At 53.4% G+C, this 72,089-nt stretch overlaps 2 protein-coding genes across 2 annotated transcripts; one reads left to right on the forward strand and one right to left on the reverse strand.

Annotated features, from left to right (window-relative positions):
• The first annotated feature begins 2,808 nt into the window (after positions 1 to 2,808).
• On the forward strand, positions 2,809 to 13,236 carry LRRC51 (leucine rich repeat containing 51). The gene is made up of 5 exons (XM_073669537.1): positions 2,809 to 2,909; positions 9,260 to 9,346; positions 11,645 to 11,850; positions 12,033 to 12,181; positions 12,508 to 13,236. The coding sequence occupies exons 2-5, from the start codon at positions 9,268 to 9,270 to the stop codon at positions 12,644 to 12,646; spliced, it is 573 nt and encodes a 190-aa protein (XP_073525638.1). The 5' UTR covers positions 2,809 to 2,909; positions 9,260 to 9,267; the 3' UTR covers positions 12,647 to 13,236.
• A 2,885-nt stretch (positions 13,237 to 16,121) lies between these two features.
• LAMTOR1 (late endosomal/lysosomal adaptor, MAPK and MTOR activator 1) lies at positions 16,122 to 23,677 on the reverse strand. The gene is made up of 5 exons (XM_073661168.1): positions 23,520 to 23,677; positions 21,854 to 22,002; positions 21,683 to 21,760; positions 21,324 to 21,450; positions 16,122 to 16,999 (listed from the first exon to the last, which is right to left on the reverse strand). Exons 1-5 carry the CDS (start codon positions 23,559 to 23,561, stop codon positions 16,907 to 16,909), a joined length of 489 nt encoding a protein of 162 aa, XP_073517269.1. The 5' UTR covers positions 23,562 to 23,677; the 3' UTR covers positions 16,122 to 16,906.
• Positions 23,678 to 72,089: the final 48,412 nt, after the last annotated feature.

The raw sequence follows: 72,089 nt of genomic DNA on the forward strand, positions 1-72,089 counted from the left end.
AAAACAACCCTCTAGAATATAGTAATGGACTGTGCAAGTGCCCTAGAAAACAGTGCCCACATTGTGCCCCCTAGAAAGTAATAATGCCCTCTGTGTGCCCCTCTGACAGTCATAACATGAGTTCCCCTATAACAGTGTTTCCCAAACCCCATCCTCACGGCCCCCCACAGGTCATGTTTTCAGGATCTCCTTAGTATTACACAGGTGATTGAAGTATCATCAAGGCATCAGGAATTCTCTCACCTGTGCAATACTAAGGAGATCCTGAAAACATGACCTGAAGGCAGTGAGGATGGGGTTTGGGAAACACTGCCCTATAACGATAAGTGCCCACTTAAGATTTAATAATGTCCTGAGTCCCCCCCCCATGTACAGCTCCCCTATACACAGTATGATCCTCTCCTATACACAGTATAATGGCCCCTCACTGTATAGTACCCAACACACAGTATACTGACCCCTTAGTAGCCCCCAAACTGATGGCTCCAACACTGTATGAGGCCCTCACACTATAAAAAGACCCCACATTATCTCCCACACTGTATGACCCTAACTGTAATCCCCACACTGTATAAATAGCTCCCTCTGCCCCCCTATTAGATCATAGAGCTGCCCAGCACTATATAAGTACACCCCACAAGACAGACGCCCCAATCAGCACTAAGGGCCTTGCTGCATCCTGCATAAAAAAGTGTGCAATAAAAAGTGATGTATAAAATACATGCGGTATTGGTCGAAATATTTCCGCACTTAGCGCCAGAAAAGGGTCAGGTTTGTTCTACACTTTTTTTAATGTATCAAAATAAAGATATATTATATCACCAATATAAGTGCAGATTGTTCTCACTCTCCTTACACATCTATTACTGCAGAGCGCAGTGCGATGGATTTCACCGTTTTCCCGTCCTCTAGATCAGGGTTCCCCAACTCCAGTCCTCAAGGCCCACCAACAGGTCATGTTTTCAGGATTTCCTTAGTATTGCACAGGTGATGTAATTATTGCCTGTGCAGGTGATGCAATTATCACCTGTGTAATACTAAGGAAATCCTGAAAACATGACCTGTTGGTGGGCCTTGAGGACTGGAGTTGGGGAACCCTGCTCTAGATGTTTGCTGCTCACTCAAGCCGTCACCTGGATCCTGAGCTCTTTGCACAGACCCCCGAGGAATCCACCCGGGACGTCACCGGGAGCGACGCGGAAGAATCGCCGGTCTCTACATCCAGACCTGTGCGGTGGCGAGTGGGACGCGCCCAGCCCCCTCCTCTGCGGTGGCGAGTGGGACGCGCCCAGCCCCCTCCTCTGCGGTGGCGAGTGGGACGCGCCGCAGCCCCCTCCTCTACAGTGGCGGGTGGGACGCGCCGCAGCCCCCTCCTCTGCGGTGGCGGGTGGGACGCGCCGCAGCCCCCTCCTCTGCAGTGGCGGGTGGGACGCGCCGCAGCCCCCTCCTCTGCGGTGGCGGGTGGGACGCGCCGCAGCCCCCTCCTCTGCTGTGGCGAGTGGGACGCGCCACCGCCCCCTCCTCTGCGGTGGCGAGTGGGACGCGCCGACGCCCCCTCCTCTGCGGTGGCGAGTGGGTCGCGCCGCCGCCCCCTCCTCTGCGGTGGCGAGTGGGTCGCGCCGCCGCCCCCTCCTCTGCGGTGGCGGGTGGGACGCGCCGCCACCCCCTCCTCTGCGGTGGCGAGTGGGACGCGCCGCCGCCCCCTCCTCTGCGGTGGCGAGTGGGACGCGCCGCCGCCGCCCCCTCCTCTGCGGTGGCGAGTGGGACGCGCCACCGCCCCCTCCTCTGCGGTGGTGAGTGGGACGCGCCGCTGCCCCCTCCTCTGCGGTGGTGAGTGGGACGCGCCGCTGCCCCCTCCTCTGCGGTGGTGAGTGGGACGCGCCGCTGCCCCCTCCTCTGCGGTGGTGAGTGGGACGCGCCGCTGCCCCCTCCTCTGCGGTGGTGAGTGGGACGCGCCGCTGCCCCCTCCTCTGCGGTGGTGAGTGGGACGCGCCGCTGCCCCCTCCTCTGCGGTGGTGAGTGGGACGCGCCGCTGCCCCCTCCTCTGCGGTGGTGAGTGGGACGCGCCGCTGCCCCCTCCTCTGTGGACATACGGCGATGACTGGATTCTTGTATCTTTGTTCGTTGCTGTGATTGGAGGACTTTCACCTTATTTAGAGGGGTCGTCCACTGCTCTTATGCTAACGGCCTCCGCCGGTGCTGCTGCGACACCCGTCACCGTCATCAATCAACCGTTGGTGTCGGCCGGTCGTGGTCAGATACAAGGTGGCCGCACCTGAGTACGGGTGGGTCTGCAGTACCGGCCGCGGCCTCTATACAGCGGGGGAGCTGTGCTGCTCCACTCTGCACCCCGTCGCTCCCCCACCATTATGATATGGATTATGCTTTCTATGTAGATCACAAGTACAAGAACTCCGGCAGCGCCCCCTAATCTGCTGAACTGCGAGCAGGATGAAGCGGCGGCACAGAAGCCAAGAAGCCAGATAATCCCAGAACTGGTGTCCAGGAAAGGAATATTCACTGTGTGCAGTATCCAGCACTGCCGGGAAACAGAAGTGTGCAGTGTGAATACGGCCCAAGAAGAACCTGACCAGGTATATGTGGAGAGGCAGAAGAACATATTATGGGCTCCTGACAGGGGGCAATGCTGAGACTTGTGGTTCTACAATAACTGGAAAGCGCTGTGGTCTCTGCAGTGGATGATAATGCAACACATAAGAGTAGCCACACGGCGGCGCTCTTACTTCCGGTCTGATCTTTCAGCCACTTCCGGTAAGGTGGTAAGAGACTTCCGGTCATGTGATAGGAAACTTCCGGTCAGGTGGTAAGATACTTCCTGTTGGCTGTTTTGTTGTGTTCCGTTGCCATGGTGAGCTGTCGCTAGGTTACAGCCGGCTCGGGACGTGTCAGTGAGTAGCGCAGCGCTAGAGCGAGCGATTGTGCTCGGTGCTGGGATTATTGTGCTGTCACTGATGGCTGCTGTGCACCTGCTTTATATGCTGTGCGCCTGGATTGTGCAGTCACTCATGGCTGCAGTCTGCTGTGAGCCGGCTGTATTATATGCCGTGCTCTTGGATTACGCGCCGTGCTCTCGGATTATGCGCCGTGCTCCCGGATTACTCGCCGTGCTCCCGGATTACTCGCCGTGCTCCCGGATTATGCGCCGTGCTCCCGGATTACGTGCCGTGCTCTCGGATTATGCGCCGTGCTCTCGGATTATGCGCCGTGCTCTCGGATTATGCGCCGTGCTCTCGGATTACGTGCCGTGCTCTCGGATTACGTGCCGTGCTCTCGGATTATGCGCCGTGCTCCCGGATTACTCGCCGTGCTCCCGGATTACGTGCCGTGCTCTCGGATTATGCGCCGTGCTCCCGGATTACTCGCCGTGCTCCCGGATTACTCGCCGTGCTCCCGGATTATGCGCCGAGCTCTCGGATTATGCGCCGTGCTCCCGGATTACGTGCCGTGCTCTCGGATTATGCGCCGTGCTCTCGGATTATGCGCCGTGCTCCCGGAGCTCTCGGATTACGCGCCATGCTCCCGGATTACGTGCCGTGCTCTCGGATTATGCGCCGTGCTCCCGGATTACTCGCCGTGCTCCCGGATTACTCGCCGTGCTCCCTGATTACTCGCCGTGCTCCCGGATAACGCGCCGTGCTCTCGGATTACGCGCCGTGCTCCCGGATTACTCGCCGTGCTCCCGGATTACGCGCCGTGCTCCCGGATTACGCGCCGTGCTCTCGGATTATGCGCCGTGCTCCCGGATTACTCGCCGTGCTCCCGGATTACGCGCCGTGCTCTCGGATTACGCGCCGTGCTCCCGGATTACTCGCCGTGCTCCCGGATTACTCGCCGTGCTCCCGGATTACTCGCCGTGCTCCCGGATTACGTGCCGTGCTCCCGGATTACGTGCCGTGCTCCCGGATTACGTGCCGTGCTCCCGGATTACTCGCCGTGCTCCCGGATTACTCGCCGTGCTCCCGGATTACGCGCCGTGCTCCCGGATTACTCGCCGTGCTCCCGGATAACGCGCCGTGCTCCCGGATAACTCGCCGTGCTCCCGGATTACTCGCCGTGCTCCCGGATAACGCGCCGTGCTCCCGGATAACGCGCCGTGCTCTCGGATTACGCGCCGTGCTCTCGGATTACGCGCCGTGCTCCCGGATTACGTGCCGTGCTCTCGGATTACGCGCCGTGCTCCCTGATTACTCGCCGTGCTCCCGGATAACGCGCCGTGCTCTCGGATTACGCGCCGTGCTCTCGGATTACGCGCCGTGCTCCCGGATTACTCGCCGTGCTCCCGGATAACGCGCCGTGCTCCCGGATTACTCGCCGTGCTCCCGGATTACTCGCCGTGCTCCCGGATTACTCGCCGTGCTCCCGGATTACTCGCCGTGCTCTCGGATTACGCGCCGTGCTCTCGGATTACGCGCCGTGCTCCCGGATTACGTGCCGTGCTCTCGGATTACGCGCCGTGCTCCTGGATTACTCGCCGTGCTCCCTGATTACTCGCCGTGCTCCCGGATAACGCGCCGTGCTCTCGGATTACGCGCCGTGCTCCCGGATTACGCGCCGTGCTCCCGGATTACGCGCCGTGCTCCCGGATTACGCGCCGTGCTCCCGGATTACGCGCCGTGCTCCCGGATTACGCGCCGTGCTCCCGGATTACTCGCCGTGCTCCCGGATTACTCGCCGTGCTCCCGGATAACGCGCCGTGCTCTCGGATTACTCGCCGTGCTCCCGGATTACTCGCCGTGCTCCCGGATTACTCGCCGTGCTCCCGGATTACTCGCCGTGCTCCCGGATTACGTGCCGTGCTCCCGGATTACGTGCCGTGCTCCCGGATTACTCGCCGTGCTCCCGGATTACTCGCCGTGCTCCCGGATAACGCGCCGTGCTCCCGGATAACGCGCCGTGCTCCCGGATAACTCGCCGTGCTCCCGGATAACTCGCCGTGCTCCCGGATAACTCGCCGTGCTCCCGGATAACTCGCCGCGCTCCCGGATTACTCGCCGTGCTCCCGGATAACGCGCCGTGCGCCCGGATTGCGCACCGTGCGCCCGAATTACGCGCCATGCAGTCACTGATGGCTGCTGTGCACCTGCTTTATATGCTGTGCGCCTGGATTGTGCAGTCACTCATGGCTGCAGTCTGCTGTGAGCCTGCTGTATTATATGCCGTGTGCCCGGATTACGCACCGTGCTCCCGGATAACGCGCCGTGCTCCCGGATTACGCTCCGTGCTCCCGGATTACGCGCCGTGCGCCCGGATTGCGCGCCGTGCGCCAGAATTACGCGCCGTGCGTCCGGATTACACGCCGTGCTCCCGGATTACGTGCCGTGCTCCTGGATTACGTGCCATGCAGTCACTGATGGCTGCTGTGCACCTGCTTTATATGCTGTGCGCCTGGATTGTGCAGTCACTCATGGCTGCAGTCTGCTGTGAGCCTGCTGTATTATATGCCGTGCTCCCGGATTACGCGCCGTGCTCCCGGATTACGTGCCGTGCAGTCACTGATGGCTGCTGTGCACCCGGATTGCGTACCGTGCGCCTGGATTACATGCCATGCTCCCGGATTACGCGCCGCGCTCCCGGATTACGCGCCGTGCTCCCGGATTACGTGCCGTGCAGTCACTGATGGCTGCTGTGCACCCGGATTGCGTACCGTGCGCCCGGATTACATGCCATGCTCCCGGATTACGCGCCGCGCTCCCGGATTACGCGCCGTGCTCCCGGATTACGCGCCGTGCAGTCACTGATGGCTGCTGTGCACCTGCTTTATATGCTGTGCGCCTGGATTGTGCAGTCACTCATGGCTGCAGTCTGCTGTGAGCCGGCTGTATTATATGCCGTGTGCCCGGGTTACGCACCGTGCTCCCGGATAACGCGCCGTGCGCCCGGATTGCGCGCCGTGCGCCCGAATTACGCGCCGTGCGCCTTGATTACGCGCCGTGCTCCCGGATTACGTGCCGTGCTCCTGGATTACGTGCCATGCAGTCACTGATGGCTGCTGTGCACCTGCTTTATATGCTGTGCGCCTGGATTGTGCAGTCACTCATGGCTGCAGTCTGCTGTGAGCCTGCTGTATTATATGCCGTGTGCCCGGATTACACACCGTGCTCCCGTTTTACGCGCCGTGCTCCCGTTTTACGCGCCGTGCTCCCGGATTACGTGCCGTGCAGTCACTGATGGCTGCTGTGCACCTGGATTGCGTACCGTGCGCCCGGATTACATGCCATGCTCCCGGATTACGCGCCGTGCAGTCACTGATGGCTGCTGTGCACCTGCTTTATATGCTGTGCGCCTGGATTGTACAGTCACTCATGGCTGCAGTCTGCTGTGAGCCTGCTGTATTATATGCCGTGCTCTTGGATTACGCGCCATGCTCCCAGATTACGCGCCGTGCTCCCGGATTACGCGCCGTGCAGTCACTGATGGCTGCTGTGCACCTACTTTATATGCTGTGCGCCTGGATTGTGCAGTCACTCATGGCTGCAGTCTGCTGTGAGCCGGCTGGATTACACGCTGTGCGCCTGGATTATATGCTGGGCAGCGGTGGTCACCGTTGGCGGAGCGCGTGGACTTCTATGGGGCTGGGATCTGTGGTGTCTCGTTCCTCAGCAGATACATGAGGCCGCTCTCTGCCTCCGGCCATTGCGCGGCTGCCCCTTCGCTCGGACGTTTCGCGCTCGTTTCCGTTGGGATCGGCTTGCTGTCACCGCTTCCCCTCCCCCAGGTCTCTGGCTGCTCAGCGCTGAATATCGGCTCCGTTATTGGCTCGTTCCCTTCTCCAGAGGTGGATGACGTCAGACACAGCTCGTAAATACAAGAACTTCTGACGTTTTGCTGCTACTTTAAATTTGCAGCTGTTCTTGAAATATTAAACACTTTTTTTTTCTTTTGTTTACTGTTTGTTGCCTAGGAGACCGACCGCCGCTGCTGCGAACACTGCGCTGGAGCTGGATTAGGAGGCTCCACCGATCCTGGCAGCTTCAGGGCAGCGCTAACAAGATCAATAGAAAAGAGCATGCTCTGCTGTGCAGCAGCGGTGGTCGGTCTCCAAGGCAACAAGCTGTAAGCCAAAAAGAAAAGTTTTATCTAAAAAGAGTTGACAATTTCAACAAGCAGCGAAGTTGCTCATATTTACAAATATCCATCCATGGAGGCGGGAATTAACCCTTTACATGAATAGTGTACAACTTTTTTTGAGGAGATAATAAACGATGAGTTTTCTAGTGGAATCCACGTCAGGAAATGTTCTTTAATAAAATCGCTCCGATGTTGTTCCTGGAAAGTCGGAGGAGTGTCATGCGAGTGCAATGTGACCTTTACATCAGCTTCTACATCGAGGAATTCTCTCTGTCATTTAAAGATAGTTTTCTACGTAAATATTCTTCAATATATAGATAGAAATATGTCAGTGAGATATATAATCAGTGCTTTGCATGTGTAGCTTACTGCACATGTATTCAAGTAATAATGAAAAAAAATGGTGTGGGGTCCCCCATAATTTTTATTAACCAGCTGAGGGAAAGCCAACAGCTGGGGGCTGATGTTTATAGTCTGGGAAGGGGGTAATACACATGGAGCTTCCCAGGCTATTAATATCAGCTCACAGCTATATACTATATAGCTGTATAACCCCCCCCCCCAAAAAAAAAATGATATAGGGTCCCCCCTTATATTTACTAACCAGCAAAGGCTAGGCAGACAGCTGTGGGCTGATATTAATAGGCTAAGAAGGGGTAATGGATACTGGCCCCTTCCCAGACTAAGAATATCAGCTCTCAGCTATACACTATATAGCTGTACAGTCCCCCCCCCCAAAAAATGATGTGGGATCCACCTATGTTTAATAACCAGCAAAGGCTAGGCAGACAGCTGTGGGCTGATATTAATAGGCTAAGAAGGGGCCATGGATACTGGCCCCCTCCCTGACTAAAATATATCAGCTCTCAGCCGCCCCAGAAATGGCACATCAATATGATGCACGAAGTCTGGTGCTTAGCCTCCGCTCTTCCCACTTGCCCTGATGCGGTGGCAAGTGGGGTTATAGGGCTGGGGTTGATGTCAGTCTTGTTTTGGAAGCTGATATCAAGCCCAGGGGTTGGTAATGGAGCATCATCTATAAGACGCCCCCATTACTAACCCCATAGTCAAGATGTAAATAAAAAAACACCCAGAATAAAGACCTTTATTTTAAATAAATACAACCCCCCCCCTCTTTTACCCATTAATTATTGTAAAATAAAAATCCACAGTGCTCCTCACCTGTCCGACGAGAAGATAATCCATTTGTCCCACTACAACTCAGACTCTGCTACATCTAGATGCCTTGCTGAACGGTGGCATGATACAACTGTTCAGCCTGGCATCCAGAAGAGACACTGAGCTGCGTGTGATAGCGCAGCATCAGTGCCGAGCGGTGACCAGAGAGAGGTCACCGGAGTTCATAGCTGATGAACCCCGGTCACCTCACTGACATCAGCGCTAGCGCCGTGAGAAAGTTTTATCTATTCTATTCTGACGGGCCACACTGTGATCTTACTGTACGCGGCAGATGATGAAATGTCGGGTTTTTCTAGTAGATGGGAGCATAAAAATCGGACGGCACACCCCTGGTCCGAGTCCCATGTGATTTTTTTTTCTCGCACCCATTGACTTGCATTGGCGAGTCTCGTCCGATATACGAAGCCGCTCGCAGCATGCTGAGATTTTTTATCGGATTGCACTCGTCCTTTTTTCACGCACCTTACGTGGGGAGTTTTTGGAGGAATTTTGGATGAGTTTTTTTCCCCGACGCGCTGTCTGCAGTCTGTGATTGGACCCCGCCTGGTTCAGAGTGGATTCCATCAAGAGGCTCATCAGAGAACTGACCGGCACCTTCAGCTTTCACACCAAGTGTTTTAAAAAAAAAAAAAACTGTAGCAGAAAAAACGCTTAAAACGCTGAAGATATGAACCACAAAGTGGTTTTACCTTAGGAATGAACAGGAAGCGTCTTTATAGGAGATTCTTTTTTTTATTTCCCCTTTTGTGAAGTGTGCGCCCCCCCCCACATGTCACGGGTCAGCACCCAGGACAGTGCGACAAGGTGCTGCCCCCTGCAGGCAGCTGCCGGTAACACGTGATGTCGCATTCACACTGTACCGTTTGTGGTTTCTGGGGTCTTCTCAGGACCGTACAGGGATGGGGAGAATTCGGGGACTGTCATGGTGGATAGATGTGGTGCAGACTTGTTTCCTGCGTCTCATCTCCAGGTCTCACAATGAGTAAACACATCGACAATGACTGCGATTCGGGGCCCCCTGTAGACCTGGCCTTCAAGTGCATCACCTCCATGGAAGGTAATGGTCAATCACTAAACAGTATGTAAGTATTAACCAGAAATGTTCACAGAGTGAAGGGAAAGTGTGAACGGGGTCAACCATGAGAACCAAACATGGCCGACAATGACCACAATGGAAGAAAGTGGTCTGCTCTGCAGGGCCAGCTACAGGGGTGGTCTACCCATCATATGGTCACACCACCTTGTTCTGACCACTCCCTCTCCATGTACTTAAACTCCCTGTAACTTTTTAGGAACTTTTTTCCTCTCACCAAAGATCCGCCAACTCCTCCAGGACATATCCCCAATGACTTGAAGGGTTTGTCCACTACTCGCAGAGCCCCTTCTCAATCACTATGTCCCCCCTCTTATAGTATAATAGTAGTTATACCCCCCTTTGCTGTCGGCACTGGTCCAGTGGTGTCAGCACTGGATCTCCCGGGTCTCACGTGACATCGTTATCGCAGGAACCCCGGGAGAACCAATGCGGGCACGCTGGTACGGCACCGGTGCCGGAGGCGGGTATGGCTGCTATTATAAGGGAGAAACATACTGACTGATAAGGGGTTTTCTGAGCAGTGGACAACCTCTTTAAACTCTTACAAGGGTTCTCTCACGAGAGACATCTATGACAGATTTATTGGTTCAGTTCTGGAACCTGCATCTAACTCCAGAATGGGCTCTCCCCATCCCTGTGACATTCGACCACCGGTGACTAGTCAGATGGGGGTGTATGAGCCTGCTCTCCCGATCCCTCTGACGTCTGATTACTGGTGACTAGTGAGGTGGGGGTGCATGCACCAGCTCTCCCCATCCCTCTGACGTCTGATTACCGGTGACTAGTGAGGTGGGGGTGCATGCACCAGCTCTCCCCATCCCTCTGATGTCTGATCACCGGTGACTAGTGAGGTGGGGGTGCGTGCACCGGCTCTCCCGGTATGATTACAGGTGACTAGTGAGGTGAGGATGCGTGCACCGGCTCTCCCAATACGTCTGATTACTGGTGACTAGTGAGGTGGGGGTGCGTGCACCGGCTCTCCCCATCCCTCTGCATCCGACCTCCGGTGACTAGCTAGGTGGGGGTGCATGCACTGGCTCTCCCCATCCCCCTGACATCCGACCTCCGGTGACTACTCAGGTGAAGGTGCATGCACCGGCTCTCCCGATCCCTCTGACATGCATGAGCCTGCTCTCCTGTTCCCTCTGACATTCGACTACCGGTGACTAGTGAGGTGGGGGTGCATGCGCCAGCTCTCCCCATCCCTCCGATCCCTGGTGACTAGTGAGGTGGGGATGCATGCACCGGCCCTCCCGATCCCTCTGACATTCGACCACTGGTGACTAGTGAGGTGGGGGTGCATGCGCCGGCTCTCCCCATCCCTCTGATTACTGGTGAATAGTGAGGTGGGGATGCGTGCACCGGCCCTCCCGATCCCTCTGACATTCGACCACCGGTAACTAGTCAGGTGGGGGTGCGTGCACCGGCTCTCCCGATCCGTCTGATTACTGGTGACTCGTCAGGTGGGGGTGCATGAGCCTGCTCTCCTGATCCCTCTGACGTTTGATCACCGGTGAGTGACTAGTGAGGTGGGGTTGCGTGCATCGGATCTCCCCATCCCTCTGACGTCTGATCACTGGTGAATAGTGAGGTGGGGGTGCATGCTCCGGCTCTCCCCATCCCTCGGACGTCTGATCACTGGTGAATAGTGAGGTGGGGGTGCGTGCACCGGCTCTCCCCATCCCTCTGATCACTGGTGAATAGTGAGGTGGGGGTGCGTGCACCGGCTCTCCCCATCCCTCTGATCACTGGTGAATAGTGAGGTGGGGGTGCGTGCACCGGCTCTCCCCATCCCTCTGACGTCTAATTACTGGTGAATAGTGAGGTGGGGGTGCGTGCACCGGCTCTCCCCATTCATTCCTACAGGATATCCAAGCACAGATGAGATTATTTGCTCAGCTGTTAATTGAAAACACCTAAAGATGAATGGGGAGAACGGGAGCATACACCCCCACCTCACTAGTTACTGGTGATCAGACGAGCCGGTGCACGCACCCCCACCTCACTAGTCACCAGTGATCAGACGTCAGAGGGATGGGGAGAGCCGGTGCATGAACCCCCACCTCACTAGTCACCAGTGATCAGACGTCAGAGGGATGGGGAGAGCCAGTGCATGCACCCCCACCTCACTAGTCACCAGTAATCAGACGTCAGAGGGATTGGGAGACCCCCGTTCTGGAGATTGGTACAATATCCATTTGCCATAGTGGTCTGTAGGGAGACCACCCTGTTAAATCTTATAATACTTCACTCCCGTAGATGTGTTACAGGAGGACCCCCGTGAGGGACCAAAATCCATAAAGCGCTGTGAGAACGGGAAGCTGAGGAGCCGGGCGCTGCGGCTGAACAATAACACCCTGACCGATCTTCACGGCTTCGGAGAAATCGCGGAGAAACTGCTGAGCGACCCGTCCCAACTCTGCTGGATAGACCTGTCCTTCAATGACCTGCCCAGCATAGACCCCGTAAGTGACCCCTATAACAGCCTCATCTCATATGTCAGGTATTGAAGGTGAGAATACAAGCAGCACAGAGTGTTTCAGGAGGGGCGTGTGCATATATTGCAGGTTACAGAGTATAGAGAGCATTTTCCCGCCAGCAGCACAGAGTATTACAGTAGATGATTTCTGGTTGTGCCCCCGGACAGGTCCTCACCTCGTACCGTCATCTGTCGGTGCTCAACCTGCACGGGAACAGCATCGGTGACCTGAGCGAAGTGGACAAGCTGGCCGCTCTGCCCGAGCTGAAGAGCCTGACCCTGCACGGCAACCCCATAGAGAGCGAGAAGAGCTACAGGTGAGACCGCCGACAGCAGGGGGCGCCGCAGAACCACAAATCATTGTGCTGCTTTGCTGATGATGGACGTGATTGTGCCCGGATCCAACCAGAGATCGGCTGCAAAGGAAAGTTCATTCCTGTTTTGTTTTTTTTTTACTTTTTGTAATTATGGTGGCTCCAGAGTGATCGAAGCTCCGGCGGTAGATCCCCCCCCCCGTGGGTCATGTGATATTAGGACCAGTCTGCGGATCCTTATAGATCAGATATGGTGCAGACCGGAGCACCGGCGCCCAGTGTCGCAGATAGCAGAGTCACCATCTAACCCCGCTCTGTGCCCCCCACAGGTCCTACATCCTGTCTCTTCTGCCAAATCTCAAGACCCTCGACTTCAGCGCAGTCACCAAGCAAGATCGGGTCACAGCCGACGCGTGGAGACGAATGAACCCGAAACCCCGACGGGTGAAGAGGTCCAAGAAGGAATGACAGAGCCGAAGCAAGATATGCGAGAGGTGGGGGCAGCAATAAATGGCCTCAGAGCAGAACTCGCCCCGCAGCACTGCCCTCCGTCTGCAGGCATGTGAATGCTTCAGAAATAGGGTGGAACGCTGCATGCACCAACATCAGTAGCAGCACCAGCATCAGCATCCGCACCAACACCGGCATCAGCACCAGCATCAGCACACCTGAGCTCAGATCTCTGCTTTCTGTTAGAGATTGGAAACAAACCCAAACAGCAGGCGTTTCCTACAGCTGAGGGTTTGTTACAATGGTAACAGTCCTCTGTGCGCAAAACACAGCCTGATACATTGTAACAAACTACTCAGAGAAGGATTTTGGCATGATAGCGTTGAAATGTCTCAAATTTGGGCGCAATTTGTGGTGTACTATTTGAAAAATGACAGATTTTATTTGGAAAAGAGTGCGGCCAATAAACGTATAATTTACACTAAAATAAAAGTGCCGTAAATGACAATAGCCCCGTCCCTACCAGGCCTACGGCGGTTGTGTCGGCGCTCGGCCGCTGAATGATCACGTTTCTTAATAAAGCCGCACATCTCGCTACAGCCGACGCTTCTATGCGACAATCGTGATGATTCGGGGGTATTGTAGGGGGGTTTAAAACGTCAGATATTTCTGACAGATGGGGTCTCGGCGATGGCCCCACACCCTGCCCAGCATGCAGGGGCGCCGTATCCACAGCTCCCATAGAAGTGAACGGTGAGAGCTACGGCCATGATGTCACCTCCCAGGCCATGAGTGGGGGGCAGTGCAGGTCATACAGATGAGACCCCCGTCTATCGGACATACCGAGATCCTAGAATCGGGGTTGTGCCTCTCGTTCAGCCCTTTAGCTCCAGATTTCAGACTTTAGTTTCTTGTTCTCGGCTTTGAGACAACGGACGCGAAATAAAGAACACTTGGGATTAAACTGCAGGACGGGAACTGCTATTATTTTTACTGCAAAAGTACCTGCCCCCCTGCAGCCACCACCAGCACCGCCTGCTTTTGCAGAGCTGATTTGATCGTCCGCTGTGGATTGTAGTCAGGCAGCAGCGACAGGGTTAATAAAGACCGTTGTACGAGGCAGGAAGAGGTTGTGCAGCTTCTGAGCCCTTATTTCATCAGCCGGTCCGAACATGGGAGGGTGCAGGCGAGAGTCGCCAGAGCCGCTCATACGCCCCCGTGCAGCTTCTGACAACGTATGACCCCCTCCCACAAATTACTGTGACACAACAGAACCGGACTGGATGTCAGCACGTGATCTGCACCGTCAGTGGCCGTCTCAGCAGCTCGAGCTTAGGTTGTTCCGGATTAATACAGAGCTGCCCCGCCCTCCCATCAACCGACCGACCTACCTACCTCTCGCCCGCCCGGCCCTCCCATCAACCGACCGACCTACCTACCTCTCGCCCGCCCGGCCCTCCCATCAACCGACCGACCTACCTACCTCTCGCCAGCCCGGCCCTCCCATCGACCGACCTACCTACCTCTCGCCAGCACGGCCCTCCCATCAACCGACCGACCTACCTACCTCTCGCCAGCACGGCCCTCCCATCAACCGACCGACCTACCTACCTCTCGCCAGCACGGCCCTCCCATCAACCGACCTACCTACCTCTCGCCAGCACGGCCCTCCCATCAACCGACCGACCTACCTACCTCTCGCCAGCACGGCCCTCCCATCAACCGACCGACCTACCTACCTCTCGCCAGCACGGCCCTCCCATCAACCGACCGACCTACCTACCTCTCGCCAGCACGGCCCTCCCATCAACCGACCGACCTACCTACCTCTCGCCCGCCCGGCCCTCCCATCGACCGACCGACCTACCTCTCGCCCGCCCAGCCCTCCCAGCCCTCCCATCGACCGACCGACCCACCTCTCGCCCGCCCAGCCCTCCCATCGACCGACCGACCCACCTCTCGCCCGCCCAGCCCTCCCATCGACCGACCGACCCACCTCTCGCCCGCCCAGCCCTCCCATCGACCGACCGACCCACCTCTCGCCCGCCCAGCCCTCCCATCGACCGACCGACCCACCTCTCGCCCGCCCAGCCCTCCCATCGACCGACCGACCCACCTCTCGCCCGCCCAGCCCTCCCATCAACCGACCGACCCACCTCTCGCCCGCCCAGCCCTCCCATCAACCGACCGACCCACCTCTCGCCCGCCCAGCCCTCCCATCAACCGACAGACCTACCTCTCGCCCGCCCAGCCCTCCCATCAACCGACCGACCTACAGTAGAGACCAAAAGTTTGGACACACCTCATTTAAAGATTTTTCTGTATTTTCATGACTAGGAAAATTGTACATTCACACTGAAGGCATCAAAACTATGAATTAACACATGTGGAATTATATACTTAACAAAAAAGTGTGAAACAACTGAAAATATGTCTTATATTCTAGGGTCTTCACAGTAGCCACCTTTTGCTTTGATGATTGCTTTGCACACTCTTGGCATTCTCTTGATGAGCTTCAAGAGGTACCCACCTACCTCCCTACCCACCGCCTGCCCCTCCAACCTACCTACCCACCTCTCGCCCGCCTCTCCCTACCCCCCCTCCCTCCCACCTCCCGTAGTGCATGTATTACCCTCGCTTCTTACAGTCGTGAGAAACAAGACCCCTGTTCTCATCAGTAACGGTCCCAACCCTCCTGCATGGATGTGATAAATGTACATGGCTTAATCTGCTCACCTTACAAGTCTGGGTCCAGCAGCCCAAGCAAGTTAAGGGGTCCAGCCGTGGGGGTCCAGGCCAGCATATGGGACTAATCTTCTCAATATTGATGAAGAATAAACATCTTTACTGCTGGTGAACAAGAACCTTCTTCTCACTGCAGAGCTGGGTAAGCGGCTCCATCTACATACTCATATACATACACACTGCAGAGGGGGCGCTGACACCACAGGGTTATACACTGCTTGGACACCCACCTAAATGCCGTGGTCCCATTTAAATAGAATTTGCTCGTCTCACATCTTTCAGTTTCATTGGGAGTAAGTGTGGGACCCGCAGCCCATGAGCAGCTACTTAGGATTATGCCACATGAGCAATGGGCGGCCACAGGAACAACACCAATTGGAGGGTGGAAGGGAAAAAAAAGCAGGTTTTGTTTTTTAATGGGGGGGGGGGGGGGGACGGGACTATAGCATTTAAAAAGGGGGGACAGTCACAAGTGAATCTGTCGTCCGTCCCCCCCCGGGACATTTTTAACCCATTACTATGGGCATACAGATGGCTGAACAGCTCTAACAGTCCTACCCGGAAGCCTCATGACTGCAGTCACTTTAACATGCGACAGGGACTCAAGTAAAGTTAAGGGGGGAATCACACATTGGTCTCTGAAGTGTCCGGCTTCTCCCCATCCTGGATCAGACGTGCAGAGAGGATGGAGGTGACGAGAGCCAAAGAACCAAGACGTAATCAATACAAAGAAGCCGCAGACGAACCGTCAGAGGAAAAACATTTAATCTACAGTGTCAGGAAGTAAAACAAAAGTGGGGCCAAACGTAAGTTATTCCAAACAGCTCAGAGATTTACATTGATTCATTACAATTATGTCTGAAATTAGAGATATAGAAGAAAAGAAAAAAATCGGCAGCGTCCATCCTGTCTCCTCACCCGGCATCTGACGGCAGACGCCTCCCCGCGCGCTGGAGTCACGCATTATACCAGCCCAGACATTAGGAAACAAGTCGCCTGTAATTTCCCATACTGGGCTGCCATCGCGTCCTGTGCTGTGCGCAGGGGAGGGGGGGGGACACAAGAGTCTGTACTTCATGGGACGTTTAAAGGCCACACAGCAGAAGTGTCCCTGGATAGATATGTGCAAGGAGAAGTAAGGGTTAATGAGAAAGTGATCTACAGTGATGACAGCCCACTCACAGGATCATCACTCCCAGGCTCCTGTGCGGCTGTTAACCCCTTAGTGACAATGGTAAACCTGTCCCGACGTGCAGTTGGATTACACCGCATCGTGCATTTTACACGTCAGTCTGCACCCTCGACCGAAAATCAATTGTGGCAGAAGGTATAAAGGAAAGAGTTAACTAATTCATTAGACCCAGCAGCGCTCCACCAGCTGGATATCAGCAGCTTTATAAAGTACTGACCAGTGCAGGGGGGGCGGTGGACATCCTGGAGACAATGCAGGGGGTGTAGAGTCAGTGCGAGTGTATGGTGGGGGAGGGGGTGACGAGAGATGAGGCGGGGGAGGGGAGGAAGGGGGTAGACGGACTAGGGAATCCCGAACTGTACAACCAGGTCCTCCTTGGCGTCCACACGGATCTGTGAAAGTGCACTGAAGGCGTAAGCTGCTGTCTTTGAAACCTGAAAAACAAGACAGAGGTTCAGTTATTGGGCCACGTCCCGTGGAGGACGTCCACGTCAGGTCCTCGGCTCTCTGCGTACCGCACGCCACTCGCCGTACTGAGGGGTCAGATGAAGCCAAGTTACCGGAGTTATACCCCGTGTGTAGCGTTAATGCCAGAGCTGCCATGAAGGCATCTGATTATTAACCCCTTCCCGACCCGTGTCACACTGTTTGTGACATGGAAAACAGTTCCTTCCCGACCCATGTCACAGCGTCTGTGACATGGAGGGAAAGAGCCCCTGCAGCGCCTGCGAGCGGGGTCGCTCAGGTTTCACAGTTGCTACTGCAACTGGACATCCTGAAGTCGACCCCCTGGGGGGTGGATTAACCCCCCCGTGCCTGGGACCCCTCCGATTGGCTGTTTCATTTTCACTTTTAATGAAACTGCCAATCGGTATGAATTAAATATTTCACCAATGAAAATTGGTGTAATATTTAAATCTGGGCATGGCCTGATGCTTACAGCATCAGCCATTGGCTGGGGGGAGTGTCACCTCTGTCCCCCCCCTCCCCCCAGATCTGATTGGGGGGCTAGCGTCACATGGATACTAGCCCCAATCAGATGTGGAGGGAGTTTTTAATGATGCCGGCCGTTGTGGACCCTCTGCTGCTGCCCCCTGTGGACCCTCTGCTGCTGCCCCCCCCGTGGACCCTCCGATTTTGAGCTCGTGGATCGCTTCTGCCGCCGCTGATCTGCACCAGGTAGTATTGCCCCCGCTCCCCCCCGACCCCCCCTCCACTCCACCCTGCCCCCCCCTCCACCCCCGACCCCCCCCTCCACTTTCATACCTGCACCCCGACCTCCGCCTCTGCTCCCTCTCCCACGTCTTCATCCACCGGTGTTCACCACCCCCCCTGTCCCCAGTGTTCACCCCCCCCCTGTCCCCAGTGTTCACCCCCACCTGTCTCCAGTGTTCACTCCCCATCCCCAGTGTGCACCCCCCCCCATCCCAGTGATCACCCCCCTGCTGCTGGCTCCTGCTCCGCTTTCTGCCCCAGTAATCACCCCCCTGATGCTGCCGGCCTCCTACCCCCCTTGCTGCTGCCCCAGTGATCACCCCCCTTGCTGCAGCTGCTGGCTCCTCCATCTCTTCAGCCCCCCCCCCTACGCCTGACAGCCCCCACACGTGACTGCAGAAGGTTACACCAAGCACACACACGTACACTCACACTATAATAAAGTTTCGATTTTTTTTTTTTTTTTTTTTTTTTTTACACACGCACACAAAATGTCCCGCCCGTCCCACTCATCCCAGTCTAGGGCGTACTCAGCTTAGGAGGCTATGTCAGGTTGGTGTGTGTGTTGTAGTGTGTGTGTGTGGTGTATACACTACAATATACCACACCGCACACCAACCTGACACACTACACAATGGTGTCCACTAACAAATTGGAACCATGTTGCGTTTGGAGAGTCCCTGTGTGCCCAAACATTGGAGCTCCCCAACAAGTGACCCCATTTTGGAAACTAGACCCCCCAAGGCACCTATCTAGATGCATAGTGAGCACTTGAAACCCCCAGGTGCTTCACAAATTGATTCATAAAAATGAAAAAGTGGAAAAAAAAACACTTTTTTATTTTTACGGATTAATTTGTGAAGCACCTGGGGGTTCCAAGTGCTCACTATGCATCTAGATAGGTGCCTTGGGGGGGTCTAGTTTCCAAAATGGGGTCACTTGTGGGGGAGCTCCAATGTTTGGCCACACAGCGGCTCTCCAAACGCAACATGGTGTCTTCTAACAATTTGAGCAGACAATTTGTTAGCGGACACCATGTTGCGTTTGGAGAGCCGCTGTGTGGCCAAACATTGGAGCTCCCCCACAAGTGACCCCATTTTGGAAACTAGACCCCCCAAGGCACCTATCTAGATGCACAGTGAGCACTTGGAACCCCCAGGTGCTTCACAAATTGATTCATAAAAATGAAAAAGTGGAAAAAAAAAAAAACACTTTTATTTTTACGGATTAATTTGTGAAGGACCTGGGGGTTCCAAGTGCTCACTATGCATCTAGATAGGTGCCTTGGGGGGTCTAGTTTCCAAAATGGGGTCACTTGTGGGGGAGCTCCAATGTTTGGACACACAGCGGCTCTCCAAACGCGACATGGTGTCCGCTAACAAATTGAATGGAAAATCGGCTCAAATTGTTAGCGGACACCATGTTGCGTTTGGAGAGCCCCTAATGTGCCTAAACAGTGGAGCTCCCCCACAAGTGACCCCATTTTGGAAACTAGACCCCCCAAGGAACCTATCTAGATGCATAGTGAGCACTTGGAACCCCCAGGTGCATCACAAAATGATCTGTGAAAACAAAAAAGTACTTTTTTTTTTTTCACAAAAATTTTCTTTTAGCCTAAATTTTTTAATTTTCACATGGGTAACAGGATAAAATGCATCCTAAAATGTATTGGTCAATTTCTCCTGAGTACACTGATACCTCATATGTGGTCATAAACCACTGTTTGGGCGCATGGCAGGGCTCAGAAGAGAAGGAGCGCAATTTGACTTTTGGAGCTAATTTTCCATTCAAAAAGTAAAATGGCGCTCCTTCCCTTCTGAGCCCTGCCGTGTGCCCAAACAGTGGTTTATGACCACATATGAGGTATCAGTGTACTAAGGAGAAATTGACCAACAAATTTTAGGATGCATTTTATCCTGTTACCCATGTGAAAATTAAAAAATTTAGGCTAAAAGAAAATTTTTGTTAGAAAAATAAAAATGTTCATTTTTTTCTTCCATGTGGCTTTAGTTCCTGTGATGCACCTGAAGGGTTAATAATCTTCTTGAATGTAGTTTTGAGTAGCTTGAGGGGTGCAGTTTTTGGAATGGTGTCACTTTTGGGTGTTTTCTGTCATAAAGACCCCTCAAAGGGACTTCAAATGTGATGTGGTCACTAAAAAAAATGGTTTTGTAAATTTTGCTGGAAAAAAGATAAATTGCTGATGAACTTTGAACCCTTCAAACTTCCTACCAAAATTTTTTTTTTTTTCCAAAATTGTGCTGATGTAAAGTAGACATGTGGGAAATGTTATTTATTAACTATTTTGTGTCACATCACTCTCTGGTTTAGTAAAATAAAAATTCAAAATTTTCAAATTGCAAAATTTTCAAATTTTTTCCCCATATTTTTGATTTTTTCACAAATAAACGCAAATATTATCGACCTAAATTTAATACTAACATGAAGCCCAATATGTCACGAAAAAACAATCTCAGAATCGCTAGGATCCGTTGAAGTGTTCCAGAGTTTTTACTTCGTAAAGGGACACTGGTCAGAATTGACAAAAATGCCAAGGTCTTTAGGGTCAAAATAGGCTGGGTCCTGAAGGGGTTAAAAGGGGCTTCTCCACTTTAAAATATTTTGGGGCCAGTTTTCTTATACATGTAAATAACAAAAACCAGCAGAAAAGTGAAGGGCTGCCCGCTCTCTATACTTCATAGTAAAAATGTCGGCGGTAGGGCGGCCACAAGGAAGACGGGAGGACCGCCGGCAGCTTCATGAAGCGGCTTAGCCTTGGAAAACTTAGCTGCTGTGCCAAGAAAAGAAACAACGTGTGCACTTAGCCTTAAAGGGAACCAGTCACCAGGCTTTTGCCACCTAATCTGGGAACAGTATAATGTAGGGACAGAGGCCCTGATTCCAGTGATGTCACTTATTTTACGTTTGATAAAAATCAGTTTTATCAGCAGATCACCACTAGAAGACTAGTAAACTTACGGCCATATCGTCCACCATATTCAGAAGTCTGAATAGCCCCGCTCTGACCACTGACAGCTTTCTGCCTATGCACAGTGTATACAGAGCTGCCAAATCAAGAGTGTGAGCAGAGTTACGCAGAGCTTATAGATCAGCAGCAGAGAAAACAGGAATTTTATTAAAAACTGCAGCCAAGCAAAACATCGCTGGAATCAGGGTCTCTTCTACATCAGCTGCTGTCAGATGGAGGCACAAAAAAACCTGGTGACTGATTCCCTTTACATAGTAAATGAATAGAAATTATTGGGTAAGTTTTTGCAATTAACACATTGACTCAAGGTCATTTTCCCACCATTTTAAGGAGGTCTGCTTGTGGTCAGTGAACAGGAACATTCAGAGGTGGCAGATCACCTTCCTTTCACAGCTGCAGGTTTGTTACAATGATGATAGTCTCCTTCGCTAAGGATTGTACAGTGAGTGCCGCTCCTCTGGACTGATACATTGTAACAAATTACGAGAACAAGAGATCTAGAAAATGGCAGGACTACGAAGCATTGAGTAGAGTTGCTGGACTCCTGGTTATACCTGCTGTATGTCTGCATACGGGACTGGCTCGCTGGCAAGTATTTGGTGTGGTTGGGCCGTGAGCGAGGGCAGAGGGGGCACCTTCCTCCAGTGTGTCAGGTTACTGCTGAGTTTTGCTAGTTTTGTGCTGCAAGGAAACGAGACAACGATAAAGCATCAGAAGAAGAAAGTCCGGCATTGACTCTTAGAGGACGGGGAGACAAAAGCAAATAACGATACAAAGAAAAAGGCCAAAAAACAATCTAAAACGCAAGATCCAGCAAAATAGAGGAAATGATACAAAAGACAGCAGCGAGGAGATGTACCAGTCTGCATACAGTGTGCCCCTCCGGATCACACCTCCCATACCACCTCCTCACCTGTACTGTCGGGCCCGGTCCATACACTCGTGCTGTTCCATCCCCTGGGACTCTACGGCCGACACATCAATAATGTTCCTGCAGAGAAGAGAGAAGGGTTAATAAGAGCAGGACCAGTCAGGGGGCGACTCTCTTGCCCCCCTACAGTAGTACTGCCCTCCTCACACTTACTGCGCCGTCCTCGCCAGGATACGGGACAGTAGCGCCTGCTCATCCGTCCGAGCAGACGGGTTATTTGTAGAGTTGGGTTCAGATCCATTTGGTGTCCTGTTGGGAAGAGTCTCGTTGGGTGGTAACAAGTGTTGCCTTTCTCCCTGGTCCTACAAAAAAAGAAAAAAAAAAATTAATATGAAAGGCCGCAATGATCTGAATAAAGAGAGTGCGAAGTCTGTTCTTCTCTCCTCACACACAGACTCTGCCCCCTAGTGGCCATTTCACAATCAGAGCCCCGCCAGGGGAGGGACGCCAAGACAGCCGGGAGCCCCGCCAGGGGAAGGGGAGGGACGCCAAGACAGCCGGGAGCCCCGCCAGGGGAAGGGGAGGGACGCCAAGACAGCCGGGAGCCCCGCCAGGGGAAGGGGAGGGACGCCAAGACAGCCGGGAGCCCCGCCAGGGGAAGGAGAGGGACGCCAAGACAGCCGGGAGCCCCGCCAGGGGAAGGGGAGGGACGCCAAGACAGCCGGGAGCCCCGCCAGGGGAAGGGGAGGGACGCCAAGACAGCCGGGAGCCCCGCCAGGGGAAGGGGAGGGACGCCAAGACAGCCGGGAGCCCCGCCAGGGGAAGGGGAGGGACGCCAAGACAGCCGGGAGCCCCGCCAGGGGAAGGACGCCAAGACAGACGGGAGCCCCGCCAAGGTGTGGGGTGAGAGGGTACGCCAAGACAGACGGGAGCCCCGCTAAGGGGAGGGGGGTGAGGGGGTACGCCAAGACAGACGGGAGCACCGCTAAGGGGAGGGGGGTGAGGGGGTACGCCAAGACAGACGGGAGCACCGCTAAGGGGAGGGGGGGTGAGGGGGTACGCCAAGACAGACGGGAGCACCGCTAAGGGGAGGGGGGGTGAGGGGGTACGCCAAGACAGACGGGAGCACCGCTAAGGGGAGGGGGGGTGAGGGGGTACGCCAAGACAGACGGGAGCACCGCTAAGGGGAGGGGGGGTGAGGGGGTACGCCAAGACAGACGGGAGCACCGCTAAGGGGAGGGGGGGTGAGGGGGTACGCCAAGACAGACGGGAGCACCGCTAAGGGGAGGGGGGGTGAGGGGGTACGCCAAGACAGACGGGAGCACCGCTAAGGGGAGGGGGGGTGAGGGGGTACGCCAAGACAGACGGGAGCACCGCTAAGGGGAGGGGGGTTGAGGGGGTACGCCAAGACAGACGGGAGCACCGCTAAGGGGAGGGGGGGTGAGGGGGTACGCCAAGACAGACGGGAGCACCGCTAAGGGGAGGGGGGGTGAGGGGGTACGCCAAGACAGACGGGAGCACCGCTAAGGGGAGGGGGGGGGAGGGGGATGCCAGTCGCTTTGTCAGACGAGAGCAGTCTCATCCCACGCTAGTTCAGGAGACAGAGCACAATTCTTACATTCTCCTGTGAGGCTGAAAAAAGGGTAAAAGAAAATGCAGCAAAAACAATAACAAAGGGCCAAAAGTTCCCCAGGGGGGCCCAAAGTCACGTGGCCTCCTGCTGCCCATCCCCCAGTGCACACTACCCCCACACCCGCACTGCTCTCCTCCCCCCAGTCCTACCACAGCCCTACAGCTCACCCGGCCGCAGTGTGCGCCCTCCCCGGGCAGTCACCCCGCCCCCTCCGTCACTCACAGGACCCCCGACCCTCGCACTCACCCCTTTGCCGTTCTCTGACTCCCCGCTGTAGCAGCAGCCCATGTCCGCTCGGGGCAACTCGGTGAGACCGACAACACTTCCCTATCACATGACCACCGGAAGCCGCAGCACATCACAGTACTTCCGCTTCCGGGCTACTAGCCTCACGTGACGAGCTGCCATGGAGACCAAAACCCACGAGGGCGGGGCGCCGATAAGATGTAGATACTGAGAAGGGGAGGAGTCACCGCAACCAGCCAATCACATCCCTGCTTTCACTTTGGCACTATTCTGTTATGTGGAGGCCGATGATTGGTTGCTATGGGTTATAGCGGCTGGTTTGGACTCTGGCTCTTCGGTGTCTCTGCGGGGTGCGGAGACGGATAATTTTGGGGCGTATAGAACCGATAGGGCCTGTTGTAGTCGCCATGACGGCACCGCAGCGTGCGTGAGGGGCTCGTTCTCATCTGCGTGTAGAACGGACGAATGCAATCCGATAAAAAATCCCATAATGCTGTTGTGTCCGTCTCTGCGCGGCTCGGACTAAGAAGACGACAATCTCGGCTGCTGCGAGTGGCCGCGTATATCGGAGCAGACTCACCAATGCAAGTCAATGGGTGCGAGAAAAAAATCTCACCGTTCCATAGTTTATAAGGCCGAAAAAAGACAAGCGTCCATCCAGTTCAGCCTATTTCTTGTGCACTGCAGCTATTCCGCTATTCCTATACCATGCGGTAGAGGCCAATGTACATCATTGAGGAAAAATTCACTTCCCGACACCAATCTGGCAGTCAGATTAAATCCCTGGATTAATTAACTATCACTAAGCATAAGATGTAATTTTATTGTTCTCCAGAAAGGCGTCCAGGCCTCTCTTGAACTCATTAAGTGAGTTGGACATCACCACTTCCTCTCCCAGAGAGTTCCAGAGTCTCACGGCTCTGACCGTAAAGAATCCCCTTCTATGCTGGTGCAGGAACCTCCTTTCCTCCAGACGCATAGTGTGCCCCCTCGTCTTTGTCACCATCCTTGGTATAAACAGGTCATGGGAGAGATCTCTGTACTGCCCCCTGATGTATTTATACATGTTTATGAGGTCTCCCCTAAGCCTTCTCTTTTCCAACGTAAATAGGCCTAATTTTGACAACCTCTCTGGGTATTCTAGTCCCTCCATTCCCTTTATTACCTTAGTCGCCCTCCTTTGTACCCTCTCTAGCTCCAATATGTCTTTCCTGAGCACCGGAGCCCAGAACTGTGCACAATATTCTAAGTGCGGCCTTACCAGCGCTTTATACAGAGGAATGTTCTCATCATATGCCCCTATTCCTCTTCTGATGCATGCCATGACTCTATTTGCCTTCGCAGCTGCTGCCTGACACTGGGCACTCCAATTTAATTTACTATTAACCAAGACGCCCAGGTCCTTCTCCATGTCAGATTTCCCCAACGGTTTCCCATTTAATATGTATGGGTGACTGCTGTTTTTCTTTCCCATGTGCATGACCTTACATTTATCGGCATTGAACCCCATTTGCCATTTTTTGGCCCAACTCCTCAATTTATCTAAATCCTCCTGTAGCTGTGCCCTATCCTCATCTGTATTAACTACTTTACAAAGTTTAGTATCATCTGCAAATATTGCTATTTTACTATGCAACCCTTCCACTAGATCATTAATAAATATATTAAATAATATAGGGCCCAAGACAGACCCTTGAGGCCCCCCGCTAGTAACCCTGACACCCCCTGAGCTTACTCCATTGATAACCACCCTCTGCTTTCTATCACTCAGCCAGCTATTTACCCACTTGCACACATTATCCCCCAGACCAAGCATTCTCATTTTATAGACCAACCTTTTGTGTGGCACGGTATCAAACGCTTTGGAGAAGTCGAGGTCTACAACATCCACTGCCTCTCCCCGGTCCAGCTGTGAGCTCACCTCCTCGTAGAAGGCCATCAGGAGCGATCCCTCATGAATCCATGTTGATATGGAGTTAGACAGTTATTATCATTAAGATATTCTACAATAGCATCTCTAAGAAATCCTTCAAACAATTTACCCACAACAGACGTTAAGCTGACTGCTCTATAGTTCCCAGGGTCTCTTTTAGACCCCTTTTTGAATATTGGTACCACATTTGCTTGGCGCCAGTCTAGTGGGACAGTCCCTGTCCATAAAGAGTGCTTGAATATAAGATACAGCGGCCTGTCTATCACATTACTTAATTCTTTTAGTACCTGGGGGTGTATGTCATCTGGGCCTGGGGACTTGTCTATTTTGATATTATTTAGGCGTTTCTGAACTTCCTCCTGGGTTAGGTGGGTGATATTTAGCGGAGGGTTTACTTTATCACTCTGCATTTCCTCCGATAAATTGTTTTCTTTTGTGAAAACAGTGGAGAAGAAGCTATTGAGTAGGTTTGCTTTACCCTCATCGCCCTCTATGATTTTACCCAGGTTATTTTTCAATGAGCCAACTCCATCAGTTTTAATCCTTTTACTGTTTATATAGTTAAAGAACAGTTTGGGATTCGTTTTACTTTCCTTGGCAATTAGTCTCTCTGTCTCCTCTTTTGCTATTCTTATTTGTTTCTTACAGATTTTGTTTTTTTCCCTATAAGATATTAGCGCTTCCTCGCTGCCTTCTTGTTTAAGTTTACTGAAAGCCCTTTTTTTGTTTTTCATTGCCCTCTTGACTTCCTTATTTAGCCACATTGGCTTCCTCCTATTCCTAGCCCTTTTATTCCCATAAGTTATGTACCTTCTACAGTGACTATGTACGACTGTTTTGAAAATTTCCCATTTTCTATCCGTGCTCCTATTACTAAAGATACTATCCCAGTCTATAAGGTGAAGGGCATCTCTTAGCTGATCAAACTTTGCCCTCCTGAAGTTCAGTGTTTTTGTGACTCCCTTGCTGGGCACCCTACTGAAGCACATGTGCGTGTGCCGTCCGACGTTTACACCCCCCGAGTACCCCCATCTCATAGAAAACCCGACATTTCATCCCCCGCGTACCCCCATCACATAGAAAACCCGACATTTCTTCCCCCGAGTACCCCCATCACATAGAAAACCCGACATTTACACCCCCCGAGTACCCCCATCTCATAGAAAACCCGACATTTCTTCCCCCGAGTACCCCCATCACATAGAAAACCCGACATTTCATCCCCTGCGTACCCCCATCACATAGAAAACACGACATTTCATCCCCTGCGTACCCCCATCTCATAGAAAACCCGACATTTCATCCCCCGCGTACCCCCATCACATAGAAAACCCGACATTTCATCCCCCGCGTACCCCCATCACATAGAAAACCCGACATTTCATCCCCCACGTACCCCCAACTCATAGAAAACCCGACATTTCATCCCCCAAGTACCCCCATCTCATAGAAAACCCGACATTTCATCCCCCGCGTACCCCCATCTCATAGAAAACCCGACATTTCATCCCCCGAGTACCCCCATCTCAGAGAAAACCCGACATTTACACCCCCCGAGTACCCCCATCTCATAGGAAACCCGACATTTCATCCGCCGCGTACCCCCATCTCATAGGAAACCCGACATTTCATCCCCCGCGTACCCCCATCACATAGAAAACCCAACATTTACACCCCCCGAGTACCCCCATCACATAGAAAACCCGACATTTCATCCCCCGAGTACCCCCATCACATAGAAAACCCGACATTTCATCCCCCGAGTACCCTCATCACATAGAAAACCCGACATTTCATCCCCCGCGTACCCCCATCACATAGAAAACCCGACATTTCATCCCCCGAGTACCCCCATCACATAGAAAACCCGACATTTCATCCCCCGAGTACCCCCATCACATAGAAAACCCGACATTTCATCCCCCGAGTACCCCCATCACATAGAAAACCCGACATTTCATCCCCGAGTACCCCCATCTCATAGAAAACCCGACATTTACACCCCCCGCGTACCCCCATCTCATATAAAACCCGACATTTACACCCCCCGAGTACCCCCATCACATAGAAAACCCGACATTTACACCCCCCGAGTACCCCCATCTCATAGAAAACCCGACATTTCATCCCCCGCGTACCCCCATCTCATAGAAAACCCGACATTTACACCCCCGAGTACCCCCATCACATAGAAAACCCGACATTTCATCCCCCGCGTACCCCCATCACATAGAAAACCCGACATTTCATCCCCCGAGTACCCCCATCTCATAGAAAACCCGACATTTCATCCCCCGCGTACCCCCATCACATAGAAAACCCGACATTTCATCCCCCGCGTACCTCCATCACATAGAAAACCCGACATTTCATCCCCCACGTACCCCCATCTCATAGAAAACCCGACATTTCATCCCCCGAGTACCCCCATCTCATAGAAAACACGACATTTCATCCCCCGCGTACCCCCATCTCATAGAAAACCCGACATTTCATCCCCCGAGTACCCCCATCTCATAGAAAACCCGACATTTACACCCCCCGAGTACCCCCATCTCATAGGAAACCCGACATTTCATCCGCCGCGTACCCCCATCTCATAGGAAACCCGACATTTCATCCCCCGCGTAACCCCATCACATAGAAAACCCGACATTTCATCCCCCGAGTACCCCCATCTCATAGAAAACCCGACATTTCTTCCCCCGAGTACCCCCATCACATAGAAAACCCGACATTTCATCCCCTGCGTACCCCCATCACATAGAAAACCCGACATTTCATCCCCCGAGTACCCCCATCTCATAGAAAACCCGACATTTCATCCCCCGCGTACCCCCATCACATAGAAAACCCGACATTTCATCCCCCGCGTACCCCCATCACATAGAAAACCCGACATTTCATCCCCCACGTACCCCCAACTCATAGAAAACCCGACATTTCATCCCCCAAGTACCCCCATCTCATAGAAAACCCGACATTTCATCCCCCGCGTACCCCCATCTCATAGAAAACCCGACATTTCATCCCCCGAGTACCCCCATCTCAGAGAAAACCCGACATTTACACCCCCCGAGTACCCCCATCTCATAGGAAACCCGACATTTCATCCGCCGCGTACCCCCATCTCATAGGAAACCCGACATTTCATCCCCCGCGTACCCCCATCACATAGAAAACCCAACATTTACACCCCCCGAGTACCCCCATCACATAGAAAACCCGACATTTCATCCCCCGAGTACCCCCATCACATAGAAAACCCGACATTTCATCCCCCGAGTACCCTCATCACATAGAAAACCCGACATTTCATCCCCCGCGTACCCCCATCACATAGAAAACCCGACATTTCATCCCCCGAGTACCCCCATCACATAGAAAACCCGACATTTCATCCCCCGAGTACCCCCATCACATAGAAAACCCGACATTTCATCCCCCGAGTACCCCCATCACATAGAAAACCCGACATTTCATCCCCGAGTACCCCCATCTCATAGAAAACCCGACATTTACACCCCCCGCGTACCCCCATCTCATATAAAACCCGATATTTACACCCCCCGAGTACCCCCATCACATAGAAAACCCGACATTTACACCCCCCGAGTACCCCCATCTCATAGAAAACCCGACATTTCATCCCCCGCGTACCCCCATCTCATAGAAAACCCGACATTTACACCCCCGAGTACCCCCATCACATAGAAAACCCGACATTTCATCCCCCGCGTACCCCCATCTCATAGAAAACCCGACATTTCATCCCCCGCGTACCCCCATCACATAGAAAACCCGACATTTCATCCCCCGCGTACCCCCATCACATAGAAAACCCGACATTTCATCCCCCACGTACCCCCATCTCATAGAAAACCCGACATTTCATCCCCCGAGTACCCCCATCTCATAGAAAACCCGACATTTCATCCCCCGCGTACCCCCATCTCATAGAAAACCCGACATTTCATCCCCCGAGTACCCCCATCTCATAGAAAACCCGACATTTACACCCCCCGAGTACCCCCATCTCATAGGAAACCCGACATTTCATCCGCCGCGTACCCCCATCTCATAGGAAACCCGACATTTCATCCCCCGCGTACCCCCATCTCATAGAAAACCCGACATTTACACCCCCGAGTACCCCCATCTCATAGAAAACCCAACATTTACACCCCCCGCGTACCCCCATCACATAGAAAACCCGACATTTCATCCCCCGTGTACCCCCATCACATAGAAAACCCGACATTTCATCCCCCGAGTACCCCCATCTCATAGAAAACCCGACATTTACACCCCCCGAGTACCCCCATCTCATAGAAAACCCGACATTTACACCCCCCGAGTACCCCCATCTCATAGAAAACCCGACATTTCATCCCCCACGTACCCCCATCACATAGAAAACCCGACATTTCATCCCCCGCGTACCCCCATCACATAGAAAACCCGACATTTCATCCCCGAGTACCCCCATCTCATAGAAAACCCGACATTTACACCCCCCGCGTACCCCCATCTCATAGAAAACCCGACATTTACACCCCCCGAGTACCCCCATCTCATAGAAAACCCGACATTTACACCCCCCGAGTACCCCCATCACATAGAAAACCCGACATTTCATCCCCCGACTACCCCCATCACATAGAAAACCCGACATTTACACCCCCCGAGTACCCCCATCACATAGAAAACCCGACATTTCATCCCCCGAGTACCCCCATCACATAGAAAACCCGACATTTCATCCCCCGAGTACCCCCATCTCATAGAAAACGACATTTCATCCCCCGCGTACCCCCATCTCATACAAAACCCGACATTTCATCCCCCGCGTACCCCCATCTCATACAAAACCCGACATTTCATCCCCCGCGTACCCCGATCTCATACAAAACCCGACATTTCATCCCCCGCGTACCCCCATCTCATAGAAAACCCGACATTTACACCCCCCGAGTACCCCCATCACATAGAAAACCCGACATTTCATCCCCCGCGTACCCCCATCACATAGAAAACCCGACATTTCATCCCCCGACTACCCCCATCACATAGAAAACCCGACATTTACACCCCCCGAGTACCCCCATCACATAGAAAACCCGACATTTCATCCCCCGAGTACCCCCATCACATAGAAAACCCGACATTTCATCCCCCGAGTACCCCCATCTCATAGAAAACGACATTTCATCCCCCGCGTACCCCCATCTCATACAAAACCCGACATTTCATCCCCCGCGTACCCCCATCTCATACAAAACCCGACATTTCATCCCCCGCGTACCCCCATCTCATACAAAACCCGACATTTCATCCCCCGCGTACCCCCATCTCATAGAAAACCCGACATTTACACCCCTCGAGTACCCCCATCACATAGAAAACCTGACATTTCATCCCCCGCGTACCCCCATCACATAGAAAACCCGACATTTCATCCCCCGAGTACCCCCATCTCATAGAAAACCCGACATTTCATCCCCCGCGTACCCCCATCACATAGAAAACCTGACATTTCATCCCCCGCGTACCCCCATCACATAGAAAACCCGACATTTCATCCCCCGCGTACCCCCATCACATAGAAAACCCGACATTTCATCCCCCACGTACCCCCATCTCATAGAAAACCCGACATTTCATCCCCCGAGTACCCCCATCTCATAGAAAACCCGACATTTCATCCCCCGCGTACCCCCATCTCATAGAAAACCCGACATTTCATCCCCCGCGTACCCCCATCTCATACAAAACCCGACATTTCATCCCCCGCGTACCCCCATCACATAGAAAACCCGACATTTCATCCCCCGAATACCCCCATCTCATAGAAAACCCGACATTTCATCCCCCGCGTACCCCCATCTCAGAAAACCCGACATTTCATCCCCGAGTACCCCCATCTCATAGAAAACCCGACATTTCATCCCCCGAGTACCCCCATCTCATAGAAAACCCGACATTTACACCCCCCGAGTACCTCCATCTCATAGAAAACCCGACATTTACACCCCCCCGAGTACCCCCATCACATAGAAAACCCGACATTTCATCCCCCGAGTACCCCCATCACATAGAAAACCCGACATTTCATCCCCCGCGTACCCCCATCACATAGAAAACCCGACATTTCATCCCCGAGTACCCCCATCTCATAGAAAACCCGACATTTACACCCCCCGCGTACCCCCATCTCATAGAAAACCCGACATTTACACCCCCCGAGTACCCCCATCACATAGAAAACCCGACATTTCATCCCCCGCGTACCCCCATCTCATAGAAAACCCGACATTTCATCCCCCGAGTACCCCCATCTCATAGAAAACCCGACATTTCATCCCCCACGTACCCCCATCACATAGAAAACCCGACATTTCATCCCCGAGTACCCCCATCACATAGAAAACCCGACATTTCATCCCTCGCGTACCCCCATCACATAGAAAACCCGACATTTCATCCCCGAGTACCCCCATCTCATAGAAAACCCGACATTTACACCCCCCGCGTACCCCCATCTCATAGAAAACCCGACATTTACACCCCCCGAGTACCCCCATCTCATAGAAAACCCGACATTTACACCCCCCGAGTACCCCCATCACATAGAAAACCCGACATTTCATCCCCCGCGTACCCCCATCACATAGAAAACCCGACATTTCATCCCCGAGTACCCCCATCTCATAGAAAACCCGACATTTACACCCCCCGCGTACCCCCATCTCATAGAAAACCTGACATTTACACCCCCCGAGTACCCCCATCTCATAGAAAACCCGACATTTACACCCCCCGAGTACCCCCATCACATAGAAAACCCGACATTTCATCCCCCGCGTACCCCCATCACATAGAAAACCCGACATTTCATCCCCCGAGTACCCCCATCACATAGAAAACCCGACATTTACACCCCCCGAGTACCCCCATCACATAGAAAACCCGACATTTCATCCCCCGAGTACCCCCATCACATAGAAAACCCGACATTTCATCCCCCGCGTACCCCCATCACATAGAAAAACCGACATTTCATCCCCGAGTACCCCCATCTCATAGAAAACCCGACATTTACACCCCACGCGTACCCCCATCTCATAGAAAACCCGACATTTACACCCCCCGAGTACCCCCATCACATAGAAAACCCGACATTTCATCCCCCGTGTACCCCCATCTCATAGAAAACCCGACATTTCATCCCCCGAGTACCCCCATCACATAGAAAACCCGACATTTACACCCCCGAGTACCCCCATCACATAGAAAACCCGACATTTCATCCCCCGAGTACCCCCATCACATAGAAAACCCGACATTTCATCCCCCGCGTACCCCCATCACATAGAAAACCCGACATTTCATCCCCGAGTACCCCCATCTCATAGAAAACCCGACATTTACACCCCCCGCGTACCCCCATCTCATAGAAAACCCGACATTTACACCCCCCGAGTACCCCCATCACATAGAAAACCCGACATTTCATCCCCCGCGTACCCCCATCACATAGAAAACCCGACATTTACACCCCCCGAGTACCCCCATCTCATAGAAAACCCGACATTTCATCCCCCACGTACCCCCATCACATAGAAAACCCGACATTTCATCCCCCGCGTACCCCCATCACATAGAAAACCCGACATTTCATCCCCCGAGTACCCCCATCACATAGAAAACCCGACATTTCATCCCCCGAGTACCCCCATCTCATAGAAAACCCGACATTTCACCCCCGCGTACCCCCATCTCATACAAAACCCGACATTTCATCCCCCGCGTACCCCCATCACATAGAAAACCCGACATTTCATCCCCCGAGTACCCCCATCTCATCGAAAACCCGACATTTCATCCCCCACGTACCCCCATCTCATACAAAACCCGACATTTCATCCCCCGCGTACCCCCATCACATAGAAAACCCGACATTTCATCCCCCGCGTACCCCCATCACATAGAAAACCCGACATTTCATCCCCCGAGTACCCCCATCTCATCGAAAACCCGACATTTCATCCCCCACGTACCCCCATCTCATACAAAACCCGACATTTCATCCCCCGCGTACCCCCATCACATAGAAAACCCGACATTTCATCCCCCGAGTACCCCCATCTCATAGAAAACCCAACATTTACACCCCCCGAGTACCCCCATCACATAGAAAACCCGACATTTCATCCCCCGAGTACCCCCATCACATAGAAAACCCGACATTTCATCCCCCGAGTACCCTCATCACATAGAAAACCCGACATTTCATCCCCCGCGTACCCCCATCACATAGAAAACCCGACATTTCATCGCCCGAGTACCCCCATCTCATAGAAAACCCGACATTTCACCCCCGCGTACCCCCATCTCATACAAAACCCGACATTTCATCCCCCGCGTACCCCCATCACATAGAAAACCCGACATTTCATCCCCCGAGTACCCCCATCTCATCGAAAACCCGACATTTCATCCCCCACGTACCCCCATCTCATACAAAACCCGACATTTCATCCCCCGCGTACCCCCATCTCATAGAAAACCCAACATTTACACCCCCCGAGTACCCCCATCACATAGAAAACCCGACATTTCATCCCCCGAGTACCCCCATCACATAGAAAACCCGACATTTCATCCCCCGAGTACCCTCATCACATAGAAAACCCGACATTTCATCCCCCGCGTACCCCCATCACATAGAAAACCCGACATTTCATCGCCCGAGTACCCCCATCACATAGAAAACCCGACATTTCATCCCCCGAGTACCCCATCACATAGAAAACCCGACATTTCATCCCCCGAGTACCCCCATCACATAGAAAACCCGACATTTCATCCCCGAGTACCCCCATCTCATAGAAAACCCGACATTTACACCCCCCGCGTACCCCCATCTCATAGAAAACCCGACATTTACACCCCCCGAGTACCCCCATCACATAGAAAACCCGACATTTACACCCCCCGAGTACCCCCATCTCATAGAAAACCCGACATTTCATCCCCCGCGTACCCCCATCTCATAGAAAACCCGACATTTACACCCCCCGAGTACCTCCATCACATAGAAAACCCGACATTTCATCCCCCGAGTACCCCCATCACATAGAAAACCCGACATTTCATCCCCGAGTACCCCCATCTCATAGAAAACCCGACATTTACACCCCCCGCGTACCCCCATCTCATAGAAAACCCGACATTTTCACCCCCCGAGTAGCCCCATCACATAGAAAACCCGACATTTACACCCCCCGAGTACCCCCATCTCATAGAAAACCCGACATTTCATCCCCCGCGTACCCCCATCTCATAGAAAACCCGACATTTACACCCCCCGAGTACCCCCATCACATAGAAAACCCGACATTTCATCCCCCGCGTACCCCCATCACATAGAAAACCCGACATTTCATCCCCCGAGTACCCCCAACTCATAGAAAACCCGACATTTCATCCCCCGCGTACCCCCATCACATAGAAAACCCGACATTTCATCCCCCGCGTACCCCCATCACATAGAAAACCCGACATTTCATCCCCCACGTACCCCCATCTCATAGAAAACCCGACATTTCATCCCCCGAGTACCCCCATCTCATAGAAAACCCGACATTTCATCCCCCGCGTACCCCCATCTCATAGAAAACCCGACATTTCATCCCCCGAGTACCCCCATCTCATAGAAAACCCGACATTTACACCCCCCGCGTACCCCCATCTCATAGAAAACCCGACATTTACACCCCCCGAGTACCCCCATCTCATAGAAAACCCGACATTTACACCCCCCGAGTACCCCCATCACATAGAAAACCCGACATTTCATCCCCCGCGTACCCCCATCACATAGAAAACCCGACATTTCATCCCCCGAGTACCCCCATCACATAGAAAACCCGACATTTACACCCCCCGAGTACCCCCATCACATAGAAAACCCGACATTTCATCCCCCGAGTACCCCCATCACATAGAAAACCCGACATTTCATCCCCCGCGTTCCCCCATCACATAGAAAACCCGACATTTCATCCCCGAGTACCCCCATCTCATAGAAAACCCGACATTTACACCCCCCGCGTACCCCCATCTCATAGAAAACCCGACATTTACACCCCCCGAGTACCCCCATCACATAGAAAACCGGACATTTCATCCCCCGCGTACCCCCATCTCATAGAAAACCCGACATTTCATCCCCCGCGTACCCCCATCTCATAGAAAACCCGACATTTCATCCCCTGCGTACCCCCATCTCATACAAAACCCGACATTTCATCCCCCGCGTACCCCCATCACATAGAAAACCCGACATTTCATCCCCCGAGTACCCCCATCTCATAGAAAACCCGACATTTCATCCCCCACGTACCCCCATCTCATACAAAACCCGACATTTCATCCCCCGCGTACCCCCATCTCATAGAAAACCCAACATTTACACCCCCCGAGTACCCCCATCACATAGAAAACCAGACATTTCATCCCCCGAGTACCCCCATCACATAGAAAACCCGACATTTCATCCCCCGAGTACCCCCATCTCATAGAAAACCCGACATTTACACCCCCCGAGTACCCCCATCACATAGAAAACCCGACATTTACACCCCCCGAGTACACCCATCTCATAGAAAACCCGACATTTACACCCCCCGAGTACCCCCATCACATAGAAAACTCGACATTTCATCCTCCGCGTACCCTCATCACATAGAAAACCCGACATTTCATCCCCCGCGTACCCCCATCACATAGAAAACCCGACATTTCATCCCCCGAGTACCCCCATCACATAGAAAACCCGACATTTCATCCCCCGAGTACCCCCATCACATAGAAAACCCGACATTTCATCCCCCGAGTACCCCCATCACATAGAAAACCCGACATTTCATCCCCGAGTACCCCCATCTCATAGAAAACCCGACATTTACACCCCCCGCGTACCCCCATCTCATAGAAAACCCGACATTTACACCCCCCGAGTACCCCCATCACATAGAAAACCCGACATTTACACCCCCCGAGTACCCCCATCTCATAGAAAACCCGACATTTCATCCCCCGCGTACCCCCATCTCATAGAAAACCCGACATTTACACCCCCCGAGTACCTCCATCACATAGAAAACCCGACATTTCATCCCCCGAGTACCCCCATCACATAGAAAACCCGACATTTCATCCCCGAGTACCCCCATCTCATAGAAAACCCGACATTTACACCCCCCGCGTACCCCCATCTCATAGAAAACCCGACATTTTCACCCCCCGAGTGGCCCCATCACATAGAAAACCCGACATTTACACCCCCCGAGTACCCCCATCTCATAGAAAACCCGACATTTCATCCCCCGCGTACCCCCATCTCATACAAAACCCGACATTTACACCCCCCGAGTACCCCCATCACATAGAAAACCCGACATTTCATCCCCTGCGTACCCCCATCACATAGAAAACCCGACATTTCATCCCCCGAGTACCCCCATCTCATAGAAAACCCGACAATTCATCCCCCGCGTACCCCCATCACATAGAAAACCCGACATTTCATCCCCCGCGTACCCCCATCACATAGAAAACCCGACATTTCATCCCCCACGTACCCCCATCTCATAGAAAACCCGACATTTACACCCTCCGAGTACCCCCATCTCATAGAAAACCCGACATTTACACCCCCCGAGTACCCCCATCACATAGAAAACCCGACATTTCATCCCCCGCGTACCCCCATCACATAGAAAACCCGACATTTCATCCCCCGAGTACCCCCATCTCATAGAAAACCCAACATTTACACCCCCCGAGTACCCCCATCACATAGAAAACCCGACATTTCATCCCCCGAGTACCCCCATCACATAGAAAACCCGACATTTCATCCCCCGAGTACCCTCATCACATAGAAAACCCGACATTTCATCCCCCGCGTACCCCCATCACATAGAAAACCCGACATTTCATCGCCCGAGTACCCCCATCACATAGAAAACCCGACATTTCATCCCCCGAGTACCCCATCACATAGAAAACCCGACATTTCATCCCCCGAGTACCCCCATCACATAGAAAACCCGACATTTCATCCCCGAGTACCCCCATCTCATAGAAAACCCGACATTTACACCCCCCGCGTACCCCCATCTCATAGAAAACCCGACATTTACACCCCCCGAGTACCCCCATCACATAGAAAACCCGACATTTACACCCCCCGAGTACCCCCATCTCATAGAAAACCCGACATTTCATCCCCCGCGTACCCCCATCTCATAGAAAACCCGACATTTACACCCCCCGAGTACCTCCATCACATAGAAAACCCGACATTTCATCCCCCGAGTACCCCCATCACATAGAAAACCCGACATTTCATCCCCGAGTACCCCCATCTCATAGAAAACCCGACATTTACACCCCCCGCGTACCCCCATCTCATAGAAAACCCGACATTTTCACCCCCCGAGTAGCCCCATCACATAGAAAACCCGACATTTACACCCCCCGAGTACCCCCATCTCATAGAAAACCCGACATTTCATCCCCCGCGTACCCCCATCTCATAGAAAACCCGACATTTACACCCCCCGAGTACCCCCATCACATAGAAAACCCGACATTTCATCCCCCGCGTACCCCCATCACATAGAAAACCCGACATTTCATCCCCCGAGTACCCCCAACTCATAGAAAACCCGACATTTCATCCCCCGCGTACCCCCATCACATAGAAAACCCGACATTTCATCCCCCGCGTACCCCCATCACATAGAAAACCCGACATTTCATCCCCCACGTACCCCCATCTCATAGAAAACCCGACATTTCATCCCCCGAGTACCCCCATCTCATAGAAAACCCGACATTTCATCCCCCGCGTACCCCCATCTCATAGAAAACCCGACATTTCATCCCCCGAGTACCCCCATCTCATAGAAAACCCGACATTTACACCCCCCGCGTACCCCCATCTCATAGAAAACCCGACATTTACACCCCCCGAGTACCCCCATCTCATAGAAAACCCGACATTTACACCCCCCGAGTACCCCCATCACATAGAAAACCCGACATTTCATCCCCCGCGTACCCCCATCACATAGAAAACCCGACATTTCATCCCCCGAGTACCCCCATCACATAGAAAACCCGACATTTACACCCCCCGAGTACCCCCATCACATAGAAAACCCGACATTTCATCCCCCGAGTACCCCCATCACATAGAAAACCCGACATTTCATCCCCCGCGTTCCCCCATCACATAGAAAACCCGACATTTCATCCCCGAGTACCCCCATCTCATAGAAAACCCGACATTTACACCCCCCGCGTACCCCCATCTCATAGAAAACCCGACATTTACACCCCCCGAGTACCCCCATCACATAGAAAACCGGACATTTCATCCCCCGCGTACCCCCATCTCATAGAAAACCCGACATTTCATCCCCCGCGTACCCCCATCTCATAGAAAACCCGACATTTCATCCCCTGCGTACCCCCATCTCATACAAAACCCGACATTTCATCCCCCGCGTACCCCCATCACATAGAAAACCCGACATTTCATCCCCCGAGTACCCCCATCTCATAGAAAACCCGACATTTCATCCCCCACGTACCCCCATCTCATACAAAACCCGACATTTCATCCCCCGCGTACCCCCATCTCATAGAAAACCCAACATTTACACCCCCCGAGTACCCCCATCACATAGAAAACCAGACATTTCATCCCCCGAGTACCCCCATCACATAGAAAACCCGACATTTCATCCGCCGAGTACCCCCATCTCATAGAAAACCCGACATTTACACCCCCCGAGTACCCCCATCACATAGAAAACCCGACATTTACACCCCCCGAGTACACCCATCTCATAGAAAACCCGACATTTACACCCCCCGAGTACCCCCATCACATAGAAAACTCGACATTTCATCCTCCGCGTACCCTCATCACATAGAAAACCCGACATTTCATCCCCCGCGTACCCCCATCACATAGAAAACCCGACATTTCATCCCCCGAGTACCCCCATCACATAGAAAACCCGACATTTCATCCCCCGAGTACCCCCATCACATAGAAAACCCGACATTTCATCCCCCGAGTACCCCCATCACATAGAAAACCCGACATTTCATCCCCGAGTACCCCCATCTCATAGAAAACCCGACATTTACACCCCCCGCGTACCCCCATCTCATAGAAAACCCGACATTTACACCCCCCGAGTACCCCCATCACATAGAAAACCCGACATTTACACCCCCCGAGTACCCCCATCTCATAGAAAACCCGACATTTCATCCCCCGCGTACCCCCATCTCATAGAAAACCCGACATTTACACCCCCCGAGTACCTCCATCACATAGAAAACCCGACATTTCATCCCCCGAGTACCCCCATCACATAGAAAACCCGACATTTCATCCCCGAGTACCCCCATCTCATAGAAAACCCGACATTTACACCCCCCGCGTACCCCCATCTCATAGAAAACCCGACATTTTCACCCCCCGAGTGGCCCCATCACATAGAAAACCCGACATTTACACCCCCCGAGTACCCCCATCTCATAGAAAACCCGACATTTCATCCCCCGCGTACCCCCATCTCATACAAAACCCGACATTTACACCCCCCGAGTACCCCCATCACATAGAAAACCCGACATTTCATCCCCTGCGTACCCCCATCACATAGAAAACCCGACATTTCATCCCCCGAGTACCCCCATCTCATAGAAAACCCGACAATTCATCCCCCGCGTACCCCCATCACATAGAAAACCCGACATTTCATCCCCCGCGTACCCCCATCACATAGAAAACCCGACATTTCATCCCCCACGTACCCCCATCTCATAGAAAACCCGACATTTACACCCTCCGAGTACCCCCATCTCATAGAAAACCCGACATTTACACCCCCCGAGTACCCCCATCACATAGAAAACCCGACATTTCATCCCCCGCGTACCCCCATCACATAGAAAACCCGACATTTCATCCCCCGAGTACCCCCATCACATAGAAAACCCGACATTTACACCCCCCGAGTACCCCCATCACATAGAAAACCCGACATTTCATCCCCCAAGTACCCCCATCACATAGAAAACCCGACATTTCATCCCCCGCGTACCCCCATCACATAGAAAACCCGACATTTCATCCCCGAGTACCCCCATCTCATAGAAAACCCGACATTTACACCCCCCGCGTACCCCCATCTCATAGAAAACCCGACATTTACACCCCCCGAGTACCCCCATCACATAGAAAACCGGACAGTTCATCCCCCGCGTACCCCCATCTCATAGAAAACCCGACATTTCATCCCCCGAGCACCCCCATCACATAGAAAACCCGACATTTACACCCCCCGAGTACCCCCATCACATAGAAAACCCGACATTTCATCCCCCGAGTACCCCCATCACATAGAAAACCCGACATTTCATCCCCCGCGTACCCCCATCACATAGAAAACCCGACATTTCATCCCCGAGTACCCCCATCTCATAGAAAACCCGACATTTACACCCCCCGCGTACCCCCATCTCATAGAAAACCCGACATTTACACCCCCCGAGTACCCCCATCACATAGAAAACCCGACATTTCATCCCCCGCGTACCCCCATCACATAGAAAACCCGACATTTCATCCCCCGAGTACCCCCATCACATAGAAAACCCGACATTTCATCCCCCGAGTACCCCCTTCTCATAGAAAACCCGACATTTCATCCCCCGCGTACCCCCATCTCATACAAAACCCGACATTTCATCCCCCGCGTACCCCCATCTCATAGAAAACCCGACATTTCATCCCCCACGTACCCCCATCTCATACAAAACCCGACATTTCATCCCCCGCGTACCCCCATCTCATAGAAAACCCAACATTTACACCCCCCTAGTACCCCCATCACATAGAAAACCCGACATTTCATCCCCCGAGTACCCCCATCACATAGAAAACCCGACATTTCATCCCCCGAGTACCCTCATCACATAGAAAACCCGACATTTCATCCCCCGCGTACCCCCATCACAAAGAAAACCCGACATTTCATCCCCCGAGTACCCCCATCACATAGAAAACCCGACATTTCATCCCCGAGTACCCCCATCTCATAGAAAACCCGACATTTCATCCCCCGAGTACCCCCATCACATAGAAAACCCGACATTTCATCCCCCGCGTACCCCCATCACATAGAAAACCCGACATTTCATCCCCCGAGTACCCCCATCACATAGAAAACCCGACATTTCATCCCCCGAGTACCCCCATCACATAGAAAACCCGACATTTCATCCACGAGTACCCCCATCTCATAGAAAACCAGACATTTACACCCCCCGCGTACCCCCATCTCATAGAAAACCCGACATTTACACCCCCCGAGTTCCCCCCATCACATAGAAAACCCGACATTTACACCCCCCGAGTACCCCCATCTCATAGAAAACCCGACATTTCATCCCCCGCGTACCCCCATCTCATAGAAAACCCGACATTTACACCCCCCGAGTACCCCCATCACATAGAAAACCCGACATTTACACCCCCCGAGTACCCCCATCACATAGAAAACCCGACATTTCATCCCCCGCGTACCCCCATCACATAGAAAACCCGACATTTCATCCCCCGAGTACCCCCATCTCATAGAAAACCCGACATTTCATCCCCCGCGTACCCCCATCACATAGAAAACCCGACATTTCATCCCCCGCGTACCCCCATCTCATAGAAAACCCGACATTTCATCCCCCGCGTACCCCCATCTCATAGAAAACCCGACATTTACACCCCCCGAGTACCCCCATCACATAGAAAACCCGACATTTACACCCCCCGAGTACCCCCATCACATAGAAAACCCGACATTTCATCCCCCGCGTACCCCCATCACATAGAAAACCCGACATTTCATCCCCCGAGTACCCCCATCTCATAGAAAACCCGACATTTCATCCCCCGCGTACCCCCATCACATAGAAAACCCGACATTTCATCCCCCGCGTACCCCCATCACATAGAAAACCCGACATTTCATCCCCCACGTACCCCCATCTCATAGAAAACCCGACATTTCATCCCCCGCGTACCCCCATCTCATAGAAAACCCGACATTTCATCCCCCGAGTACCCCCATCTCATAGAAAACCCGACATTTCATCCCCCGCGTACCCCCATCTCATACAAAACCCGACATTTCATCCCCCGCGTACCCCCATCTCATAGAAAACCCGACATTTCATCCCCCGCGTACCCCCATCACATAGAAAACCCGACATTTCATCCCCCGCGTACCCCCATCACATAGAAAACCCGACATTTCATCCCCCGAGTACCCCCATCTCATAGAAAACCCGACATTTCATCCCCCGAATACCCCCATCTCATAGAAAACCCGACATTTCATCCCCCGCGTATCCCCATCTCATACAAAACCCAACATTTCATCCCCCGCGTACCCCCATCACATAGAAAACCCGACATTTACACCCCCCGAGTACCCCCATCTCATAGAAAACCCGACATTGCATCCCCCACGTACCCCCATCACATAGAAAACCCGACATTTCATCCCCCGCGTACCCCCATCACATAGAAAACCCGACATTTCATCCCCCGAGTACCCCCATCACATAGAAAACCCGACATTTCATCCCCCGAGTACCCCCATCTCATAGAAAACCCGACATTTCATCCCCCGCGTACCCCCATCTCATACAAAACCCGACATTTCATCCCCCGCGTACCCCCATCTCATAGAAAACCCGACATTTCATCCCCCGCGTACCCCCATCTCATACAAAACCCGACATTTCATCCCCCGCGTACCCCCATCTCATAGAAAACCCGACATTTCATCCCCCGCGTACCCCCATCTCATACAAAACCCGACATTTCATCCCCCGCGTACCCCCATCTCATACAAAACCCGACATTTCATCCCCCGCGTACCCCCATCTCATACAAAACCCGACATTTCATCCCCCGCGTACCCCCATCTCATAGAAAACCCGACATTTCATCCCCCGCGTACCCCCATCTCATAGAAAACCCAACATTTACACCCCCCGAGTACCCCCATCTTATATAAAACCCGACATTTCATCCCCGAGTACCCCCATCTCATAGAAAACCCGACATTTCATCCCCCGAGTACCCCCATCACATAGAAAACCCGACATTTCATCCCCCGCGTACCCCCATCTCATACAAAACCCGACATTTCATCCCCCGAGTACCCCCATCTCATAGAAAACCCGACATTTCATCCCCCGAGTACCCCATCTCATACAAAACCCAACATTTCATCCCCCGCGCACCCCCATCTCATAGAAAACCCGACATTTCATCCCCCGCGAACCCCCATCTAATACAAAACCCGACATTTCATCCCCCGCGTACCCCCATCTCATAGAAAACCCAACATTTACACCCCCCGAGTACCCCCATCTTATATAAAACCCGACATTTCATCCCCCGAGTACCCCCATCTCATAGAAAACCCGACATTTCATCCCCCGAGTACCCCCATCACATAGAAAACCCGACATTTCATCCCCCGCGTACCCCCATCTCATACAAAACCCGACATTTCATCCCCCGAGTACCCCCATCTCATAGAAAACCCGACATTTCATCCCCCGCGTACCCCCATCACATAGAAAACCCGACATTTCATCCCCCGCGTACCCCCATCACATAGAAAACCCGACATTTACACCCCCCGAGTACCCCCATCTCATAGAAAACCCGACATTTCATCCCCCGCGTACCCCCATCACATAGAAAACCCGACATTTCATCCCCCGCGTACCCCCATCACATAGAAAACCCGACATTTCATCCCCCGCGTACCCCCATCACATAGAAAACCCGACATTTCATCCCCCGAGTACCCCCATCTCATAGAAAACCCGACATTTCATCCCCCGAGTACCCCCATCACATAGAAAACCCGACATTTCATCCCCCGCGTACCCCCATCTCATAGAAAACCCGACAGTTCATCCCCCGCGTACCCCCATCTCATAGAAAACCCGACATTTCATCCCCCGCGTACCCCCATCTCATAGAAAACCCGACATTTCATCCCCCGAGTACCCCCATCTCATAGAAAACCCGACATTTCATCCCCCGCATACCCCCATCTCATAGAAAACCCGACATTTCATCCCCCGCGTACCCCCATCTCATACAAAACTCGACATTTCATCCCCCGCGTACCCCCATCTCATAGAAAACCCGAAATTTCATCCCCCGCGTACCCCCATCTCATAGAAAACCCGACATTTCATCCCCCGCGTACCCCCATCTCATAGAAAACCCGACATTTCATCCCCCGCGTACCCCCATCTCATAGAAAACCCGACATTTCATCCCCCGCGTACCCCCATCACATAGAAAACCCGACATTTCATCCCCCGAGTACCCCCATCTCATACAAAACCCGACATTTCATCCCCCGCGTACCCCCATCTCATAGAAAACCCGACATTTCATCCCCCGCGTACCCCCATCTCATAGAAAACCCGACATTTCATCCCCCGCGTACCCCCATCTCATAGAAAACCCGACATTTCATCCCCCGCGTACCCCCATCTCATACAAAACTCGACATTTCATCCCCCGCGTACCCCCATCTCATAGAAAACCCGACATTTCATCCCCCGCGTACCCCCATCTCATAGAAAACCCGACATTTCATCCCCCGCGTACCCCCATCTCATAGAAAACCCGACATTTCATCCCCCGCGTACCCCCATAACATAGAAAACCCGACATTTCATCCCCCGAGTACCCCCATCTCATACAAAACCCGAGATTTCATCCCCCGCGTACCCCCATCTCATAGAAAACCCGACATTTCATCCCCCGAGTACCCCCATCACATAGAAAACCCGACATTTCATCCCCCACGTACCCCCATCACATAGAAAACCCGACATTTCATCCCCCGCGTACCCCCATCTCATAGAAAACCCGACATTTCATCCCCCGCGTACCCCCATCACATAGAAAACCCGACATTTCATCCCCCGAGTACCCCCATCTCATAGAAAACCCGACATTTCATCCCCCGAGTACCCCCATCTCATAGAAAACCCGACATTTCATCCCCCGCGTACCCCCATCTCATAGAAAACCCGACATTTCATCCCCCGCGTACCCCCATCTCATACAAAACCCGACATTTCATCCCCCGCGTACCCCCATCTCATACAAAACCCGACATTTCATCCCCCGCGTACCCCCATCTCATAGAAAACCCGACATTTCATCCCCCGAGTACCCCCATCTCATAGAAAACCCGACATTTCATCCCCCGCGTACCCCCATCTCATAGAAAACCCGACATTTCATCCCCCGCGTACCCCCATCTCATACAAAACCCGACATTTCATCCCCCGAGTACCCCCATCTCATACAAAACCCGACATTTCATCCCCCGCGTACCCCCATCTCATAGAAAACCCGAAATTTCATCCCCCGCGTACCCCCATCTCATAGAAAACCCGACATTTCATCCCCCGCGTACCCCCATCACATAGAAAACCCGACATTTCATCCCCCGAGTACCCCCATCTCATACAAAACCCGACATTTCATCCCCCGCGTACCCCCATCTCATAGAAAACCCGACATTTCATCCCCCGCGTACCCCCATCTCATAGAAAACCCGACATTTCATCCCCCGCGTACCCCCATCTCATAGAAAACCCGACATTTCATCCCCCGCGTACCCCCATCTCATACAAAACTTGACATTTCATCCCCCGCGTACCCCCATCTCATAGAAAACCCGACATTTCATCCCCCGCGTACCCCCATCTCATAGAAAACCCGACATTTCATCCCCCGCGTACCCCCATAACATAGAAAACCCGACATTTCATCCCCCGAGTACCCCCATCTCATACAAAACCCGAGATTTCATCCCCCGCGTACCCCCATCTCATAGAAAACCCGACATTTCATCCCCCGAGTACCCCCATCACATAGAAAACCCGACATTTCATCCCCCACGTACCCCCATCACATAGAAAACCCGACATTTCATCCCCCGAGTACCCCCATCTCATAGAAAACCCGACATTTCATCCCCCGCGTACCCCCATCACATAGAAAACCCGACATTTCATCCCCCACGTACCCCCATCTCATAGAAAACCCGACATTTCATCCCCCGCGTACCCCCATCACATAGAAAACCCGACATTTCATCCCCCGAGTACCCCCATCTCATAGAAAACCCGACATTTCATCCCCCGAGTACCCCCATCTCATAGAAAACCCGACATTTCATCCCCCGCGTACCCCCATCTCATAGAAAACCCGACATTTCATCCCCCGCGTACCCCTATCTCATACAAAACCCGACATTTCATCCCCCGCGTACCCCCATCTCATACAAAACCCGACATTTCATCCCCCGCGTACCCCCATCTCATAGAAAACCCGACATTTCATCCCCCGAGTACCCCCATCTCATAGAAAACCCGACATTTCATCCCCCGCATACCCCCATCTCATAGAAAACCCGACATTTCATCCCCCGCGTACCCCCATCTCATACAAAACTCGACATTTCATCCCCCGCGTACCCCCATCTCATAGAAAACCCGAAATTTCATCCCCCGCGTACCCCCATCTCATAGAAAACCCGACATTTCATCCCCCGCGTACCCCCATCTCATAGAAAACCCGACATTTCATCCCCCGCGTACCCCCATCTCATAGAAAACCCGACATTTCATCCCCCGCGTACCCCCATCACATAGAAAACCCGACATTTCATCCCCCGAGTACCCCCATCTCATACAAAACCCGACATTTCATCCCCCGCGTACCCCCATCTCATAGAAAACCCGACATTTCATCCCCCGCGTACCCCCATCTCATAGAAAACCCGACATTTCATCCCCCGCGTACCCCCATCTCATAGAAAACCCGACATTTCATCCCCCGCGTACCCCCATCTCATACAAAACTCGACATTTCATCCCCCGCGTACCCCCATCTCATAGAAAACCCGACATTTCATCCCCCGCGTACCCCCATCTCATAGAAAACCCGACATTTCATCCCCCGCGTACCCCCATCTCATAGAAAACCCGACATTTCATCCCCCGCGTACCCCCATAACATAGAAAACCCGACATTTCATCCCCCGAGTACCCCCATCTCATACAAAACCCGAGATTTCATCCCCCGCGTACCCCCATCTCATAGAAAACCCGACATTTCATCCCCCGAGTACCCCCATCACATAGAAAACCCGACATTTCATCCCCCACGTACCCCCATCACATAGAAAACCCGACATTTCATCCCCCGCGTACCCCCATCTCATAGAAAACCCGACATTTCATCCCCCGCGTACCCCCATCACATAGAAAACCCGACATTTCATCCCCCGAGTACCCCCATCTCATAGAAAACCCGACATTTCATCCCCCGAGTACCCCCATCTCATAGAAAACCCGACATTTCATCCCCCGCGTACCCCCATCTCATAGAAAACCCGACATTTCATCCCCCGCGTACCCCCATCTCATACAAAACCCGACATTTCATCCCCCGCGTACCCCCATCTCATACAAAACCCGACATTTCATCCCCCGCGTACCCCCATCTCATAGAAAACCCGACATTTCATCCCCCGAGTACCCCCATCTCATAGAAAACCCGACATTTCATCCCCCGCGTACCCCCATCTCATAGAAAACCCGACATTTCATCCCCCGCGTACCCCCATCTCATACAAAACCCGACATTTCATCCCCCGAGTACCCCCATCTCATACAAAACCCGACATTTCATCCCCCGCGTACCCCCATCTCATAGAAAACCCGAAATTTCATCCCCCGCGTACCCCCATCTCATAGAAAACCCGACATTTCATCCCCCGCGTACCCCCATCACATAGAAAACCCGACATTTCATCCCCCGAGTACCCCCATCTCATACAAAACCCGACATTTCATCCCCCGCGTACCCCCATCTCATAGAAAACCCGACATTTCATCCCCCGCGTACCCCCATCTCATAGAAAACCCGACATTTCATCCCCCGCGTACCCCCATCTCATAGAAAACCCGACATTTCATCCCCCGCGTACCCCCATCTCATACAAAACTTGACATTTCATCCCCCGCGTACCCCCATCTCATAGAAAACCCGACATTTCATCCCCCGCGTACCCCCATCTCATAGAAAACCCGACATTTCATCCCCCGCGTACCCCCATAACATAGAAAACCCGACATTTCATCCCCCGAGTACCCCCATCTCATACAAAACCCGAGATTTCATCCCCCGCGTACCCCCATCTCATAGAAAACCCGACATTTCATCCCCCGAGTACCCCCATCACATAGAAAACCCGACATTTCATCCCCCACGTACCCCCATCACATAGAAAACCCGACATTTCATCCCCCGAGTACCCCCATCTCATAGAAAACCCGACATTTCATCCCCCGCGTACCCCCATCACATAGAAAACCCGACATTTCATCCCCCACGTACCCCCATCTCATAGAAAACCCGACATTTCATCCCCCGCGTACCCCCATCACATAGAAAACCCGACATTTCATCCCCCGAGTACCCCCATCTCATAGAAAACCCGACATTTCATCCCCCGAGTACCCCCATCTCATAGAAAACCCGACATTTCATCCCCCGCGTACCCCCATCTCATAGAAAACCCGACATTTCATCCCCCGCGTACCCCTATCTCATACAAAACCCGACATTTCATCCCCCGCGTACCCCCATCTCATACAAAACCCGACATTTCATCCCCCGCGTACCCCCATCTCATAGAAAACCCGACATTTTATCCCCCGAGTACCCCCATCTCATAGAAAACCCGACATTTCATCCCCCGCGTACCCCCATCTCATAGAAAACCCGACATTTCATCCCCCGCGTACCCCCATCTCATACAAAACCCGACATTTCATCCCCCGAGTACCCCCATCTCATACAAAACCCGACATTTCATCCCCCGCGTACCCCCATCTCATACAAAACCCGACATTTCATCCCCCGCGTACCCCCATCACATAGAAAACCCGACATTTCATCCCCCGCGTACCCCCATCTCATAGAAAACCCGACATTTCATCCCCGAGTACCCCCATCACATAGAAAACCCGACATTTCATCCCCCGAGTACCCCCATCTCATAGAAAACCCGACATTTCATCCCCCGAGTACCCCCATCTCATAGAAAACCCGACATTTCATCCCCCGCGTACCCCCATCTCATACAAAACCCGACATTTCATCCCCCGCGTACCCCCATCACATAGAAAACCCGACATTTCATCCCCCGCGTACCCCCATCTCATAGAAAACCCGACATTTCATCCCCGAGTACCCCCATCTCATAGAAAACCCGACATTTCATCCCCCGCGTACCCCCATCACATAGAAAACCCGACATTTCATCCCCGCGTACCCCCATCTCATAGAAAACCCGACATTTCATCCCCCGCGTACCCCCATCTCATACAAAACCCGACATTTCATCCCCCGCGTACCCCCATCTCATAGAAAACCCGACATTTCATCCCTCGCGTACCCCCATCACATAGAAAACCCGACATTTCATCCCCCACGTACCCCCATCTCATAGAAAACCCGACATTTCATCCCCTGAGTACCCCCATCACATAGAAAACCCGACATTTCATCCCCTGAGTACCCCCATCTCATAGAAAACCCGACATTTCATCCCCCGAGTACCCCCATCTCATAGAAAACCCGACATTTCATCCCCCGCGTACCCCCATCTCATAGAAAACCCGACATTTCATCCCCCGCGTACCCCCATCTCATACAAAACCCGACATTTCATCCCCCGCGTACCCCCATCTCATAGAAAACCCGACATTTCATCCCCCGCGTACCCCCATCTCATAGAAAACCCGACATTTCATCCCCCGCGTACCCCCATCTCACAGAAAACCCGACATTTCTTCCCCGAGTACCCCCATCTCATAGAAAACCCGACATTTCATCCCCCGAGTACCCCCATCTCATAGAAAACCCGACATTTCATCCCCCGCGTACCCCCATCACATAGAAAACCCGACATTTCATCCCCCGCGTACCCCCATCTTATAGAAAACCCGACATTTCATCCCCCGCGTACCCCCATCTCATAGAAAACCCGACATTTCATCCCCCGCGTACCCCCATCTCATAGAAAACCCGACATTTCATCCCCCGCGTACCCCCATCTCATAGAAAACCCGACATTTCATCCCCCGCGTACCCCCATCTCATAGAAAACCCGACATTTCATCCCCGAGTACCCCCATCTCATAGAAAACCTGACATTTCATCCCCCGAGTACCCCCATCTCATAGAAAACCCGACATTTCATCCCCCGCGTACCCCTATCACATAGAAAACCCGACATTTCATCCCCCGCGTACCCCCATCTCATAGAAAATGTAACATACCTGGCGGCGTCCTTGCATAGTGGTCCATCTCCCACTGTGCAAGAGCGCGCACTTGATCTCCTGTCCAGAATGTCTCTCTGGCTTCCCTCCATGCTGTCTGTTTGTGTCTGTTTCTGCTGCTTAAGGGCGGCGCCCGATCACTTCCTGCTTTATGTACCTGCTGTGGGTCACACCCCTTGTGCGTCCTCAGCCTATTGCTGTCTGTCACCTGGTATATAGCTCAGCTGCGCCCATCTATCCCTGCCTGAGCATAGTGTTTCATTCAGTGTGTGCTTGCACTCTGAAGGTGCCAGGTCCCGTTCTGTGTTCTCTTGTCTGCCTATCCTGGAGGCTGTATTTCCAGGCCTGTCTGAACACGCTCCTAGCCTGTTCCTCCTGCCTTCTAGGGGCCGATTACCTAGACCTGTTCCTGTATCTTGTCTGACCTGTCTGAACACGCTCCTAGCCTGTTCCTCTCGCCTTCTAGGGGCTGATTACCTAGACCTGCTCCTGTATCTTGTCTGTCCTGTCTGAACACGCTCCTTGCCTGTTCGTCCTGCCTCTCTGGGGGCCGTATTCCCAGACCCGCTCCTGTATCCCGCTGCAGTGTCGGTCTCCTCCGTACACTCAGTTCCAGTCTGAACTCTCTCCTATCCTTTACCTGTTTTGCCTCTATGTCCGTTCCCTTCCTTTTTCTGCAGAGTCTGAACTCGTACCTAACTCCTGCTTGTTGTCTCTGTACTCCCGTTTGTGAGTTTGTGGTCCACTCGCTACTTCACTGCAAGTACCCTGTGGGTGTCTGGCTCTGCCTTTCCCTTCCTGTCTGTTCCGTGTGAACAGAGCCCTGTCCCCCCTACTCAGCCTAGCCTGCTCTGACTCCTTTGCTCACCGCTCCGGCGGTTCTAGCCTGCTCTGACTCCTTTGCTCACCGCTCCGGCGGTTCTAGCCTGCTCTGACTCCTTTGCTCACCGCTCCGGCGGCTCTAGTCTGCTCTGACTCCTTTGCTTACCGCTCCGGCGGTTCTAGCCTGCTCTGACTCCTTGCTCACTGCTCTGGCAGTCCTGTCCTGCCCTGCTTCTGCCCACTGCTCCGGCAGTCCTGTCCTGCCCTGCTTCTGCCCGCTGCTCCGGCAGTCCTGTCCTGCCCTGCTTCTGCCCGCTGCTCCGGCAGTCCTGTCCTGCCCTGCTTCTGCCCGCTGCTCCGGCAGTCCTGTCCTGCCCTGCATCTGCCCGCTGTTCCGGCAGTCCTGCTCCGGCAGTCCTGTCCTGCCCTGCTTCTGCCCGCTGCTCCGGCAGTCCTGTCCTGCCCTGCTTCTGCCCGCTGCTCCGGCAGTCCTGTCCTGCCCTGCTTCTGCCCGCTGCTCCGGCAGTCCTGTCCTGCCCTGTTTCTGCCCGCTGCTCCGGCAGTCCTGTCCTGCCCTGCTTCTGCCCGCTGCTCCGGCAGTCCTGTCCTGCCCTGCTTCTGCCCGCTGTTCCGGCAGTCCTGTCCTGCCCTGCTTCTGCCCGCTGTTCCGGCAGTCCTGTCCTGCCCTGCTTGTGCTCGCTGCTCCTGCAGCCCCGTCCTGCTCTGTTCTTGCCCACCGCTTCGGGCGTTCCCTCTCTGCTGTGGTTGTCTACCGCATCTGCGGTTCTGTGACCCAGTCTGTACTGGGTCTTAACCTTTCTGTGCTCCAGCCCGTCCTTTCGGCCAGTACCTCCCTGCCTGCATACTCGCCTGTATCCACCCATCTGCATACCTGCCGTGTTTGCTTATATCCACCAGTCTGTGCCAGCCTAACCTGCCTGTTCCTGAGTCCCAGTGTGTACTGGGTCCTATCCCGCCTGTGTTCCTACCTGCTAGTGCCTCCCTGTCTGCACTCTAGCTGTGCTTGCCTGTACCCCTCTACCTGTATTGTTCCTGAGTCCCAGTGTGTACTGGGTCCTATCCCGCCTGTGTTCCTACCTGCTAGTGCCTCCCTGTCTGCACTCTAGCTGCGCTTGCCTTTACCCGCCTGCCTGCTTACCAGTCGTGCCTGCCTATACCCTCCAGTCTGTGCGCCAGCCTGATCCAGTAATCCCTGTGTGGGTCAACCCCCGTGTCCGGAGTTTGACCTGGAGTAGCACCTGGTCCCTCTGCCCGGTTTCTCCCTGGTGCACTGGCGTCGTATGCCGTCGTGCCATCTTGGTCGGATCGGCCAGATACTTAGTCACGCCCCTCCAGGCACTCTCCGGTTCATGGTCCAGTGGAATCACTACAATCACACGCACACGCCGCTCAGCCCGGGCGTGTGCATAACAGAAAACCCGACATTTCATCCCCCGCGTACCCCCATCTCATAGAAAACCCGACATTTCATCCCCCGCGTACCCCCATCACATAGAAAACCCGACATTTCATCCCCCGAGTACCCCCATCACATAGAAAACCCGACATTTCATCCCCCGAGTACCCCCATCACATAGAAAACCCGACATTTCATCCCCCGCGTACCCCCATCTCATAGAAAACCCGACATTTCATCCCCCGCGTACCCCCATCTCATAGAAAACCCGACATTTCATCCCCCGCGTACCCCCATCTCATAGAAAACCCGACATTTCATCCCCCGAGTACCCCCATCTCATAGAAAACCCGACATTTCATCCCCCGCGTACCCCCATCTCATAGAAAACCCGACATTTCATCCCCCGCGTACCCCCATCTCATAGAAAACCCGACATTTCATCCCCCGCGTGCCCCCATCTCATACAAAACTCGACATTTCATCCCCCGCGTACCCCCATCTCATAGAAAACCCGACATTTCATCCCCCGCGTACCCCCATCACATAGAAAACCCGACATTTCATCCCCCGAGTACCCCCATCTCATAGAAAACCCGACATTTCATCCCCCGAGTACCCCCATCTCATACAAAACCCGACATTTCATCCCCCGCGTACCCCCATCTCATAGAAAACCCGACATTTCATCCCCCGAGTACCCCCATCACATAGAAAACCCGACATTTCATCCCTCGAGTACCCCCATCTCATAGAAAACCCGACATTTCATCCCTCGAGTACCCCCATCTCATAGAAAACCCGACATTTCATACCCCGCGTACCCCCATCACATAGAAAACCCGACATTTCATCCCCCGCGTACCCCCATCTCATAGAAAACCCGACATTTCATCCCCCGCGTACCCCCATCACATAGAAAACCCGACATTTCATCCCCCGAGTACCCCCATCTCATAGAAAACCCGACATTTCATCCCCCGCGTACCCCCATCACATAAAAAACCCGACATTTCATCCCCCGCGTACCCCCATCACATAAAAAACCCGACATTTCATCCCCCGCGTACCCCCATCACATAGAAAACCCGACATTTCATCCCCCGAGTACCCCCATCTCATAGAAAACCCGACATTTCATCCCCCGCGTACCCCCATCACATAAAAAACCCGACATTTCATCCCCCGCGTACCCCCATCACATAGAAAACCCGACATTTACACCCCCCGAGTACCCCCATCTCATAGAAAACCCGACATTTCATCCCCCGTGTACCCCCATCTCATAGAAAACCCGACATTTACACCCCCCGAGTACCCCCATCTCATATAAAACCCGACATTTCATCCCCCGCGTACCCCCATCTCATAGAAAACCCGACATTTCATCCCCCGCGTACCCCCATCTCATAGAAAACCCGACATTTCATCCCCCGCGTACCCCCATCTCATAGAAAACCCGACATTTCATCCCCCGAGTACCCCCATCTCATAGAAAACCCGACATTTCATCCCCCGAGTACCCCCATCACATAGAAAACCCGACATTTCATCCCCCACGTACCCCCATCTCATAGAAAACCCGACATTTCATCCCCCGCGTACCCCCATCTCATAGAAAACCCGACATTTCATCCCCCGCGTACCCCCATCTTATACAAAACCCGACATTTCATCCCCCGAGTACCCCCATCTCATAGAAAACCCGACATTTCATCCCCCGCGTACCCCCATCTCATAGAAAACCCGACATTTCATCCCCCGCGTACCCCCATCTCATAGAAAACCCGACATTTCATCCCCCGCGTACCCCCATCTCATAGAAAACCCGACATTTACACCACCCGAGTACCCCCATCTCATAGAAAACCCGACATTTCATCCCCCGCGTACCCCCATCACATAGAAAACCCGACATTTCATCCCCCGCGTACCCCCATCACATAGAAAACCCGACATTTCATCCCCCGCGTACCCCCATCACATAGAAAACCCGACATTTACACCCCCCGAGTACCCCCATCTCATAGAAAACCCGACATTTCATCCCCCGTGTACCCCCATCTCATAGAAAACCCGATATTTACACCCCCCGAGTACCCCCATCTCATATAAAACCCGACATTTCATCCCCCGCGTACCCCCATCTCATAGAAAACCCGACATTTCATCCCCCGCGTACCCCCATCTCATAGAAAACCCGACATTTCATCCCCCGAGTACCCCCATCTCATAGAAAACCCGACATTTCATCCCCCGCGTACCCCCATCTCATAGAAAACCCGACATTTCATCCCCCGAGTACCCCCATCTCATAGAAAACCCGACATTTCATCCCCCGCGTACCCCCATCTCATAGAAAACCCGACATTTCATCCCCCGAGTACCCCCATCTCATAGAAAACCCGACATTTCATCCCCCGAGTACCCCCATCACATAGAAAACCCGACATTTCATCCCCCACGTACCCCCATCTCATAGAAAACCCGACATTTCATCCCCCGCGTACCCCCATCTCATAGAAAACCCGACATTTCATCCCCCGCGTACCCCCATCTTATACAAAACCCGACATTTCATCCCCCGAGTACCCCCATCTCATAGAAAACCCGACATTTCATCCCCCGCGTACCCCCATCTCATAGAAAACCCGACATTTCATCCCCCGCGTACCCCCATCTCATACAAAACCCGACATTTCATCCCCCGCGTACCCCCATCTCATACAAAACCCGACATTTCATCCCCCGCGTAACCCCATCTCATAGAAAACCCGACATTTACACCCCCCGAGTACCCCCATCACATAGAAAACCCGACATTTCATCCCCCGCGTACAGTGCAATCACAGCGTGACCCGTCAGAATAGAATAATAGGAATATGTCAGCGATACATGGAATCAGTGCTCTGCCTGTGTAGTTTACTGTCCATGTAGTTGGCTAATAAATGAAAGGGGTCACCTTTATTTTTAATAACCAGCTGAGGGAAAGCTGATAGCTGATAGCTGGTGTTATTATTCTAGGAAGAGGCCAATATCCATGGAGTTTCCCAGCCTATTAATATCAGCTGTCTGCTTTGCCTTTACTGGTTATTAAAATGGGGGACCCCCAAAAAAATGACGCGGTGTCCCCCCTATTTTTAATAACCAGCAAAGGCTAAGCAGACAGCTGCTTGCTGATATTAATAGATATGGATATTGACCTTTTCCCAGACTATTAAGACCAGCTCACAACTGTCTGCTTTCCTTTAGCTTGTAATAAAATCAAGGGGGGTCCCATGCCATTTTTTTTTTCATTAATTTAATTAATAGCTAAATACAAGTACAGAAAAGTACACACGCAAAGCAATGATTACATATATCACTGCCATCTATATCTGTATATAAGATTGTTTTATTAGTTTGTAAACTAGCTTGAAATGACATTGAATTACTGGATGTAAAAGCTGATGTTAAAAACGCAAGACATACAGATGTGACGTGAGAAAAACACACAACACTGGTCCTACTTTTCAGGATCAACATCGGAGCGATCTTATTTCCGCAGATGAGTGCGAGTCCTGACTTGTGACCACGGAGTTTGTGCAGTTTTTTGGGGTCAGGTCCTTTCCAAAATCCCCTTCAAACACTGTTACTATTCATGTCTATGGGGATCCCTGTACTGCTCGGATGAGGAGGTTTTTGAGCTTTTTTTCTTCTTTAGGTTTTGAAAAAACCCTGATGGGAAAAGAAAAAGAAAGTGCGGTCACTTCATACATCAGATCCCTATGGGATCCGCTCCAAACCAGGCGCCGTCCAATCAGAAGGCTGCATAGAAAGCGTCAGAAAAACCCAGAAAAGGAGCTTTTCCTAAAAGGCATTGCTGCTTGGAAAAACTCATAGTTTTTTTTTTTTTAGAAGCTCAGTGTGCACATGGCCTGAGATGTACGGACTCTGGTGACCCGAAAGTGTTTAATGTTGGGGATCACTGTGATTATCTGTGATCCCGGCCATTACAGTGGACACCCCTAATACCCCCCTGCGTGGTCACTTTGCTATACAAGTCACAGAGTCCTCTCCTGCCATAAAGCAATTCTGAGAATGCTGTAATTATACCCAGGGTAAGGAGTTAAATATTTACAGGTGTGATACTGTCTACTGAGCAGTGTATCTAATCCTCTCCTGTGTGATACTGTCTGCTGAGCTGTGTATCTAATCCTATCCGTGTGATACTGTCTGCTGATCCGTGTATCTAATCCTCTCCTGTGTGATACTGTCTGCTGAGCCGTGTATCTAATCCTCTCCTGTGTGATACTGTCTGCTGAGCTGTGTATCTAATCCTCTCCTGTGTGATACTGTCTGCTGAGCCGTGTATCTAATCCTCTCCTGTGTGATACTGTCTGCTGAGCCGTGTATCTAATCCTCTCCTGTGTGATACTGTCTGCTGAGCCGTGTATCTAATCCTCTCCTGTGTGATACTGTCTGCTCAGCCGTGTATCTAATCCCATCCTGTGTGATACTGTCTGCTGAGCTGTGTATCTAATTCTCTCCTGTGTGATACTGTCTGCTGAGCCGTGTATCTAATCCTCTCCTGTGTGATACTGTCTGCTGAGCCGTGTATCTAATCCTCTCCTGTGTGATACTGTCTGCTGAGCTGTGTATCTAATCCTCTCCTGTGTGATACTGTCTGCTGAGCCGTGTATCTAATCCTCTCCTGTGTGATACTGTCTGCTGAGCCGTGTATCTAATCCTCTCCTGTGTGATACTGTCTGCTCAGCCGTGTATCTAATCCTCTCCTGTGTGATACTGTCTGCTGAGCCGTGTATCTAATCCTCTCCTGTGTGATACTGTCTGCTGAGCCGTGTATCTAATCCTCTCCTGTGTGATACTGTCTGCTGAGCTGTGTATCTAATCCTCTCCTGTGTGATACTGTCTGCTGAGCTGTGTATCTAATCCTCTCCTGTGTGATACTGTCTGCGGAGCAGTGTATCTAATCCTCTCCTGTGTGATACTGTCTGCTGAGCCGTGTATCTAATCCTCTCCTGTGTGATACTGTCTGCTGAGCCGTGTATCTAATCCTCTCCTGTGTGATACTGTCTGCTGAGCCGTGTATCTAATCCTCTCCTGTGTGATACTGTCTGCTGAGCCGTGTATCTAATCCTATCCTGTGTGATACTGTCTGTTGAGCCGTGTATCTAATCCTATCCTGTGTGATACTGTCTGCTGAGCCGTGTATCTAATCCTATCCTGTGTGATACTGTCTGCTGAGCCGTGTATCTAATCCTCTCCTGTGTGATACTGTCTGCTGAGCCGTGTATCTAATCCTCTCCTGTGTGATACTGTCTGCTGAGCCGTGTATCTAATCCTCTCCTGTGTGATACTGTCTGCTGAGCCGTGTATCTAATCCTCTCCTGTGTGATACTGTCTGCTGAGCCTTGTATCTAATCCTATGCTGTGTGATACTGTCTGCTGAGCCATGTATCTAATCCTATGCTGTGTGATACTGTCTGCTGAGCCGTGTATCTAATCCTCTCCTGTGTGATACTGTCTGCTGAGCCGTGTATCTAATCCTGTCCTGTGTGATACTGGCTGCTGAGCTGTGTATCTAATCCTGTGTTATACTGTCTGCTGAGCCATGTATCTAATCCTCTGTGATACTGTCTGTTGAGCCGTGTATCTAATCCTCTCCTGTGTGATACTGGCTGCTGAGCCGTGTATCTAATCCTATCCTGTGTGATACTGTCTGCTGAGCAGTGTATCGAATCCTCTCCTGTGTGATACTATCTGCTGAGCTGTGTATCTAATCCTATCCTGTGTGATACTGTCTGCTGAGCCGTGTATCTAATCCTCTCCTGAGTGATACTATCTGCTGAGATGTGTATCTAATCCTCTCCTGTGTGATACTGTCTGCTGAGCCGTGTATCTAATCCTCTCCTGTGTGATACTGTCTGCTGAGCTGTGTATCTAATCCTCTCCTGTGTGATACCGTCTGCTGAGCTGTGTATCTAATCCTATCCTGTGTGATACTGTCTGCTGAGCCGTGTATCTAATCCTATCCTGTGTGATACTGTCTGCTGAGCCGTGTATCTAATCCTCTCCTGTGTGATACTGTTTGCTGAGCCGTGTATCTAATCCTCTCCTGTGTGATACTGTCTGCTGAGCAGTGTATCTAATCCTAGCCTGTGTGATACTGTCTGCTGAGCCGTGTATCTAATCCTCTCCTGTGTGATACTGTTTGCTGAGCCGTGTATCTAATCCTCTCCTGTGTGATACTGTCTGCTGAGCAGTGTATCTAATCCTAGCCTGTGTGATACTGTCTGCTGAGCCGTGTATCTAATCCCCCCAGGTGTGGCACTGTCTGCTGTATCTAATCCCCCACATGTGATACTGTTTGCTGTATCTAATCCCCCACATGTGATACTGTTTGCTGTATCTAATTTCCCCACGTGTGATACTGTCTGCTGTATCTAATTTCCCCACGTGTGATACTGTTTGCTGTATCTAATTTCCCCACGTGTGATACTGTCTGCTGTATCTAATCCCCAATATGTGATACTGTTTGCTGTATCTAATCCCCCTGGTATGGCACTGTCTGCTGTATCTAATCCCCCACATGTGATACTGTTTGCTGTATCTAATTTCTCCACGTGTGATACTGTCTGCTGTATCTAATCCCCCACATGTGGCACTGTGTGCTGTATCTAATCCCCCACATGTGGCACTGTGTACTGTATCTAATCCCCCTGGTATGGCACTGCCTGCTGTATCTAATCCCCCAGGTGTATCACAGTCTCCTGTATCTAATCCCCCAGGTGTGGCGCTGCCTTCTGTATCTAATCCCCCACATGGGGCACTGCTTGCTGTATCAAATCCCCCAGGTGTGGCACTGCCAGCTGTATCTAATCCCCCAGGTGTGGCACTGCCTGCTGTATCTAATCCCCCAGGTGTGGCACTGTGTGCTGTATCTAATCCCCCAGGTGTGGCACTGTGTGCTGTATCTAATCCCCCAGGTGTGGCACTGTGTGCTGTATCTAATCCCCCAGGTGTATCACAGTCTGCTGTATCTAATCCCCCAGGTGTGGCACTGTGTGCTGTATCTAATCCCCCAGGTGCTGCACTGTGTGCTGTATCTAATCCCCCAGGTGCTGCACTGTGTGCTGTATCTAATCCCCCAGGTGTAGCACAGCCGGCTGTATCGAATCGCCCAGGCGGGGCACAGTCTGCTGTATCTAATCCTCCAGGTGTGGCACTGTGTGCTGTATCTAATCCCCCAGTTGTGGCACTGTGTGCTGTATCTAATCCCCCAGGTGTGACACTGCTTGCTGTATCTAATCCCCCAGGTGGGGCACTGCCTGCTGTATCTAATCCCCCACGTGGGGCGCTGCCTGCTGTATCTAATCCCCCAGGTGTGACACTGCGTGCTGTATCTAATCCCCCAGGTGTGGCACTGTGTGCTGTATCTAATCCCCCAAGTGTGGCCATGTTGGCTGTATCTAATCCCCCACGTGTGGCACTGCCTGCTGTATCTAATCCCCCAGGTGTGACACTGCATGCTGCATCTAATCCCCCAGGTGGGGCACTGCCTGCTGTATCTAATCCCCCAGGTGTGACACTGCATGCTGCATCTAATCCCACATGTGGCACTGTGTGCTGTATCTAATCCCCCAGGTGTGACACTGCGTGCTGTATCTAATCCCCCAGGTGTGGCCCTGCCTGCTGTACTTAATCCCCCAGGTGTGACACTGTGTGCTGTATCTAATCCCCCAGGTGTGACACTGCGTGCTGTATCTAATCCCCCAGGTGGGGCACTGCCTGCGTTATCTAATCCCTCAGGTGGGGCACTGTCTGCTATATCTAATCCCCCAGGTGTGGCACTGTGTGCTGTATCTAATCCCCCAGGTGTTGCACTGTGTGCTGTATCTAATCCTCCAGGTTTTGCACTGTGTGCTGTATCTAATCCCCCAGGTGTAGCACAGCCGGCTGTATCGAATTGCCCAGGTGGGGCACAGTCTGCTGTATCTAATCCCCCAGGTGTGGCACTGTGTGCTGTATCTAATCCCCCAGTTGTGGCACTGTGTGCTGTATCTAATCCCCCAGGTGTGGCCATGTTTGCTGTATCTAATCCCCCAGGTGTGGCACTGTCTGCTGTATCTAATCCCCCAGGTGTAGCACTGTGTGCTGTATCTAATCCCCCAGGTGGTGCATTGTGTGCTGTATCTAATCCCCCAGGTGGTGCATTGTGTGCTGTATCTAATCCCCCAGGTGGGGCACTGTGTGCTGTATCTAATCCCCCAGGTGGTGCATTGTGTGCTGTATCCAATCCCCCAGGTGGGGCACTGTGTGCTGTATCTAATCCCCCAGGTGTGGCACTGTGTGCTGCATCTAATCCCCCACGTGTGGCACTGCCTGCTGTATCTAATCCCCCAGGTGTGGCACTGTGTGCTGCATCTAATCCCCCACGTGGGGCGCTGCCTGCTTTATCTAATCCCCCAGGTGGGGCACTGCCTGCTGTATCTAATCCCCCAGGTGGGGCACTGCCTGCTGTATCTAATCCCCCACGTGGGGCGCTGCCTGCTGTATCTAATCCCCCAGGTGTGACACTGCGTGCTGTATCTAATCCCCCAGGTGTGGCACTGTGTGCTGTATCTAATCCCCCACGTGTGACACTGCCTTCTGTATCTAATCCCCCAAGTGTGGCCATGTTGGCTGTATCTAATCCCCCAGGTGGGGCACTGCCTGCTGTATCTAATCCCCACGTGTGGCACTGCCTGCTGTATATAATCCCTCAGGTGGGGCACTGTCTGCTATATCTAATCCCCCAGGTGTGGCACTGTGTGCTGTATCTAATCCCCCAGGTGTTGCACTGTGTGCTGTATCTAATCCTCCAGGTTTTGCACTGTGTGCTGTATCTAATCCCCCAGGTGTAGCACAGCCGGCTGTATCGAATTGCCCAGGTGGGGCACAGTCTGCTGTATCTAATCCCCCAGGTGTGGCACTGTGTGCTGTATCTAATCCCCCAGTTGTGGCACTGTGTGCTGTATCTAATCCCCCAGGTGTGGCCATGTTTGCTGTATCTAATCCCCCAGGTGTGGCACTGTCTGCTGTATCTAATCCCCCAGGTGTAGCACTGTGTGCTGTATCTAATCCCCCAGGTGGTGCATTGTGTGCTGTATCTAATCCCCCAGGTGGGGCACTGTGTGCTGTATCTAATCCCCCAGGTGGTGCATTGTGTGCTGTATCCAATCCCCCAGGTGGGGCACTGTGTGCTGTATCTAATCCCCCAGGTGTGGCACTGTGTGCTGCATCTAATCCCCCACGTGTGGCACTGCCTGCTGTATCTAATCCCCCAGGTGTGGCACTGTGTGCTGCATCTAATCCCCCACGTGGGGCGCTGCCTGCTTTATCTAATCCCCCAGGTGTGACACTGCCTGCTGTATCTAATCCCCCAGGTGGGGCACTGCCTGCTGTATCTAATCCCCCACGTGGGGCGCTGCCTGCTGTATCTAATCCCCCAGGTGTGACACTGCGTGCTGTATTTAATCCCCCAGGTGTGGCACTGTGTGCTGTATCTAATCCCCCACGTGTGACACTGCCTTCTGTATCTAATCCCCCAAGTGTGGCCATGTTGGCTGTATCTAATCCCCCAGGTGGGGCACTGCCTGCTGTATCTAATCCCCACGTGTGGCACTGCCTGCTGTATGTAATCCCCCAGGTGTGGCGCTGCCTGCTGTATCTAATCCCCCAGGTGTGGCACTGCCTGCTGTATCTAATCCCCCACGTGTGGCACTGCCTGCTGTATCTAATCCCCCAGGTGTGACACTGCCTCCTGTATCTAATCCCCCAGGTGTGGCACTGCCTGCTGTATCTAATCCCCCACGTGTGGCACTGCCTGCTGTATCTAATCCCCCAGGTGTGACACTGCATGCTGCATCTAATCCCCCAGGTGTGACACTGCGTGCTGTATCTAATCCCCCAGGTGGGGCACTGCCTGCGGTATCTAATCCCCCAGGTGGGGCACTGCCTGCTGTATCTAATCCCCCAGGTGTGACACTGCGTGCTGTATCTAATCCACCAGGTGTGGCTCTGCCTGCTGTATCTAATCCCCCAGGTGTGACACTGCATGCTGTATCTAATCCCCCAGGTGTAGCACTGCCTGCTGTATCTAATCCCCCAGGTGGGGCACTGCCTGCTGTATCTAATCCCCAGGTGTGGCACTGCCTGCTGTATCTAATCCCCCAGGTGTATCACAGTCTGCTGTATCTGACGCACCCCCTGGGCCATATTCTTTAGGGGGAATACCCGGAGCCGGATCAGATGGGAGTTGTAGTCGCCGAGTGGCTGTGACCCGGTCCGTGCCCAGGGTGTCAAACTCAGTTGTATGTGGCAGTCCTACAGATGTTACAAAGTTCGTTATGTCGACTACGCCACCCGTTGGATTGCGGTCACTACGGCCGCCGCTGCAGCAGGGTCCGCTGAGGCTGATGGTGTTGGTGCAGCTTTTGGTAGTATAACCCCCAACGGGTGGGGTATAGCCTCAGGGGGTCAGGTGCAGAGGATGGGGGTTGTGGTGGTGCAGCATAGATGTTAAGTGAAGACAGAGTCGGGTTATGCAGTTTAGGGTATTTACTCACTGCTGATGTTCCGGTCACTCCAGCTTCAAGTGACCACCCGAGCCGTGCTGCGTCCACCAGGTCCTGGATTCAGCAAACCCCCAAACAAGTCCGGAGCGTGACCCTGAGCTCTCCTTCTGTCCTTTCCTCTGGCCGTCCCCACTAGTGATCCACCTAGGTCCAGCTCCCTCGGGCCTTCTGTTGGGAGACCCTTGGCCTTGGGTTCCCTGACCCTCCACGTGGTTTGCCTTCGGGGTGGATGTGGTGGGTGGCCGTGGCAGACGCTGCCCACGGCCTCCGGTCTCTGGCTAGGGTGTGCTTTTGCCCCCACCAGCTTGGGATCCGGTACCCTATTGCCGACTCTTCACCCGGGGATTGAATTTGGGTTCTCAGAGTCCTTTCTTTTCCCCCTCTGGGTCTTTCCTTCTCTGCTCCACTCTCTCTCTGCAGGCTCATCTGGACCTCTGCTTCTTACTGACTCTGACAGACTGACCCTGATCTAAGATGGTGCCCACCTTATATACTCCCTCTATGTGTGAGCTCAGGTGACCAGCACCCAATGAGCTCCTAGCACTACCCAGACTGCTCCCCCTATCTGCCCCTACACTACTGGGATGTTCCACCCCCCTCCCACTCCAGCCAGGAACAGACACTGTCGTACCTGCACATTTCTCTAGTGGGAGTACCATCGGTCTGTTCCCCGGAAATGGGATGTGTGTAGTGCATGCAGCTAACTGAGCTCAGTTCCACACTCCATCCTTACCCGGGAGTGGAATACCACACCTCTGGCTTGAGGTGCAATACCCCTGTAGCAGCCGAATCCTCAGGGTGCTACATTCCCCCCTGGTAAATCACAGCACGTCCTCGGGCTGTAAGATATAAACATCCACAAACATACATTTTTTTTTCATAAACATAAACATATAAAACATCATATATTATCAGCATAAACTTTTCATATAAAACTTATCATAAATAACACTCTTGTTCCTCCGGCCACGGTGCAACTTGTGACCGGGTAAAGTGCGACAGTCTCTTGAAGAAACACGGTTTCCTATAAAACCGGTAGGGGGCGCTTTAGGAAGCGCAACTATATACAAGGGGATATGGCCGCTCTCAGTCCTCGGCCAGGTATTAGGGAGGATTGACCGCTCTCAGTCCTCGGTCAGTGGGAATAGGGACACACGGGGTTATAACAGTTCACTCTTGGCTGGTCCCAACGGGGACTATATTTTAAATAAGTAACAGTTCTTGGTACCCCGACGGGCAACTTTATACAGTCTCACTCTACCGTACTTCAACGACGGCGTCCTCCTGCTCCTTCTTTAGATTCTTCAGACCCGTCCGGGTCCTCTTGCTCCTCCTCACACCGCAGCTCCTCCTCCGTCAGGCGATGCACATGGAGGGCGTAGGGTCCTTTGGCACACTTGTGCCGGGTGAAGGTGACCTCGTCCCCTACATACAGGTCACGACCTCTGTGTCCCTCCGGCAGATGGCTTTCTACGTCTCTGCGGGTTACAAAGACGTCGCCGGGGGTCTGATGGTCTCTAATAAAGCCCCATCCGTGCTGCATGTTGAATTTTATCACAGTCCCGGTGGAAGGGGGACCATGAGCTGCACGGGGATTCCTCCTGGTCCGGCTCTTCTGCTCCGCGCTCCTTATCTGCGCTTGCTGTTCCCGGACCCGCCTCTCTCTCCGCTCCCTCTCGAAGACCTCGAGCTGCTGCCGGCAGCACTCTGCACGCTCTGCTGCGGCCGCCCGAGTCTCCTGACTGAACCCCATGAGGTCTTCTCCGGTGGGGTCCCACTCAAACTGTGCCTCCTCCAGCGGGGGCGAGGTCCTCTTTACGGGCTTCGGAGCCGGAATCAGGGGCTCGCACATGGGCCTTGCTCTCTGGAGTTCCAGCTGAATGTACTCCTGGGGCCATATGAAGGGCTGCCCATCCGGGCACGTATGCTGGGCGAATAGATCTTCACCCAGGTGCGGCACTCTAGATGCTGAGGGCGCGTTGATGGTAGCGGCGCCCGGGTTAACCAGGCCTTGCGACCAGGCCTGGGGCACCTTAAAGGCAAAGGGCACCGTAAGAACGGCGGCGCCCTGGGTTATTCGGCCCTGCGACCAGGCCGGTGGCTCCGCGGAGGTAGGGGGCGCTGTTGGTATTGCGGCGCCCGGGGGTACTAGGCCTTGCGACCAGGCCGGTGGTATTTCCTGCTTGGCCACGGTCGAGGTCGAGGCGTGTGACGTCACAGGGGTCGCGGCCGCAGTTTCCGGTTGAGGCCTAGTCGGCGGCGGTGACGATGCAGCGACGGGCACGGCAGGGGGAATTTCGGGCTCTGCGACGGGGAGCTGGGGCAGGCACGCGGTTTCCCGGCTCGGGGTAGAGACGTCCCCTTTACCTGCCTCCGTCCGTTCAGCTCCCTTCTCGGCGCCGTCTCCTGCCTTCATTCCTCCTGCGCCATCCTCAGAGGCGGTCTGTCTCCTCGTCTCAGGTGGCGTGCTCCGCTGACTGGTGCCGGTCTGCTGGGCCATCTCTCGGCTCCACTCCGCCAACGTCTCTCGCTGTACCCGGGCCATCCTCCGTGCGAGGCCCTCCAGCGCGGTCTGTGCACACTCCCGGTCTCGGGGGAGCTGTGTTAGGATCTCCAGCAGGCCTTCTGGAGTGGCGACCTGCAACAGGCTCCTGACCACTGGGTCGGTGCTGCCTGACTCTCCCTCCATCTCCGGGTACGCTCTCTCTGGACTCTCTTCCAGACGTCTTGTCTCCGGGTGCGCTCTCTCCAGACTGCTCCAGGCGACACCCATCTTTGCTCTCTTCTTCTGTCTCCGCCCCCATTGAGGGTGGTCCCGGGGCAACTTCAGTTCCAGGGGCAGTTCTCTCACGCTGATGGACACTTCCAGCATCACAGTCTCTGTTGGTGGGCGCGGTTTCCGCTTTTGGCGCCATTCTTCGACCTGGCCCACGATGGGAGGTGGCCTCTTGCCACCCTCTGGCACGCCCATAATGGCGTCCGCTCTTCCAAGGCGGGAAATCTTCGGAAATGGCGGGAATCGTCTCCCAGTGGCGGGAAACTCCATGGATGGCGGGAAAAAGCTGCAAATGGCGGACAACCGGCGGGAAACGACCTGTGATGGGGTCCGTTGGCGGGGACCCTCCGGAACCGGCGGGAGACTTCTTTTTAAGGTAACGGTGAACTTTTCTTCAGGCACGCAGTACCCGGTTGTTGCGGGCACGTTATCCTGCCGACTACGCCAAAGTTGACGCACCCCCTGGGCCATATTCTTTAGGGGGAATACCCGGAGCCGGATCAGATGGGAGTTGTAGTCGCCGAGTGGCTGTGACCCGGTCCGTGCCCAGGGTGTCAAACTCAGTTGTATGTGGCAGTCCTACAGATGTTACAAAGTTCGTTATGTCGACTACGCCACCCGTTGGATTGCGGTCACTACGGCCGCCGCTGCAGCAGGGTCCGCTGAGGCTGATGGTGTTGGTGCAGCTTTTGGTAGTATAACCCCCAACGGGTGGGGTATAGCCTCAGGGGGTCAGGTGCAGAGGATGGGGGTTGTGGTGGTGCAGCATAGATGTTAAGTGAAGACAGAGTCGGGTTATGCAGTTTAGGGTATTTACTCACTGCTGATGTTCCGGTCACTCCAGCTTCAAGTGACCACCCGAGCCGTGCTGCGTCCACCAGGTCCTGGATTCAGCAAACCCCCAAACAAGTCCGGAGCGTGACCCTGAGCTCTCCTTCTGTCCTTTCCTCTGGCCGTCCCCACTAGTGATCCACCTAGGTCCAGCTCCCTCGGGCCTTCTGTTGGGAGACCCTTGGCCTTGGGTTCCCTGACCCTCCACGTGGTTTGCCTTCGGGGTGGATGTGGTGGGTGGCCGTGGCAGACGCTGCCCACGGCCTCCGGTCTCTGGCTAGGGTGTGCTTTTGCCCCCACCAGCTTGGGATCCGGTACCCTATTGCCGACTCTTCACCCGGGGATTGAATTTGGGTTCTCAGAGTCCTTTCTTTTCCCCCTCTGGGTCTTTCCTTCTCTGCTCCACTCTCTCTCTGCAGGCTCATCTGGACCTCTGCTTCTTACTGACTCTGACAGACTGACCCTGATCTAAGATGGTGCCCACCTTATATACTCCCTCTATGTGTGAGCTCAGGTGACCAGCACCCAATGAGCTCCTAGCACTACCCAGACTGCTCCCCCTATCTGCCCCTACACTACTGGGATGTTCCACCCCCCTCCCACTCCAGCCAGGAACAGACACTGTCGTACCTGCACATTTCTCTAGTGGGAGTACCATCGGTCTGTTCCCCGGAAATGGGATGTGTGTAGTGCATGCAGCTAACTGAGCTCAGTTCCACACTCCATCCTTACCCGGGAGTGGAATACCACACCTCTGGCTTGAGGTGCAATACCCCTGTAGCAGCCGAATCCTCAGGGTGCTACATATCTAATCCCCCAGGTGTGGCACTGCCTGCTGTATCTAATCCCCCAGGTGTGACACTGTGTGCTGTATCTAATTCTCCCAGGTGTGACACTGCGTGCTGTATCTAATCCCCCAGTTGTGGCACTGCCTGCTGTATCTAATCCCCCAGGTGTATCACAGTCTGCTGTATCTAATCCCCCAGGTGTGGCACTGCGTGCTGTATCTAATCCCCCAGGTGTGACACTGTGTGCTGTATCTAATCCTCCCAGGTGTGACACTGCCTGCTGTATCTAATCCCCCAGGTGGGGCACTGCCTGCTGTATGTAATCCCCCAGGTGTGACACTGCGTGCTGTATCTAATCCCCCAGGTGGTGCACTGCGTGCTGTATCTAATCCCGCAGGTGTGACACTGCGTGCTGTATCTAATCCCCCAGGTGTGGCTCTGCCTGCTGTATCTAATCCCCCAGGTGTGACACTGCGTGCTGTATCTAATCCCCCAGGTGTGACACTGCGTGCTGTATCTAATCCCCCAGGTGTGGCACTGCCTGCTGTATCAAATCCCCCAGGTGTGGTGCTGCCTGCTGTATCTAATCCCCCAGGTATGGTACTGCCTGCTGTATCTAATCCCCCAGGTGTATCACAGTCTGCTGTATCTAATCCCCCAGGTGTGGCACTGTGTGCTGTATCTAATCCCCCAGGTGTGGCACTGTGTGCTGTATCTAATCCCCCAGGTGTGACACTGTGTGCTGTATCTAATCCCCCAGGTGTGACACTGTGTGCTGTATCTAATCCCCCAGGTGGGGCACTGCCTGCTGTATCTAATCCCCCAGGTGGGGCACTGCCTGCTGTATCTAATCCCCCAGGTGGGGCACTGCCTGCTGTATCTAATCCCCCAAGTGGGGCACTGCCTGCTGTATCTAATCCCCCAGGTGGGGCACTGCCTGCTGTATCTAATCCCCCAGGTGGGGCACTGCCTGCTGTATCTAATCCCCCAGGTGGGGCACTGCCTGCTGTATCTAATCCCCCAGGTGGGGCACTGCCTGCTGTACCTAATCCCCCAGGTGTGACACTGTCTGCTGTATCTAATCGCCCAGGTGTAACACTGTGTGCTGTATCTAATCCCCCAGGTGGGGCACCGCCAGCTGTATCTAATCCCCCAGGTGGGGCACTGCCTGCTGTATCTAATCCCCCCAGGTGTAGCACTATGTGCTGTATCTAATCCCCCAGGTGTGGCGCTGCCTGCTGTATCTAATCCCCCAGGTGTGGCACTGTTTGCTGTATCTAATTTCCCCACGTGTGATACTGTCTGCTGTATCTAATCCCCAACATGTGATACTGTTTGCTGTATCTAATTTCTCCACGTGTGATACTGTCTGCTGTATCTAATCCCCCACATGTGGCACTGTGTGCTGTATCTAATCCCCCACATGTGGCACTGTGTACTGTATCTAATCCCCCTGGTATGGCACTGCCTGCTGTATCTAATCCCCCAGGTGTATCACAGTCTCCTGTATCTAATCCCCCAGGTGTGGCGCTGCCTGCTGTATCTAATCCCCCACATGGGGCACTGCTTGCTGTATCAAATCCCCCAGGTGTGGCACTGCCAGCTGTATCTAATCCCCCAGGTGTGGCGCTGCCTGCTGTATCTAATCCCCCAGGTGTGGCGCTGCCTGCTGTATCTAATCCCCCAGGTGTGGCACTGTTTGCTGTATCTAATTTCCCCACGTGTGATACTGTCTGCTGTATCTAATCCCCAACATGTGATACTGTTTGCTGTATCTAATTTCTCCACGTGTGATACTGTCTGCTGTATCTAATCCCCCACATGTGGCACTGTGTGCTGTATCTAATCCCCCACATGTGGCACTGTGTACTGTATCTAATCCCCCTGGTATGGCACTGCCTGCTGTATCTAATCCCCCAGGTGTATCACAGTCTCCTGTATCTAATCCCCCAGGTGTGGCGCTGCCTGCTGTATCTAATCCCCCACATGGGGCACTGCTTGCTGTATCAAATCCCCCAGGTGTGGCACTGCCAGCTGTATCTAATCCCCCAGGTGTGGCACTGCCTGCTGTATCTAATCCCCCAGGTGTGGCACTGCCTGCTGTATCTAATCCCCCAGGTGTGGCACTGTGTGCTGTATCTAATCCCCCAGGTGTGGCCATGTTGGCTGTATCTAATCCCCCACGTGTGGCACTGCCTGCTGTATCTAATCCCCCAGGTGTGACACTGCATGCTGCATCTAATCCCCCAGGTGGGGCACTGCCTGCTGTATCTAATCCCCCAGGTGTGACACTGCATGCTGCATCTAATCCCACATGTGGCACTGTGTGCTGTATCTAATCCCCCAGGTGGGGCACTGCCTGCTGTATCTAATCCCCCAGGTGTGACACTGCGTGCTGTATCTAATCCCCCAGGTGGGGCACTGCCTGCGGTATCTAATCCCCCAGGTGGGGCACTGCCTGCTGTATCTAATCCCCCAGGTGTGGCTCTGCCTGCTGTATCTAATCCCCCAGGTGTGACACTGCGTGCTGTATCTAATCCCCCAGGTGTGACACTGCGTGCTGTATCTAATCCCCCAGGTGTGACACTGCGTGCTGTATCTAATCCCCCAGGTGTGGCACTGCCTGCTGTATCTAATCCCCCAGGTGTGGTGCTGCCTGCTGTATCTAATCCCCCAGGTGTGGCGCTGCCTGCTGTATCTAATCCCCCAGGTGGGGCACCGCCAGCTGTATCTAATCCCCCAGGTGGGGCACTGCCTGCTGTATCTAATCCCCCAGGTGGGGCACTGCCTGCTGTATCTAATCCCCCCAGGTGTAGCACTATGTGCTGTATCTAATCCCCCAGGTGTGGCGCTGCCTGCTGTATCTAATCCCCCAGGTGTGGCACTGTGTGCAGTATCTAATCCCCCAGGTGGGGCAGTGCCTGCTGTATCTAATCCCCCAGGTGGGGCACTGCCTGCTGTATCTAATCCCCCAGGTGGGGCACTGCCTGCTGTATCTAATCCCCCAGGTGTGACACTGTCTGCTGTATCTAATCGCCCAGGTGTAACACTGTGTGCTGTATCTAATCCCCCCAGGTGTGGCGCTGCCTGCTGTATCTAATCCCCCAGGTGTGGCGCTGCCTGCTGTATCTAATCCCCCAGGTGGGGCACCGCCAGCTGTATCTAATCCCCTAGGTGGGGCACTGCCTGCTGTGTCTAATCCCCCCAGGTGTAGCACTATGTGCTGTATCTAATCCCCCAGGTGTGGCGCTGCCTGCTGTATCTAATCCCCCAGGTGTGGCGCTGCCTGCTGTATCTAATCCCCCAGGTGTGGCACTGCCTGCTGTATCTAATCCCCCAGTTGTGGTGCTGCCTGCTGTATCTAATCCCCCAGGTGTGGCACTGCCTGCTGTATCTAATCCCCCAGGTGTATCACAGTCTGCTGTATCTAATCCCCCAGGTGTGGCACTGTGTGCTGTATCTAATCCCCCAGGTGGGGCAATGCCTGCTGTATCTAATCCCCCAGGTGGGGCGCTGCCTGCTGTATCTAATCCCCCCAGGTGTGGCGCTGCCTGCTGTATCTAATCCCCCAGGTGTGGCACTGTGTGCTGTATCTAATCCCCCCAGGTGTGGTGCTGCCTGCTGTATCTAATCCCCCAGGTGTGGCGCTGCCTGCTGTATCTAATCCCCCAGGTGTGGCGCTGCCTGCTGTATCTAATCCCCCATATGGGGCGCTGCCTGCTGTATCTAATCCCCCAGGTGGGGCACTGCCTGCTGTATCTAATCCCCCCAGGTGGGGCACTGCCTGCTGTATCTAATCCCCCCAGGTGGGGCACTGC

The sequence above is a fragment of the Phyllobates terribilis genome, unplaced genomic scaffold (genome assembly GCF_046119375.1).
Source record: "Phyllobates terribilis strain yellow unplaced genomic scaffold, ASM4611937v1 Scaffold_2__4_contigs__length_985480577, whole genome shotgun sequence".
Lineage (NCBI taxonomy): Eukaryota > Metazoa > Chordata > Amphibia > Anura > Dendrobatidae > Phyllobates > Phyllobates terribilis.

What these genes read in the sequence shown, in the direction of transcription:
- LRRC51 (XM_073669537.1), top strand. Translation starts at nt 9,268, where the DNA reads ATGAGTAAACACATCGACAATGACTGCGATTCGGGGCCCCCTGTAGAC. An exon ending in ACCTGCCCAGCATAGACCCC is followed by an intron (nt 11,851 to 12,032) that starts GTAAGTGACCCC and finishes GCCCCCGGACAG; the next exon opens with GTCCTCACCTCGTACCGTCA. An exon ending in GAGAGCGAGAAGAGCTACAG is followed by an intron (nt 12,182 to 12,507) that starts GTGAGACCGCCG and finishes TGCCCCCCACAG; the next exon opens with GTCCTACATCCTGTCTCTTC.
- LAMTOR1 (XM_073661168.1), bottom strand. Translation starts at nt 23,561, where the DNA reads ATGGGCTGCTGCTACAGCGGGGAGTCAGAGAACGGCAAAGGG. An exon ending in AGTCAGAGAACGGCAAAGGG is followed by an intron (nt 22,003 to 23,519) that starts GTGAGTGCGAGG and finishes CTTTTTTTGTAG; the next exon opens with GACCAGGGAGAAAGGCAACA. An exon ending in ATCCTGGCGAGGACGGCGCA is followed by an intron (nt 21,761 to 21,853) that starts GTAAGTGTGAGG and finishes TCTTCTCTGCAG; the next exon opens with GAACATTATTGATGTGTCGG.